Here is a 72089-nt window from a genome sequence, read left to right on the forward strand (position 1 = left end):
CACTTTATTGGATTATGCTCCATAATGTGATATTTATTGGAAAAGATTCAAAAACATTTCTAGAGCTCAACAATAAGGTACAAACAAAAAAAAAAGATACTAACTGAATTTATAAAAATCATTTTCTAAGAGAAAGAAAACTTCCTGAATAAAACATGCATATGTTAAGCAAGTACTTAAATAAGATTTGTAAAAATATCCTCTGATTTTTTTTTAGAAAATAGATCTCTGCAACTTAAAAAAAAATCAACAGTGCATTGTACATTGTTGTACTGTAACAAGTACCAGTTTTACCCAAATTTCTATTTTTGGTAGTAAAAGTTGCTCCTCTAACAAAAGACAGTTATTGTTTATCTATTCAAAGTTTTTTTAATAGTTTTATATGTGAAAAGGAAATTTTAAGAGATTTGACAGTGATGGTAGAATTTTAATTTGAAATACTCAGGGAGCCATTTGCTTGAAATACAAAACTCTCAAGTTCTAGCACTAAGAAAGAAGATGATGTGCAAATTTAAACAAACAAACCTTAAGAAGAGGTACAGTCCTTTAGAAAATTGTAGATCTTTCCTAGAAATTCCCTAGAGATCATTTCATGTTGGTGCCATATGCTATTTACTATTTTGAATAACTTACACAGCTGATGGGAGCAATGGAGACTCTACATGTCAGAATAAAGCTTACCATGGATTTTGTGCAGTCCTAAAAGGTCTAGGTATATTTTATAAAATTGCATTTCCTTTAACCATTTCATTAAAGTTCTTTGCAAAAAAAAAAAAAAATCTAACTCCTCCTGCTTCCTTCAACTATTTCAGTCCTTGCCTCCCTCAAAATTTCTCATATGTGCCCTTGATCCCCATGTGAAATCCCTTCTCACTTCATTAACCTGAATACTGACACCTTCTCATAGATTCATGAATTTCCATTCCCAGGGATAACTCAAAGAAGGCCTTAAATTTCCCATTGCTGCCATTTAACTCTACCAAAAAATTGATTTGTCTGTTCAATTTCCTCTTCTATGGCAGGGAACTCTCAGTCATGGAGTAAAGAGTGCAAAGAGAAGCTTCCTCACCTCCTGTTTTAATCTCTCACAGATCCTTTATTATTTTGCTGAAATGGTTTGTGAAATGTTCCTTATATTATTACACAAGATGAGAGTTTACTTTCTAAACTGTCATATTTGTGCTTTTCTGTTTCAAATAATAAATATATTTTAGATTAAAAGAAAAGACAGTTGGGAATCACTGCTATTTAGTCACAAATATAAAATATACTATTTTTGGAGCTATCAGTAAATTAACTTCTGGGTATGTATAAGAGAGAGACAGAGCCACAGTCAGAAAGAGACCAAGAGAGAGAAAGAAGGAGAGAGAGAGAAAGAGAGAGAGAGAGAGAGAGAGAGAGAGAGAGAGAGAGAGAGAGAGAGAGAGAGAGAGAGAGATAGGGAAACAGAGTAAAAGAAGAGAATAGAAAAAGAGGAAAAAAGGGAGGGAAATAGAGAGAAGAGAAGAAAGAGAAAAAGAAAATGAAAAAAGAGAGAGGGGAGAGAAGAGAGACACATAGACACATAGACAAAGAGAATGTTCTTGTACAAATGTGCCCATGTACAAATGTGTAGGAAATAATTTAATGCCATTCAAAACCAAGTAAAATGTTAATGCATTTTGAATACTGTTTGATATAAGTAAATCAATTTTCCTCCAACCAGTGCTCAAGAGAATTAAAAGGTAGATATATGAGAAGATAGTTTGAAAACATCTAGGCTTTGAGAATTTTGATTTGTTCAATTTGAAAGGTGAGAAAACACTAATTATTAATTCCTATCATTATATACACATTTGGTTTGTTTTAAATAGATAACATTTTGCAAAGTGTGTATGTGTATATTATATATTACATACATAGATGTAAACATACTATGTTTGTATAATGTGTAAACACACATTACATACATATGTATGTAATGAATTTGTATATATGCATACTTATCTATGAGTGTGTGTATATAAAATACACATTTATTATAACCACACCAAATCATAGTAACTGTTGCTAGACTGAGTTAATTAACTTTTATTTTATAGTTTCTTTTTATTTCCTTTTTTCTAAATCAGTCAGGCTATTTTTAAGTGCACTAGACTATGAATCATGAAACTTGTATTATCATTCTGACTCAGCCACTAGGTAGCTGAATAACCTTGGATCAGCCAACTTCTTTCCATCTTCATTTCCTAACTCCTAAACTGTAAAATGAGGAAATAAATAGCATGATTGCTAAGAGGTCACATGAATTCAGAATTTCTGTTATATGAAGTAAAATATGTAATATGAAATAAAATAAGAATGAAGGTCAGGGGCAGAGTCTGACAATCTGAAATCATTAACATTTAAGATTTAGGGTCCCCCCCATATCCCCTGCTGCCTATAGGCTATCCCTACATAGATAACTCATAAGTAAAGTCAAAAAATAGACCTTATTTTCTTTGTTCTTAAATCTTTTATCCTTTTCACTAGGCTATTTCTGTCCAAAGCACTCTCTTCATCCTGTCCATTTACAAGCATTATGAAGTGCTTTGTGCTAAGTGCATTATTTAGTATTAGGCTTTTTGCTAAACTATTTGGAAGCAAATATACACAAAGAGAAATATAGTTTCTTTCTTTAAGTTTACATACTAATAATGGAAGGCAAGTGTGGAATGACATTTCAAAGTGAGAAGGCCACAGGTGATGGATAAGCAAGATTCCAATGTGACTAGGCAACTGAGGTATGGTGAGAAAATTAGGAAATTTAGAAGCAAAGCTAAGAGAGAAATGAAGATTGCCTTGGTTGGACTCGTCTTCAAAATGAAACTCCTAGAAGAGTTCACTGATAGAAGAATGTATATGTTCCCTGGTACTGACCAAACTTCCAGGAAAAGAAAGCAACTAAGGTAGGTAATTTAAGACTAGAGTCAAAAATTGAGTACAGGGCAATCTCCCATTTTTTAAATTTTTGTCTTAGAATTTGCTTCCCCCCCTCCCTTTTCATATCTATTTACTTCCCCAATCCTGTCAAATTGGAAATACCTCTCCCTTTTGTACCCTTTTCTCTATTCACATTATCATAGTGCTATAGAAAGACCCTCATTACCAATCCCTGGATTATTACAACAACCTCTTACTTAATCTACCTGTTCCAACTGTTTCTAAACTATCCTTCAATTCATTATTATTATTATTATTATTATTATCTTGTCATTTTATGCAGTAATTCAGAATTCTCTGGCTCCCAGATGACTATTAAATGAATCTGCACTCCTTTATAAGAGCAGCCAGATTATGTCTGGCTTTCCAGCATCATCTCATATCATCTATTCATTACAAATAATATTTGTCCTTGGTTTTAAATAGAAGCTACTTATAATTTTAAGAAAGGCTCCATTGATTCCTAGGTGCTCTGGTGTTTTAATAGAAATGGATATTATATTTTCTTCATTTATTGACATAATTATATGTGCTTTTGTTGGTTCTTTATGGTCTAGATAGCATCTTCTCTGGTATAAGGGACTGTGCTGCTAAAATTCTTTTTGTCTTCAGATGATTGTCTACTTTGATTCTTTTGCTCTTCATTTTGTCATTCTTTTCTTAGTTCTTCATGAGTTACCTCTTATTCATCCAAATTTTTATTATGTTTTTCAGCTACATCTCTGCTACTGACCCTTTCTCTCAGATTACACAGTCAATTTGGGGATGAAAAAAAATCAGATGGAGAGGAAAAGAAACTTTTTTTTCTTTCCCTACGAGTAGAGAGATTCTCTCTCAAAGGTCTGGCTGCAACTCTTGAACCTTCAATCTCCAAACTGTATTCAACATAGAATTACTGGACTAGTTAGTGTTTTTTTTAATATATTGGCCTAGTAGTTTGTCTCATTTTTCAATTATAACTCTCTCAAATTGATTAACACCTCATTTCCACATTCCACTGAAATTGGTATAAAATTACTTAGAATCTGTTTTACTTACTTATTGTTTGTTTAATTAATATGATTGAAGCTTTTAGGATTATGTTAGTTGAGTAGGGAGTAGAATCCCCCATCTCCTAATCCCTACCATATTTAGGAGTAAAACAGAGAATAATAGGGATTGATATAAATAATTATTGATTATTTGATGATATGATTATTTGATGATATATTGATGATTTGATGATTGATCAATAGTGATTGATAAAAATAAATTGATATAAAATTAATATAAATAGGTATTGATAGATGTGATATATAGTTACAAACCAGAAGAAGCTAATGGCAAATGATCTCTGTTTTCTCAGTAAAGTATGAGAATTGTTTGTTTGTTTGTTTTCTGAAAGGGAAGTGTCAAGGGATGCAAAGGAATCCTTGAAAAGAAAAGTTATGAGTAACTACTGTGGAAATTTAATAGTCATTGAGGATGAATAAAAAGAGTCCATCTTGGTAGTGAGCATCCAGTCAAAATTAGAGTCAACAGGACTTCAAGACTTCCTGGAGAATAATTCATTAGTGTTTGAATAGTAGTCATTTGGTGCTTCATTCTCAGAGGATCATAACTTCAGGGATGCTGTGACATGCAAATGAATTGAATTTGAGTGAGGGAAAACTGGGAAAGGTCACCTGCCTCACTTTTCCCTTCACTCTTCTGCATTTCTCAGTCATGCCCTTAAGTGAGATATCTTTCCTTCTTTTGTTTCCCCTCTTTTCTAAATTCCCTTTTATATAGCATCTTCTCTGTTAGACTCTTAATTTCTGGGGAATAAGGACTATCTTTATATTAACTTGAATTCAGCATTTGAATAGTAGAGAAGGTAAACAATGAGGTGATTCACAGTTGGGATTTGAATAGCCATGAGTAGCAACAGGACAAGGGGGAAAGACCTTCAAAGGCAGGAAAAAGTATCAAATTGAATTGGTTAACTATGAGATCAAGGCTGAGAGGGTAGAGTAGGACTGATGGCTTTGTGCAATGAAAGAACTCAGTCAAAGAGAATAATGTTAGTTTTAATATAGGAAACAATAGGAAGAGTTGAAAAGAGATTGTCATTAGAATTGTTGTTTATGGAATATAGAATTATGAGTGAGGACAAGATCAAAGATGTGAATTTCCATGTGTGTAACATAAGAGAATCAAATTATAGGTCATTTGTTTTAAGGAAGTTAATGGATAAAGAATTTGCAGGTTTCAAGTAACATCAACATACTCTGCTCATCTGGGTAAGGCTTGGAGTGAAAAAATTGCCTCTTTGCTTTCCTTTTAAAGCTATTCATAACTTGTTTCATTCCTATCTTTGTAGCCTTCTTATACTTTATTTAGGATATTGACATAAATTATATAAATATAAACAAAAATAAAGTAGTTCCTATTCTCAAGGAGTTTTACATTCTAGTGGAAATGGGCAATATCCCCAAGGAGAAAGCTGAAAACAATAGGGTAGCTTTGAGAAAAAATGGGGAAATTCAGGGATCCATAATAAACCTGACTAGCCTGAACCCATGGAGGCCCTAGGTGAATATTAACCAGTTTGTGAAGGGAAATAGCATGGTAGATGGATACCCCAATGTAAGAATATTTTTAGGGGAAAATATACATTTGAGGCTGAATGGGCCTCAGGTGTTGAGGTATTTTTTTATGTGAGATCCTAGCTGAGATGATTTATTATTAAAGGTTTTTTTCCCCCCCAGGCATTTGGGGTAAGTGACCCAGCATCACACAGCTAGGAAATGTTAAGTATCTGAGGCCAAATTTGAACTCAGGTCCTCTTGACTTCAGGACTGGTGCTCTATCCACTAGGCCATTTAGCTGCCTCTTATTAAATATTAAAGTTGAGAAAGTCAGAAGCACAGGAAGGAAGGGACTGAATTGTTCAATTTTGTCATTTCTACATTTATAATATTTCTCATACATGTACTTCTCTCCATTCATAAAGCCAACATGCTAGGTTAGGCTCTTACTACCTTTCTCTTGGACTATTACAATCATCTTCTACATAATTTCTCTGCTTAGTTTCTTCCCATTACAATCGATGGTCCTCCACTCAATCAGATGAGACTACTTAACAAGCTTCAATGTCTCTCTATTATATAATGTTCAAAATCAGTTATAAACTTCTTCATCTGTCATTTAAAGTTCTTTACAACCTGGTGACTTCCTACCTTTTATAATCATATTATACTTTACTCTTCCCAATATATACTCTGATTCAATTACGTTGGTTTGGTAATTTATCAATAGTCTGTTTCTTAACTGTATGTTTTTGAATTGCCCCTCTTCCACTTTTGGAATGTCCAATCCCTCACTTTCCTATACCTCTTAAATTCCATGACTTCCTTTAAGAGTCAGCTTCCATTTTTTTTTTTTTTTTTTTTTTTTTTTTTGTGGTGAAGGTCTGTCTTAAACTACCCCACCCGATAATACCCATCCAAACCTAAATAACCATCTCTCCACTGTGCATGTATTTTATCTTCTACACACACAGTTATTTATAAGTACTCTCTCATTAAAATGTTTGTGAGCAAGCTCCTTTTGACCTTTTTTGTATCTTCCCTCTTCTCCACTCTCCACCTGTCCCCAGCTCTCAACATAGTAAATGTGTAATTGTTTAATAAACACTTGTTGATTGATTGATTGCATCAAAAATTAGAGGGAACTGCACTCCTTTTATAACTTGGTGAATGAATCTGAGAATTGACCTATGCTTGGGAAAGCTAGTAAATGTCACAGGTAGGATTCCAACTAAAAGTTCTCTATGTCAGGTTGCCTTTTTAATAGGTTCATCTACAGCTATGAAATCCTGAATATGCTCAATTATCATCTTGTCTTAAGCCAAGATGGATAGTATTGGTTAATACTTGCATGAGTGATTACTAGAATTATCAGGTTCTATAGGAATTAAAGAATCAAATTAAAATATTAAAATCTAAAATCAAAAAATAAACTTGTTTTCTATTTTAAAACATTTACACTTTTTAAATGCTTCTTTTCAGGTGATTACAAAATTGTTATGGTTTGTTTTTGTTCTTATAAATATCAGACAATGAAGACAAACCCCCCAAATCTTATTTCCCAAGGGCTCCAGAGATTCTTACTCTGTCACCAGCAGAAGACACAATTAATCTTAGCTTTTGCTAGCCACATTTGGCTATACAATATTCAAGGCTAAGTTATGCCACTCAAAATTCACACAATACACCCAGACTTTTTCAAATGGTACAATTTAGAGTCAGGAAAAAAAAAAACATAGAAATTACCTAGTCCACTTCTTTTTTTCACAAATCGGGGATCCAAGCACATCAATCCAGTTTACATTTTCTCAAGACCCCTCAGGTAATCAATAGAAAGCTAGGGTTGGAATGGAAGTCCTCTCCAGGCCTCATGATCTCTCCACCATATCATACTGCTCCCCACCTTGTGATACAATAGTTCATCTTTACATATTATTTTTTTACTGGACTCCGAACTTCTTGAAAACAGTGTACATCTTTGTATTCATGACAGTACTCAGTTCAAATTCTGGTAAATAATTTCTCAATACATAAATGGTAAATGACTTAAAGAATAGACATAATATTTACTTAATCTTAGATTTCATTTTAAATGTTACATTTATTGGACAAGGTAGCTATTTATCATTTTCATTATCCTAATTATCTAGAATATGATACAAAAATTTATTTACACTTCCTTTTGACCTACTTTTAAACTTTTCCCATAACCCTCCACTATATTCTTTAAATATTTGATTATTAAGTTACTAAATTAAAATCTTTCATAACATTTGCAGAATTTTGCTTCTTATTCTCTATTTATAATTCCCTTATTAGTTTTCAAAGAATCATCAAAAGCTTTTATTCTTCAGAAAGCACATCAAATAGTTTTTCTTTTACTTCTTCTGAAGAACTGAAATAAATAGAAATAGAAATAGATAGATAGATAGATAGATAGATGGATGGATGGATGGATGAGATTTAAGATGCTTTATAAAAGCCTGGATACTTTTTTACAAAAAAGCAACAATGTGTCCTTATCATCATGTAAGATAAATGGTTTGTAACTCTGACTTCAAAATTATTTGGATGGTTTAGCAGACCTGATAATTCTTGTGGGGCAACTTAGAGCATTGAGGAAACATTTAAAAACAATTTTTAAAGAATTTCCCCTTACTTGTTTAATTCTTCACTTTTAGAAAATTCAGACTCTTTACTGTTTTTTCTCTCTAAACAACAACAAAAAAGGAATCTTAAAAATGGCCTAAAGGCCATTAATATACCTTGGCAGCTAGGTGGTGCCATAGCCTATAGAGAGCTGGACCTGGAGTCAGAAAGACCCATTTTTCTGTGTTCAAATTTGACATCAGGCATTTATTAGCTGTATTATCCTGGGCAAGTCACTTAACCCTGTTTGTCTGTTTCCTCAACAATAAATGATCTGGAAAGGGAAATGGCAAATCACTCTGATATTTTTGCCAAGAAAACCCCAAAGAGGGTCACAGACAGTTGGACACTTTTAAAAATGACTGAACAACAATACAAATTCTAATTGTTCTAACAAAATTAATAAGCTTCTTACCCTTGAAAAAAAAAGAAGACAGCAAGAAGAGTGAGAAAGAAGAGAAATAAAAAGTAATAAGAAAAAGAGACAAAAAAACCCCAAAATTTAGGAAATGTGATTTTTAAATAAAATAATTATTGTTTTTCAATAGATCTCATTTTTCTTCAAATTAATTTTTTTGTTTTATTATGCTCCTTTAATATAATTTATTTTAGCTTTTTCTCTTTTTATTATCATCATGATAAAAAGCCTACTTTCCTCACTACAAAGTTTGTAGATAGTACTCTCCATTTATTACCTTAGAAAGATCTATTTTATGTTTGTTAATATCAATTGTAAACACACACACACACACACACACACCAGTTTGTGTTTAGCAAAGATTAACTAATTAGAAATAGCACTACTGGGACAGAAACATTTTGTTTTCCGTAGCTGGAGGATAGGAGGCTATAAGTAGACCTTCTCAAGGGCAAAAATTATATTTTTGTCTTTGGGTTTCCAATACATAGTTGGCACTGAATAAACATGTATTATATTTAATTATTGAAATATGAGTCAAGTAAAAGAAGAAGCCGGAGTGCTCAGACAAAGAAATAGTTGACAGAAGTAGTATAGTAGAATGATCACCATCTCTGTAGATATAGGATAGAGGTTCAAATCAGTTCTGTCATTTATTATTCATGTTATCATACCCCATATAATCAAACCATTGAATCATTCATTATCTCGGTTTCCTTACCTGCAAAATTAGTGAGCTAATCTAGATTATGTATTAATTCTAACCTCAAAATCCTGTGTCAATGTCAAGGATGTAACAAAAAACTGAAGCTCTAATTAAATCAAGAGTTGCTGCTGTACAACACATCATAAAAGGTGACTTGAGGAGAGGATTCAGGGAAGATAGGAGAGTAGGTCGGTGAATTTCAAGATCTACTCATTTCCCCCACAAATAAAATAAGTTTGTGCCTCAGGGTGAATATGGACTGGTCAAAATCAACAAGACTTGAGCAGAACCCAGGTCCTCCCGATACAACTCAAGAACATTTGAAGAAAGTCCCCAGGCCAGAATTAAGCTGTATGAAGTGCAAAAACCTCCAGGCTAACTTCCTAGAATCACCAAGTGGGGTTCCCTCAGGGTAGCTGGGAGGCTGGAGCCTCAGCAGAAAGTGCAGAGAGTTTCACCTCCCAGATTGTTTGTAGAGTTGGGGTCTGAGTTTGAGAAGACTGAGCGAACCTCGATTGATTGGGAATATTGGGCTCAGCTATACTATTGAGACACAAGCCTGGGCAAGAAGGAACCGGCACACCTGGCAGTGCAGAAGCAGTGGTGAGGGAGTACTGCTGCTGTGGGCACTTGCAGGAGGGGGAGCTTTTGGTTTGGTGTTTGGGGTTGGAAGAGAAAGCTGAAAGGAAGTTTGAGACAGCATCCTCCCCACACCACAATTAGAAGTGCTTACATTAATATCTCTTATTTAAAAAAGAAAGAAATCTACTATGGGAATAGGAAAGACCAGGGTTCATCTTCAAAGGAGGACCCTTTAATGAGAAGAACTTATATCCCAAAGAATAACTAACATGAAATGGCTTCCTGCCCAGAAAGAATTAATAGAACTCAAAAAAGAATTTAAAAATCAAATGACATTGAGGAAAAACAAGAAAACAAAACAACAACAACAACAACAAAATCCAATAAAACTAAGAAAATTGTGGGGAAAAAGTTAACCAATTAGAAAAGAAGATATGAGGTCTCAAAAATGAAAATAATTCTTTGAAAATTAGAACTGGGTAAGGGGAAGACAGTGAAACTATGAGAGATGAAGAAATAACAAAACAGATTATAAAGAATGAGAAAATAGAACAGAATGTGAAATATCATGAAAAAATTACTGATACTAAGAATGGGTCAAGAAGAGAAATAAGAATAATTGGATTGTCAGAAAATTGTGACTAAAAAGAGAATCTTGACACAATAATGCAGGAAACAATCCAAGAAAATTGTCCTGGTGTGATTGCATATGAGGAGAAAGTAGAAAAAAAAATTCACTGATCATCACTTCAAAGACATCCTTTGTGGAAAACACACAGTAATATCATTGCCAGTTTCAAAAAACCCAGATTAAAGAGAAAATTTTGCAAGAAATAAAAACAAAAATTCAAATAACTGGAGCTACAATTAGAATTATATAAGACTTATGAGCAGCTACAATAAAAGGCCACAAGTGCTGGAATTATATCCACTGACAATCAAAACAACTAATCCTGCAGTGAAAAACATTATACCCAGAAAAATTATCTATAATTTTGAATGGCCAAAAAATGGACATTCAATGAACTTGAAGATTTTCAAGATTTTTTATCAACTTAACTCGAACTTAACAGAGAATTTAACATACAAGAGGCAAAATCAAATATGATTAAAGAACTCAACATGAACAAACTAAACAAGGACATTTTTTTTTCTTTTACATTTGAAATGTATCCTATATTTCTAAGAGTCTCATCAACAACAGAGTAGCTCAAAAGAAAGAGTAACAGAGTTAATATAGTAGTAGTAATCATGTTATACAAATCATTTATACAAATACAATGTTATACAAAATACAAATACAGAGGAAGAATAGACCCAAAGACATTAGAAGGAGGAGGAGGGCTTGCAATTCTGAAAACCTACTTATTTCAGGAATGGGTTTAATAGACAACACTACATATAGACCATAAAGCACCCTCCAAAATCTATAAAGAATAAAGGGGGAGGAATGGCAAAATGGGGAAGCAAAGTGGGAGGGAAGAACACAAGGAAGGGATCCTTGGATAGTGGGAGGATAAATAATAGTAAGGCAAGTTATGAAGCAGAATTTAAGCAGAGTCAGCAGAAATAGGAAAGACATATTTGCATCTATGCCTATTTCTACATATGTATACATAAATATATTTTATCTTGCTTGCATTTGGTGGAGAGATAAAAAGGGGAAAAATAATAAAGTAAATAAGGTGCATAGTAGAGAACCAAAACAATTAACAAGGAAGTAAAAAATAAATGCACATCCATGAATATAATTTTGTCTACTAATACACATCTATATTTATATATCTATATCTATCTAAATCTGTATATTTATATCTATCTGAATCTCTCTCTGTGTATATATATACATATATATATATATATATATTATATATATACAAATGATGTGGGAAAGATTCCAATCTTTGATTCCCAACCCCCCCCAGTTAATGTAAATTACCCTTTGACTCACAAATTCTGGTCCCTTTGAATTCCAATAGAAGATCCGGACCTGTCCCAGCCCCACCCAGATCTGAGCCAACTTTGGGGCTACACCCAAAAGCCTGAGCCTAAGTCTCCTATTACAAAAAGGTCACCCTGGGAACCCCTCTTTGCAGAGATTCCAAACATGGCAGCCATGTGGACCCTCTGTCCACTGGACAATGTCCAGTGCCCTCCTTATCTCTACCTTCACCTATCTCCTACTTCTAAACTCAGTAATAAACCTCTTTTATTAATCTAGCTCTCGGGCTAATAAATGCTTTTATTGGGGACTCGCGCCGCTACTAGACTTCATTTACCACCCGTTTCCTTGCGCCGAATCCAAGGGGGTTGCAGGGGAGCTTTGCTTCACTCCCTGTACCCCAAACCTGCCACTAGACCTTAACTAAACCCTAATTTCATTTAGGTACCCCAAATCTAGACCTCAACACACACACACACACACACACACACACACACATATATATGTATACTTTCTTGATCTGGTAATTTGTTGTTAGATATTTTGACCACTCCCTGATATACTGATGGGCATATGACAATGTTCTCTTTTGTTTTGCTTTATTTTCTTTTGTATTCCTTTTCTGTTTTTTTTGTATAAAAAAGAGAAAAAAAAGGAAGGCAACTTGAGGTATAGGTCTATGATGTTAGTAATGTGATTTTTTTCAATGTTCCAGCTTCTATTTTTGCAATCATCTTTGATGTTAAAATCAGAGCTGTGGCCCATGAAATTCAGAAAGGACCTTGTTCCCTCAAAAACCAGATAATCCAATTAGCTCAAGGGAATAGAGTCAAAACAAAAACAAAAACAATCAAATTATCTATTAAAACAAAGAAAGACAGATAATGTAATAGTGCTGTTTCCTATAAATAGTCTGTACTGTCAAATTCCAAACAACAGAAAACTATCTTTAAATCACAGGACTAGCCAGATGTACTGGGGTTTGGAAGGTTCACAATGTTAAAAAAATATGCTTGGACAATTGGGAGCAAACCTTCCCAAGTACATAGCACAGATATGAAAAACCTTTTATTCTTTGAGTGGTATGAAGAGGCAAAAACAGCAGAGAGCTTTTTGTTCAGAGGTTGTAACTGGAATTAGTTGTATGGTTTTTCTTTGTTGTTGTTGTTTTGTTTTGTTTGCTGATTATAGCAATCTCTTAATGGATTAACAAAGTTAACTATTTTCTAATTGCTCCATTTGTAAGATGAATCACATTTACCTCATAAATCAGCACCCTTTAAATTAAAATAAAACAAAATCATTTTGCATACTATGTGGTTGAGGGTTTTGCAAACCAACATTTTGTTTCTATAAGTAAGCTGGGAGTATCATGTCTTATCAATTCTTATTTGTAAAGAAAAAATTGCCCCTTATGACCACTTTAACAAAGAATATCACTGTTCTCATTATATATATATGTATATAGAAACATTGCCATCACATTTGATATTTGAGTCATGCATTAGTGAATAAAAGAAACAAATTTGATTTCATGTTTAGAGTAGGAAAAAACAAGATTGCTTCCCCATAAAGAGAAGAAATGTTCAGGAAAGGCATGCTAAAGTTCTTAAACTGGAAAAGCTATCTATGATATCAGTATGTTCAGCTCTGTCTGGTTAAAACAAAAATGGGCTTTAGTAAGCATTTGCATAGATTTTTGGGATGAGCTATTCAAAGCCATATAACTGGCCAGACAATTTCATCATTTCATGTTGGCAGTATATGTTTCCCTTTTTAGTTATGCTCATTTCTTTCTTTCAAATTCAGTAGTGTGAACACTGAATTCTTGTTCTGTGAAGGGGAGAAAATATTCATTCTGCCCTCTACCATCTTCAGCAAATAAAAGACTTTCATATTTAAGGAAGAGATCATTTAATTAAAATTCATTGCATATACCTCTAGATGGTTTTCCTAGAAGGATATATGGCAACCTTCAATGATCACTCCTTCCCTATTCCAACTTTGACAATATTCACTTTGAAGGTCCCATAGATAGAATTAAATTTAGACAATGTATTTTTACGTAGAGGCCCAAGCATCTGATGGACAATCCTTGATCCTGGACTTCACTCCACAGGCTTTTTTTTTTTAAACACTTCTTTTCTCAAATGTTTTTCGCAGACTTAGGGGAGAGGAATAGAAATGATGGAGAAATTATAATTGGACCAAAGGACAAGATCATGGACGTTTCCACAAGCTATCTTTGCTAATTTTATTAAGATAGGCTTAGTATTTTGAAATAAATCCATTAAGTCTTGTGGAAGAAAACAAGATGTTCCAAATAAAATACCTTTTCTAGGCTTTCTTAAATAAATTAGAAATATGAGACAAAAGATGTGAAGATCGTGTATTTTAAAATTAGCCAGAGTCAGGAATTCAGGTTAGGGGAAAATCATCAGTCTTTATTCTCAGTGAAAAAGGATTGGAGGTGGAAGAGAATGGGCAATAGCAATGTGTGTAGCTGAGTCAAGAAGCTAGCTAGACCAGCAGCCACACAACCAGCAGCTAGGAGTATTGAACCCAGGCCCAATTTCTCCCAGCTTCTCTTCCTGTCTCTCTCTGCCTCCACCCACCAAAATCGTCATTTCCTATACAACACATCAGGACTTGCATGCAGAATGGGTGGGGGCCATTCTTTATCCAATCATGTATATTAATAGAGTATAGCCCAATTACTATTTAGCCTCATGTACTTGGGACCTCAGTGCATCAACTCAAACCTCAGCCCATTACAAAAAGACAAGCATACAGGGAAAACCCATAACATTATTCATCTGCCTCTTCTAGAAAATATTTCAAAATATATCATTTTCTCTTAAATATATGTTAAATGTTTATTTAATACTTCAATTAGGGATTTGTTTTATTCAAGGTTCAAAGTAGGGGTCTGCGTGTAGGTCATATGATGTATCTTGCTTTGACGTTCCATTGGCGAATATTAAGGATATCTTGAATTTTGAACTACATTCAACATTCTAAACAAGAACAGTGAAACTTATCATTAATCATGCCTTGACTTTGCTCTTCTCTTCCCTTTTCTTCTTCATTTCTTTAAATATATTTAATCTTTACAAAACAATCTAGTTCCACCTAATTTTTGAAGCATTTTCAAATCTTTAGCCTCTCAAAAACTACTGATAGCTCATAGTCCTCTCTTTCATATAGAAAACTGCATATACTAAGAAGTTCATAAGTTGACATATATTCACTAAAATTATTGTATTACAATACAATATTTGAGATTTCAGTTACACTTTCTTTGCTCCTTACCCCTTACATTTTAGTTCTAAGATTGGGTTTCATAAAATATGAGTTAAGGAAAGCATTAGAAGGTCTGACTATTTTTAAAGGAAAAGAGCTTAGTCATTATTAACCATTAATGAATAAATTGATAAATGTTCTCCCAATAAGAGAAAATTCTATTTGCTCATTTGGGACGGAATGGTTTATAGAACTTAAGATAATTAATAGAACTATATATTGATACCTTTATGATAGAACACAGGCTTCCTGTGACTAGAAGAGCAATGAAAAGGCTAGTAAATACAATTCTCTATCCCACAAACAAAATAATAATAATGATAATAGTTACTATAAAGAAAAGATGGGAGAAACACTTGTCAGAGGCATGATAAGTTTGGTAAGTTCAATTAATCTAATTTACTTTAACTCACTTTTAATTTAAGCCTTTTTTAAGGTTATAGAAAAAACTCAAAAGTACAGCTGAGCTTGTAAAATGTCATCATGCATAGCAGCTTATAAAACATCTTTAATAAATAAACAGAGAGACAAAACCAAACAAACACACAAACAACAACAACAAAATTGTTTGGGGGAAGTTTTGGTTTTAGTATCTATAGAAGTCTTTTCCTTACTGCAAAAATGATAAACTCAGATAAATGTAATTATATGCTGAGAAACAGATTTATTTCATTATTTCAGCCATTGCTAAATGGAGATAGAATACTGCAACATGACCTTGCATTGTTGCATATGTCACAAAAGATTAAGGCATGTGTCCATGAAATGTAGATAAGAATATTTTAATGATCCAAGTACTCACCTGATTGAAATTCCATTGAAAATCTATGTGCTATTAACATGGTTTCCCTATTGGTATGTAAACTACTCCAGGACAGTGATTAGTTGACTTGTCTATATTTGCATTTCCTGTGCATAGTAAATGCTTGGTGAATATTATTTATTTGATTTCATGCTGAAGAATTAAAAAAAAAATGTGTCAAAATCATATGGATTCAATGCTAAATTGTGTATAAAATGGTGTTTGTACTTAAATGAGAGCATATAAAAAATCTTTTTTTCTTTAAAGAATATAAAAGTTTATAACTTTTATGTGCTAAGACTTTCATTTTTTTTAATAAATTGATTCCAAGAATTCACATACCATTATCAATGTACTATGATTTGATTACCAGAAAAACAACTAAAAATAAAAATAATTTTTAAAAAAAAATCCTTATTCTCAATTCATAGCCTTCTGATATGGTCACTTTTGGAAGTGACCCTGAATTTTTTTTTTTTAAGTTAAATATAAGCTCTACAATAATAAAGTGAAAAAGTTTCAATTATGTTCTGGAAACAGGCTGTGTGTTTGTGTGGGTCTGTCACTGAAGCCTGATCTACTTAAATACAGAATAGTTTGTTGTCAAAAGGTTGGCCATGCTGTAATCACTGTTTTCCAAACAACCAAATAGAGCAATACACTAAGAGAGGGAAGCAATGAAATTTACACCAATGGCAAGAATATCTATGTTGATGAAATTATCAATATATTAAAATATTGGAGTAAGGAGGAATAAAGGGGCAGCTAAATGGTTCAGTAGAAATAGCACCTGCCCTAGAGTCAGGAGGACCTGAGCTCAATTTCAGCTTTAGACAATTGACAGAAAACTAGTTGTGTCACCCTGGACAAATCACTTAATTAACCCAGTTTACCTCTAGAACACACACACACACACACACACACACATACACACAGCATGAATTAATCATATGATTTACAGGGCTATGCACATAGGTGCTAGAAAAAAGAATAAAGGTCTTAATTCCACTATTTTTTCCCAAATGGACACTTTTTGAAAATGTCTTAATTTCAAAGAAGAATTTGAAATCACTATTCTTAAATCCCCTCTATCTGCCCTTCTGATTCCAGTTCCAAATCTTCTAGAGATTGTAGAGTCAAATCCCTTCATTCTGATAATTAAAAATAAGAGTTACAATGTGTGAAAATTTTGTATTTCCATAAACACAAAATTATCCAAATTGCCCCCCCCATTTTACCTATGTGTTTGGTTAAGCATACCTTAGCTATCATTTATTATATTTCATGCTATAGTTTTAAAATTAGTGACCCTACAGTATCTTTTCTGAGAAATGAAGTGAGACTATTAAGCATTTTGTGAGAATTGCAAGGTTTGTGCTTGAGGGAGGTGAGATTTTAAAATGCTTGGCTCATGTTTGGAATAATCCTACCAGTTACAGTGAAATGCTTTGCATTGTAACTTCTTCTTCCACATGGTAAGGGATTAGTTTTCACCACCATTAGCCCTCTGCAGACTAAGATTTACATTAAAACCTTTCTATTAAGGCGGCATTGAGAATGCTAACTAGGGTATCCCCTTTTTTGAGTCTCTCTTTTTCTTATGTCCTATTGTTTATATTACTCTATTTTTCTTTTAAAGAAAAACTTATTCTCCTTTGTTTCAGAAGGCAATTATAAGGATATCTTTGATGAGGAAAATTATTAAAATTTTCCCAATAAAACTTTTTAGCTTTCCCCCATTTTTTTCTTCTTTCTACAAAGAAATAAGTGGTTGGATATTGGACACAATAATTTGGTCGGTGATTGCTTACATTCTTACTGTTTTGCTGAAGAGCTAATTTTACTTTCTTTCTCCTCTCATGACTTGCCTTATTCCTATATTCCCCATTCTATCCCTTTCCTATTGGATACATATTTCATTGGTATGCCTGTCTGTTGTCCCTGACAGATTTCTATGTTCACCCTCAGAGCTCCTCAGCATCTGCTGACTTCCCGTTGTCTCCTACTTTAAATAATGTTCCATATGCATTCTTCAAGGTTTATCGATTCTTTTCTCAGGAGAGTGTCCTGCACTTCAAGTGAAGAATTTGAAAATATGGAACACAGTAAAATAAGTTCTTTGTTGTCTGGCCAAAGCTCAGTAAGGGTGCAAGAGTTGTATGTATATTCAGGTCTAAGAAGAGCATTATGAGATACAAAAGACTGGAAACAGCCATATAGACACTAGGAAAATAGTGTATATTTCTGACTAATTTATTTGGTACAGAAGATGAAAGTTTGAAGCTAAATTCAAAATGGCAATACATCAGAATGCTGATTTATTAGAAAAGAAGTTAAACTATAAAGACATATAGCTAAAAAAAGTAAAGATAAGGCCTATAAACATTGATATTTCAAGTATAATTTTACTTTTCTTAGACTTGGAAATGCTGCTAATATTTCACATTTCAGAAACCAACATGCTTAAAGTAAGTATTCTCTAAGTTGAAAAGAAATTTAGCTCTATATCTACCTCTATATAAATGGTTTTAGTACTATTGTCTGGGTTTTGAAAATTAAGACTCAGGATAAAGAAGGAAATCTCAGTTCTCTTCATTTCAAATATTTAACTCCATATATTCATGGCAAGGTTCATTAATTAATGTATTTATTGAACCCCAGGGAAAGCAAAAGGCTCTTGCCTTCAAGAACTGACTTTGCTTTTGGACAGGTAAAATATATACCTTTCCAACAGTTAACTTATAATATAATGAATAGTGTTTTAATGAAGAGCATTTTGAGGCATTTGAGAAAGACACTGATGTTATGAAATCTCTTTCTTAGGCACTTTCTTCTGGTGGTATTGTGTAATACTGATTAATCTAAGGTTGACTGGATGTCAAGGAATGTGGAAGAAGGAGGAAATAAACATTTACATAGTACCTATTGTATGTCAGGCACTTGTTAATGGGTAAGAGTACTACCTCATTTTATTCTCATAGCAATGCTATGAGGCTGGTGCTGTCATTATCCCCATTTTTTTTTTTTTTTAATTGAGGAAACCCAAGCTGAAAGACTTTGTTATTTGGCCAGTCTCAAAAAATAGTAAGAATCTAAGGCCAGATTTCAACTTGGTTTTTCCTGGCGTCTGGTTCAAAATTCTACCCACTGTATTACTTAGTGAACCATTGTCTAGATGATTTCTAATTTTTTTTTCAGCTTAAGGTGAATCACCTTTATTCAAACTTTTAAATAGGGTTATTAAATGAATTTCTATTAATAAGACGAACTGAATTTTGCAAATGTGTTTGAAATAAACCTCCACTGATAACAATAACACATTAGAATGATATAATGAAATGGCTAATATTTTTATAATACTTTAATGTTTACAAAGAAATTCACATTGGGTCCCTACATGAGATGTGAAATCAGTTCTGAAGATATATATATTATCTTCCATTGTAGGACCACAGCTCTCAAGATAGAAGGTATTCCCAGAAACAATCTCGTTCAGTCTTTTTGTTTCACAGAGAAAATGGAGAAATTGAAGAGTAAGTCATTTTTCCATGGTGATAAAGCTAGTGTCACAAGAATAATTTGAATCAAAGACTCTTTTGAGTTCATCTCCAGCATGCTTCTAACAACCCCTCACTGCTTCCCAAGCAAAGTTTTGTGTATATATGTTTTGTTTTAGAAATATTTTTATAAATCTAAACAGAAAGCACATTAGCAGTGGGGAGCTTACACTATCAATAGGTAAGGAGAGACACAAATATAAATAAGTTAAAAAAACATATTACATATGAATGTTGTACTGATATATTCCTAAGGGAACAATTTGGAGAAAGACAAGTTAGAGAGAATGATCAGTAGCAACACAAGTTGTACACACTACCAGGACTTTTCTCCAAAAATATAGTAATAACATTTGCCCTGATCCTTTTCCTTAACGTTTTTTGACATGGCTTAGGAAAGTATGAAATTCAGTTATGCTACAGATTGTCAGCAAGTGTTATGCCACAGTCTCCCTGATCTGTTCTACCTCAGTTTCCTTACACTATTTTCCCTTATCGCCCTGACTGTGTTTCTCTGAATTGTACTACTTCAGTCTCCTTAACTGTTCTGCCTCAATCCCCTTAGTTGTAAAACCCCTCTCTGGTCCATTAAGACTGAGGGCCATTTGCTCTAAGGTTATAAATTGTCAATTTATAAATTGTCAATGTAAGATTCAAGAGAAGGGGGAGATCAGACTACTTGGCTCCTAACTCCTTCTACCCTCAAGAAATTATGGCACTACCCTTGTAAATATTCCAAAAGATAAGACTATCCCAGATACCTCATTGACATCTTCACTTCTGTTTATTCAGACATCCTGACTCTGGCTTCCAGTTTCCCCCCATCCTGACAGAACCAAATGGGTCTGTTTAGAAGTTTCCCACTTCTTTCCCCTTCTTTGTTTGAAAAAAGGTATAAAAAAACTTGGGATTCTCCCATTCATCACTAGATACTTTGAGATGAGAGTCCTGTCCAGTCAATTATACTCTCCAATTAATAAAATATTAAAAACTCTCTAATCTCTATCTTGCCTCAATTTCTCTGGCATTACACAAGGAAAACTAAATTTTTAATTGAACAAATAAAAAAGAATACAGGGAAGGTTTATGTATTACAGGCAATCTCTTACACATAAATGATTGGCCAAATCCTACCCAATGTTGCCTCCAAAAATTCTTAGGCCAGAACTAGATGATGTGTTTTGGGGCAAAACAATATCCTCTCTATAGAAAGAACCAGGATAAGCTGTCCCCCATCATTGCAAAGGGTTCCCTAATCTTCCCAATTCCATTTTTTAAATACCTTGATCCTCTTAGACATAAGGAGAGCTTTTAGTATTAAAAACAAAGATATTCAATTTTTCAGGTTATCCAAAACAATTTCAATGGAGTCCTAACCATAAACAACTCATTTTTAATAATTTATATTCTTCTAAAAAGGTAATATTGGACATGTTAGTTTTGAAAAATTTAAATTTAATTTTTAAAATAAATTTGAAAACACAAACATTTAAATTAAAACTCAAAAGATTTCAAGGTCATTCTCTCAACCTAATATACTTCCCTTCATAGATTTATGTCCATATACTGTTCCCCCTGTACAATAGTACTGATATTTACATATCACTTTAAACTTTGTAGTATTCTTTCATTATCTTACATATTTAGGACTTATAAGATACAATGGTTAATATAATTTTCATTTTTACAAGGGAAATATGAGACTTAGATATATTAAATGGTTATGTGCATATTCATACATCTAGTAAATATTCAATGTATAGAAGTCTAATGCTGTAAAACTATACTTTACTCTTCCTTATTTAGTCTCAAAATTGATTTAATTATTTTAATGAAAGGAAAACTTTATTTTCTAAAATTTTTGCATTTCCAAAGAGTATTACAATGTATCTATTTTTGGAAGACTCTAAGCTTGCTTTCCCCCCCATAAGGCCATTACATTAAAAGTAAAGGAAACACTTTCTTAAAATTTAAAATGACATTTTAAAATACTATTTGCTTTGGGAAATCTTGGAGAAGATTGGATTTTCTATGATAACTGAGGACAGTGAAACAGAAAGGTAAATTACATTTTTTTTTCCTTGCTTTAAACTTAAATCGTTTGAAGAGTCAGCAGATCTTAAGAGTTATATCCATGTACAGATTCCTTTGATAGAAGGGTCAAATTAGCTAACCAGGAATGCTACATGTAAGCTGGTGATATCTTAATTTATATCTACATTATTAAATTAAAACATGTTAGATTTATTTTGGTGGAAGCCCCAGGGAGTTAATATTCTGTTTTTTCCCTCAAGAAGTTGATTTCTTCCCTTTTATTTTCCCATATTAGTGTTTTACTAATTTCAAGTTTCAGCAAATCTTCAGTATTTATTAACCTTGCAGGGTCTTCTGCAGCCAAACTGCAGGTTTTCAGTCACTAAATGACCATAGAAATATGATATTTCATTTCTAAATTTCCACAGCTTCCTAGATATTCAGAAGAGTATCTTATTTCTTATTGCTGTCTGCTTCATTGACTTACTGCTACATGATTTGGCCAAGCACATGAGTGTAATTCTGATATCTACCCATGAAAACCTATTATCTCCTTGCAACAGTGTATACAACATTGAATCTATACACCAAAAATCAATAGTGCACTATAATGCTATTATCCAGAGTGTCAGTGTTAAAAAGTCATCTCATTTTCATTCCTATTCCTGATTTGCAAGCAACTATCAACAGCTCATTGACCATCACAGGGGAATGACAGAGCTCCCAGATTTACTATAATGGTCAATGTTACAGAAAATCTGATGGAATAACTTAGATCTCCTAGCTATGATATTATAGCTGAATTATTTTTTTAGGATTAATATATCAATTATTTTAACTATCCAATTTCTTCCCATCTGGGAAGAATCAATTACCTAGCATCAGAGAATGCACAAAATCTTCCATCTGTACACCTTCCCTGTTCTTCCCCTCCCCAATCCTCAATTCAATTTAGGTTTTTAATATGTATAGCACAGCAGATAAGAATACTTGACTGTATCACTTTACTTAACTCCATCTAAAGTAAAGGGATGGAATAGGTTTTGGTCTTAGATAATTGATGGAAGCTTATGCAGTGTGAACAACTACCACTTCAGAGCAAAATATCAACTCCTTTCTAAGGACAAGGCACAGTTCCTTTGGGAGTATATTGGGACCTTTTACTCAGACAAATTTGCCAAAGCTAATTTTTGAAAAAAATCTGACTAGGTCATTGAGAAAAGTCATTGACCTGGCCATCCTCAGCAATGAAATCAACCAAATCATTTCCAATGGAGCAGTAATGAACTGAACCAGCTACGCCCAGAGAAAGAACTCTGAGTGATGACTAAAAACCATTACATTGAATTCCCAATCCCTATATTTATGCCCACCTGCATTTTTGATTTCCTTCACAAGCTAATTGTACAATATTTCAGAATCTGATTCTTTTTGTACAGCAAAATAACAGTTTGGTCATGTATACTTATTGTGTATCTAATTTATATTTAATATATTTAACATCTACTGGTCATCCTGCCATCTGGGGGAGCGGGTGGGGGGTAAGAGGTGAGAAATTGGAATAAGAGTTTTGGAAATTGTTAATGCTATAAAGTTACTCATACATATAACCTGTAAATAAAAGGATATTAAATAAAAAAATAAATAAATAAATTTAAAAAGAGAAAAGTCATTGAGGTCTCCATATTGATTCCACACTCTCCTTTTGATTAGAAAAGATGGAATATCCGAACTTCAGTAAAGAAGTCATACATTATGTAGTCCTGACCTAAGGAGCTCTGATTGCATCACTGACTAGGATTTGGCCAGTTTTACAAAATAATCAACACTTGTCATTTTCTGCTTAAGAGATTCCTTGTAATACAAATGCCATGACTAACATGATTAAATAATTGATACAATTGAATTTGAGTGGAGAAGATCTCTGTGATTCAAGAAATATCAAAAGCTATTTAACTCTACTTCCTAGGAGATAATATTTGTGACAAGACCCATCCCTACCTGAAATATCATTTTCCTCACAGAATTTTTATCAATTAACTCATATATTATAAAATCATGATATCTAAGAATTAAACTAATAAAGAACACTGGAGATAATTGAGCCAAGCTCAATTGTTTTATAGATGAGGAAATTAGAATTTAAGTAACTTACCCATGCCCACTTAGGAAGTTTCATGAATAGATTACTGGATCTGGAGACATGAAGACCTTTGATTAAATCTATCCTCAGATACCCAATAACTATGTGAGCCTGGACAAATCATTTAACCTGTTTGTCTCCATTTCCTCAGTTGTAAAAAGGGGATAATAGCAACACTTTACTCATAGAGTTGTTGTGAGGTTCAAAGGAGATTATAAATGTAAAGTGTTTATCATAGCACCTGGCATCTAGTAGGAATTTAATAAATGCTAAATCCATTCATCATACCAAGTATCTGTTGACTTGCAGTATTATATATGTCATTGACTTTTATTATTATCTCATTTTATTGCCTTCTTTTTAATTTATTTGAGAGTAGAAACTTTGTGTCTTACAGGCATTTAGTCAATTAACAATTACTTATTTAGCACCTACTAGATGCTAGGCACTGTGCTAAGAGCTGGGTATTAAAAAAAAGAGATAAAAGGCAGTCCTTTCCCTTAAGGATCTTTCAAACCAATATATACAAAATCTATCAAGATGTACAAAATTAGGTATATACAAGGGAAGTAGTAAATAATTAACAGAAGAAGGTCACTGGAATTGAGAGGGCTTCTTGTAGAAGCTGGGATTTTAGTTAAGACTTTTAAAAACCCAGGGAAATCAAATCATAGGAGGGAGAACCTTCCAGGCAGAGAGGATGGTCAGAGAAATTATCTGAAGTTGAGCAATGGAATGTCTTATTTGTGGAATAGTCATCACTCTAGTATCAGTGAATCAAAAAATAAGTAAGAATATTGGAAAGGTAGGAAAAACAAAGGTTGTGAAAGGTTTTTGCTACTAAAGCCAAGAAGAAGGCATTGAAATTTATTGAGTAGGAGGATGACTTGGATCGAGCTTCAGGAAAATTACTTTAGCCACTAGGAATTGAAAGGGGAAGATACTTGAATCAGAGAAGATGCTCCAAGAGGTTTTTGCAATAACCAATATATAAGGTGATGAGGGCTTGCACCAGAATGGTAGCAAGTTCAAGAGATGTTACAAAGATCAAATTAACACATTTTGATAGCAGCTTAGAGGGAGATAAAAAGTTGGGAGATAAAAGAGGAATCTAGATTGACTCATAATTTGTGAGTTTAAGGGACTGAAGATTTAAGTACCACTGCTGCTATATGATATCTCTGGCTTTACCAATCTGTAAGATTGGCCCTGGGAAATATACATCTTTTGGCAAACAACATTAATCACATCTAGTTAGTTAGATGCATTGTGAAAGAAAATAAAATTTAGATATTAATATATCTTTCTATTTTCCAGTATTATATCAAAGAGGACTTTTAATAATACATTATTTCAATGCATATTTATTATAATGATGATTTAATCATAATAACCTTGAAGGTTTCCATTTCACTGAAGATAATGTGATTCTCAAAATAGTTTTTTTTTTTTTTTTTTTTTTTTAGAAATAATTGTATTATATTGTATTGTAATTCTTTGGCTATTGCTAATATGTCTATGAGATATATTTTAAGTCTTAATTTAGAGTAATGATGGTACTTTTGACTTTTTTAAGTTAAAATTTCCTCTAATTTATAAGAAAAACAGAGATTTATATTTAATCAAATGATACTGGAATATATATCCAGATGGATTAAAAATCATCCATTTTATAGTAATTCAACATATATTTTAATTAATTACATAGATTTTTGTAACTATTAGGAAATCCCCCCTCAGGAAGACATATAAACTGAGATTTATATGCAACCAATTAGTAATTAATAATCATCTGCATTCTTCACCAGTCCTCAGGAGTATATTATCCAAAAAAAAAGTGACAGAACTCCAAAGCCTTATGTAAGATATTTAATAATGTAGATGCCTGAGGATGTATTTGAGCAGCCATGCAAATCTTCCCCTTTTGGGACAAGAGTAAACTTGAGTATTATGCTATATAATAAGACATTAACTTCAAGTCTTGTGGGTTGTGGTAACATAAAAGCATATAATTTGTTGACACTAACTTGTAATACTCCTGAAATTCTAAAGTTCTGTTCTGAACACTGGTAGGCATCAGAGCACTACTTAACACTAGAGCATATGAAATTAATATATAATAGGACCCAAGAAGATAATAAGAAATGCCATTGGGAAATTGAATTCTCTCTCTATCTTAGGAATAATCTGTCTTCTTTGATAATTCCCAGATGACATAATACTTATAAAAATATGTCTAATGTTCAAAGTTGAAACTTCCATTTAAATCTCAGTAACACTAATGTGAAAGTATGAAAATATTGGACACAGTGTTAAATGGCTGCTTTTAAAGGAAAAAAAAACTATAAATTGTAATTGGCAATATGAAGTATGCTACATTTTTAGATACCCCTCCCCCCCAAAAAAAGCATTTGATCTATTCAAGCTGGTCCTTTCTAATAAAAGTAGTTTTTTCTATATTCTTCAATCCTATACATCTTAAATTTGATTAGATGGCTATGGGAAGACTGTTAAGCTTCATAAAATACAGCTTGAAAGCATTTGTTTTTATAGTATTTTCCTGATTATACCCAATTTTTTCTATTATCTTTTTTCTAATATTTAATTTAATTATTGACAATTTTTATCAATAGTATGTGATATTATGGAATTGTGGGTATACAGCTGAGTTCTTTAAAGAAGAAATTCAAAGAATTTGAGATTCCTATGAACATTAGTTTGAATATATTGTAGCTAAGGTACTTTATAGATGATGGGTTGAAACAGACTTTACAAGTTTTGACTACAAAACTAGAAAGTAAAATAGTTATAGAGTTACTGGGAACAGTTTTAAGAAGCAAAATAGAACATGGAAAACAATCTATACTAAAATAAAAAATTTGCATGTTCTATCTCTGATAGATAATTTTTGTGTGACCCTGGAAAGTCACCTCAATGCCACAGAAATTTACAAAGCAAAAAAAAAAAAAAAAAGTCTCAGAGAGACTTAATCTTAGCCAGTGCTATACAGCCAAATATATATTTCAGGAAAATTACTACAGATTTGACTATTTCAATCAATGAGACACAAGAAGCCTAGAGAGGCAAGAAACAAAGCAGAACCCTATGAAAGAATAAAATATTTATTCTCTTGGCTTAATCAGGCTACTTGGTCAATAGTTTATGTTGTCAAATTCTATGATTCCTCCTATTTTCCATGGGGCTTTCTATCTGCTTTTCCCTCCTTGGCTCTAAGATTGTTGAGAAATACAGAATACAGATCAGTTTATTCATTTTTGTCATTTTATTACTCTATTTGTACTCAGAAAATTGAATTAGACATTCAGTTTCTTGATATAGTTCAGCTGTCAGTACTACTGGTAACTAGAATTGGAGGTGAACTAAAAGATGAAATATCAAAAAACAAATCTGAACCTGGGATTTTTCCTTATGTAGATACAGCATCAAAAATGCTGGAGGATAAGGCTGGAAAATGTTCTCTTTTTCCCTTGAGGACGGTGAGTAGATTTCATTATTAAAAACCTTCTTGGCTTTTCTCTCCCATTGATAATAATGTTAAAATGAGGGCCTGCTACTGCAACTTCCTTTACATAAATGTGAGTAAGTTGTATTGATTTCCTACAAAATATACCAAGGCCAGGATGCAAGACTGGGCAGCCAGCTGTTAGTTGGAGATCCTCCAAAGAAAATAAACAAAACAGGCCTTGTGGAAATCCACAAGAGCCTATTCCATCGAGGTGAATGAATGCCTCACTGAAGTGCCAATGAAGGGAGATTTAGTATATTTTACCATTAAATTGTATATGAATTAGAGAGGAACAGTCACTATTTGTTAAACTTGAAATGGTTTAAGAGGGAATAAACTTTTCAAAGTGGAATTACTACCACATTTATTGAATGGTCGTCTCAGGGTTACAGAGAGTAGAAGAAAAAAGATGTTAAGTCATAGATGCCATTTTTTAGCTGTGTTACTTAAAGAAAAATCTATAATCTCTCATTAAATTATCACATAATACCATCCAGTGTCCTCTGCTCAATGGTCAATAAGATGATACAGTATCCATAAAAAGAACTGTCTGGTTTTCTTTTCTATCCAGACTTAGGGTCAAATAAACAGCATTTCTGACAGTGGAACTTATTTAACTTAGATGTAGAAATACCCCGCTGTGCTTTGTAATTGTGACTACTGTCTACATTATATGCTTGTGTCAAGGCAATGAAAAAAAAAAAGATTTTTAACACATGTGGGTAAAATAGGAATTAGGATTCTATACAGATTTTTATTCCCCTGTTTTCTGATTCTCCTCTTGATGTTTGGTTTATCTGATCTGAACTATTCGTAGAGACATAATATGAATAACTATGTAGAATAGTATTATAATATCCTAGGAAAACAGGCTAGTTTTCTCTCTTTATTACACCTTTCTTGAATCTTCTAACAAGTTATAAAGAACTCATTACAAGTTCAGGCATGTTCCTCATATATAGGAGAAAAAAGTCCACCTTTGAAATCTTGGCTGGGAAGATTGACTATATACCTGGCATTGAAGAGAGATAGGGAATGCACAGTTAATCTAGCCTGGGTACCCTACTGACTTATTGTCTCCTCTCTGTGTCTCTGAGGCTATGTCCACATGTTTAGTGCCAAAACTGATGCAAAACTGATCCAAGTAACTTAATAAAACCTTTGTGTACTGAGGCAGAAAGAGTTCTGAATTTAGAATCAGGAAGACACAGATTAGAATGCTGCCTTAAACACTCAATAGCCTTGACAATCTAGGAAATTGATTTAATTTATTTTGGTCTAAGTTTCCTCCTCAGTATGATGAAAATAATAAAAATTGGAGGACTTCAGAGAGTTCTTGTGAAGATCAAATTGATATGTTGTATATATAATTTAAAAATATCAAACCACACTATAAATGTCGATTATTATCAAATTATTCACCGATCTTTGTATAATTTCACGTTAAATACAATTTTCATTCTTAAATTCGATTGGAAAACACAACTGAGTTTCTATCAAGGGTATTTCTATTTTTATACAAACTATAAAAAGAATAAAACAAAACCATAGGCCAGGATGATTGACCCTAATGATAATTAGACCAAACTTCTTGTTAGCATAGTAAAAATGTGAACATTTTAGCCTGCTGTCCTACTTTCTATGAACTTTATAAGATTGGGAGAGTGGTAAGACTTCAACAATAATTAACTATTGTTTTCTTAAAAACTGTACCTACTTTTTTTTCAGAACAATAAATATCTCTCAAAAAGACATATATATTTAAAAATGTATACCTAGAGCATTATAAAATATTTTTCTCCACTTTTCTTTTGTTTTCTTTGCCAATTGTGTTTCAGGGTCTTTTGGATGAAACTCAAAATGACACAATTTGGAACTATGCTCGAAGTTATCAAACTGTGCATACCCTTTGATCCAGCAGTGTTACTACTGGGCTTATATCCCAAAGAGATCATAAAGAAGGGAAAGGGACCTGTATGTGCACGAATGTTTGTAGCAGCCCTGTTTGTAGTGGCCAGAAACTGGAAACTGAGTGGATGACCGTCAATTGGAGAATGGTTGAATAAATTGTGGTATATGAATATTATGGAATATTATTGTTCGGTAAGAAATGACCAACAGGATGATTTCAGAAAGGCCTGGAGAGACTTACATGAACTGATGCTAAGTGAAACGAGCAGGACCAGGAGATCATTATATACTTCAACAACAATACTATATGATTTATATTTATATTTTATATTTTATAAAAATTTATATTTATATATATTATATATTATATTATGTTATATTATATTATATATTATATAATATATATATATTATATATATATATATATATATTATAAAATTTATATTTTAATATATTTAACATCTACTGGTCATCCTGCCATCTAGGGGAGGGGGTGGGGGGTAAGAGGTGAAAAATTGGAACAAGAGGTTTGGCAATTGTTAATGCTGTAAAGTTACCCATGCATATATCCTGTAAATAAAAGGCTATTAAAAATAAATAAATAAACAAATAAATAAATAAAAAATAAAAAACTCAAAATGACAAATGCTGAGCAAGAAACATGCTAACACACGATTATGTGTGTCACTGTGTGAATTTAACCTTGGAGGATACCAAGATATCTGATGATTTTAGGTGTAAAGCTTGTTGAGTGCTAGAAAAAGGAATAAACATGAGAGAAAAAGTTCAACATGATTATTATTATTGTCAATATTCCAGTACCACCACTATTCTCATGGCTTCACCTTCAAGATCTACCTTCAGGAGATCAGCAGGAGCTGATAGGAGAGTATTAGAAAGATCAAAATAATAATATAGATCTTCAGTTGGAATACAATTTTAAAAAATAGTCCCTTGTCTCTAAATGTCTATACCTGGTTAATAGCCCCAAGTTCTCCATTCTACTTGTGATTCTAGATCATAATGCCATTGAAGTAAGACATTTTTCTGCATGTCCACTTAGTGGCACAATAAACGGGTAAAATCACACTCAAGTAATTAGTCCACCCCTTCTGGAAATTATCTTACAAATTGGCTTCCATTTAAGAATATCTTAATGCTTGCTTTCGATTGTGCTTTGTATCCTTTTAAGTCATATGGTGGGAATTATTCTTTTTTTTAGAGGATGCCCCAATACATTTTTCATTTTACACATCAATAATGTATGACCCATCTTTCTACAAATACATGAATAAACAAATGAAACACTGCATCTGAAATAGCAAAAGAATCATGTTAGTAAAAAGAAATGAGCAGGATGGATCACGTTATCTACAGGAATGTAAACAAATATTCAACACTTTCAAAATCAATTACAGGATGACTGAAAATGAAAAGGGGAAGGAGTGATGAAGTCAATGAATTTAAATAAATTCAGTGTATCAGAACTGGACCTAGTTGCAGTTCTAAGCTAATTTTAAAATTAAAAATATTTCTAGATTTTATTTTATTTGCTTTGGGTCATCTACCTCCATTCTTATTTTTATTTCCCCTTTTATTCTATGCTAGAAATGTTATCGAAAACTATGGATAATTCTGAAATGAAAGGTTTATTTTGAGCTTTAGAAATTATTATCACTTGTAAAGTAGTGAATCCAAAATTTCACATAAAATTCATGCAGTATATATATGATGACCAGTTCTGATGGACCTGGCCATCCTCAGCAATGAGATCAACCAAATTATTTCCAATGGAGCAGTAATGAACTGAACCAGTTACGCCCAGAGAAAGAACTCTGGGTGATGACTAAAAACCATTACATTGAATTCCCAATCCCTATATTTATGCCCACCTGCATTTTTGATTTCCTTCACAAGCTAATTGTACAATATGTCAGAGTCTGATTCTTTTTGTACAGCAAAATAACGGTTTGGTCATGTATACTTATTGTGTATCTAATTTATATTTTAATATATTTAACATCTACTGGTTATCCTGCCATCTGGGGGAGGGGGTAGGGGGTAAGAGGTGAAAAATTGGAACAAGAGGTTTGGCAATTGTTAATGCTGTAAAGTTACCCATGCATATAACCTGTAAATAAAAGGCTATTAAATAAAAAAAAAAAAAATCATGCAGTGTATTAGTGGTTTTCTTTTGTGTCTACACTACAGACTAATAAATGTTGATATTTGTATGTAATAAAAAAAAAGAGTTATATCAGTTAATATCTGTAACAGTTGGATGGAAAGATGGGGTATGAGAAGATAAACAAGTTCATTAAATTATTCTTTATATTCTTTCTGTAGAAGCTGTTTTTTTTATAAAGTGGATTTTTATTTTATTTTTGTAAAGCTTTTTATTTTCAAAACAAATGCATAGTTTTCAACATTCATCCTTGGAAAATCTTGTTCAAAATTTTTTCTCTCTCTCTTCTTCTGAAGCCCTCCCCAAGACAAGTAATGCAATATATGTTAAGCATATGTAATTCTTCTATACATATTTCCACAATTATCATGCTGCATTAGAAGAATCAGATGAAAAAAGAAAAAAAAATAAGAATGAAAACCAAGGGGAAGCAAGCAACAACAAAAAGGTGGAAATTCTATATTGTGATTGATATTCAATCCCTACATTCTCTCTCTGGGTACAGATGGCTTTCTCCATCACAAGACCATTGGAATTGTCCTGAATCTATTGATTCTATTGAGAAGAACCCCATCCATCAGAATTGATTATTGCATAATCTTGCTGGTGCTGTGTACAAAGTTCCTTGTTATATTCACTTCACTTAGCATCAGTTCCTGTATATCTCTCCAGGCTTCTCTAAAATCATCCTCCTGATTGTTTCCTACAGAACAATAATATTCCATAACATTCATATTACATAACTTATTCAGCTATTCTGCAACTGATGGGCAGCTACTCAGTTTCCAGTTTCTTGCCACTACAAAAAAGGTTGCTACAAACATTTTTGCAGATGTGGATCATTTTCTGTTTTTTTTTTTTGTTTGTTTGTTTGTTTTTAATGATCTCTTTGGGATACAGACCCAGTAGAGACACTGCTAAATCAAAGGGTATGAATAGTTTGATTGCCCTTTGAGCATAATTCCATATTGTTCCCCAGAATGGTTAGATCAGTTCACAACTTCACCAACAATGTATCAGTGTCCCAGTTTTCCCACATCTCCTCCAACATTCATTATCTTTTCTTGTCATCTTAGCCAATCTGAGAGGTATGTAGTGGTAATTCAGAGCTGCCTTAATTTGCATTTCTCTAATCAATAATGATTTAGAGCACTTTTTCATATGACTATAAATGGTTTTAATTTCTTCATCTGAAAATTGTCTGTTTATATTTGACTAAATGAATTCCAGAATGGTTTGTATTTTTTATAAGTTTTAGTCAATTCTCTATTTACTTTAGAAATGAGGACTTTATCAGAACTCTTGGATGCATTTTTTCCCATTTTACTGTTTACTTTCTAATTTCGTCTCCATTGATTTTGCTTCTATATTTGTTTTTAAATTTGATATCAAAATTATACTTTTTGCATTTCATAATATACTCTAACAAATGCCTACCTTCTCCATAGATCTAAGAGACAGATTATCTTTTGTTCTTCTAATTCACTTATAATATCACTCTTTATGTCTAAATCATGAACCTATTTTGACCTTATCTTGATATAGGTTGTTAATTATGAGATAATGCCTAGTTTTGCCAAACTAATTTCCAATTTTCCCAGCAATTTTTGTCAAGTAGTGAGTTCTTATCCCAGAAGCTGGGGTCTTTGTTTTATCAAACACTAGATTTATATAATTGTTGATTATTGTGTCTTGTAAACCTAACCTATTCCACTGATCGACTACTTTATTTCTTGACTAGTACCAAAATGGTTTTAATGAGCTCTGCAGTTAGACCTTCATTTGAATTTTTTTCATCAAGTCCCTTGGATATTTTGATTTTTTGTTCCTCCAGATGAACTTGTTATTATTTTTTTCTAGCTCTGTAAAATAATTTTGTCTTGTATGGCACTGTATAAATGGATTAATTTAGGCAGAATTGTCTTTTTGTTACATTAGCTCAGTCTATCCATGGTAATCCACCTTATTTTGTTTTAAAGGTATAGTATGACTTGCTAAAGTTATTAAAATCAATGCTAGATGTATGTATGATGGCAATGGAAAAAAAAAAAGAGTTAAATACTGAGAGGTTAAGTGATTTCCCTATGGTAGTACTTGCCTATGGTCAGCAGCTACCATCTAGATAATATCATAATTTTCCAGACATCCTAGAAGAATTTTGCATGTCTTCTTCCATGTCACATGTCCAGTTTAACAGAGATTCAGAAACTGGGGAAGTGGGCATAGATATTATAGTTCAAGGAATATGATCAAAAGTCTGGATAGATAGTTAAAAACCACAGAACATCTGAAATCTGAGAAGAAAGAGAAAATGAGCCAAGAGAATTGGCTGAAGCTTCCTAGAGGCCTCAATTCTAGAACAATATTCTATGGTAGAAAGTAAGGATTCCCCCCATGTGTGAGAATGATCGAATCCCTCTGGGTTTAGGCAGTTTATATTCTTTAGGTGAGAGCAGAGAAATGGTTTGAGATGGTGCCTGAGGTGAGAGTGGGAAGATGGACAGGAAATGTAGAGTCAGATCATCACAGTCATGAAGAAAAAATAAAGATATATTTTTATTTCAGCAAATATATTTAAATTTTACACTTCTCATATTTCACACAAGATTTAGCTTCAGCTGTTCTAAGATGTCATCAGTTGAATAATTAATAAAGCAGCAATCAGTAAAATATTCTCCACAATGGAAATGTGTTAAGTTCTTAGCCATTTCTCCCTACTTCCATATATTTATATTTATATATCAACATTTACTATACTTCAAGAGTTATTATAAAGAGGATATTGTGAGGGGAGAGGGACAAAGAAAAGAAAAGCAAAACACATGCTCTAAAGAACCTTATTTTAAAAAAATATTTCATGATTTTGAATTCCTTTTTAACCTAAAGATAATTCACGAATTTATATTATGCAAGAGTTAGTAATACAAAAGCATTATCCAGCATTGTTATTGTTGTTACTATTTGTTTTAAACATATTTCCAATACTTTTATCACACTTTTTATCTTGGATAAGGACAAGTTATAGATACAAAATTACAAAGGAAAATGACATCTGCTCCTGAACTAGCAGATGCAAGGGATTGAGAAATTTGTTTCCTCCCTGTAACTAAGTGGAAAGATTTTAGAAATTTCACTTAAATTTATGATCAATTTTATTTTTTAAGTTTTTAATTTAAGTTCTGAATATACTCAAGAGTCCTTTATGTTGTTTATTGAAGATTATGATGCCACCTTAGTAAAAAATATCAGAGAAATAAAATTCTTTTTTCTTTCATAATAAAATATATATTTAAAAAACACTAAAACCCCCTAAATCTCAAAGCATGTTGCTATTTTTGAAAATTTACATTATTTACCACCAACAAAACAAAATCAAATATATAAATAAATAAATTCCTCATATAAATGTAATATAAAAATGATGATGCTGCAAGCTAAACTTTTGGTTATTCTTAAAATCATGCTTTCTCTCTCTCTCTCTCTCTCTCTCTCTCTCTCTCTCTCTCTCTCTCTCTTTCACACACACACACACACACACACACACACCTCATTTTTAAAAGTAGATCAATAAAGACATAACTTTATAATTCATTTCTCAAAGAGCCAGTATGAGGATAGAGTAGAGATCGAGAGATGCCTGGCAGAGCAATGATTAAAATTCTGAAATTTCATACAATACAATTAAATTCAAGGGTAAGTCCTTGAATTAACTGAGAAATTTGTATTATGATCTTGAAATCAATAATTATTGACATGTTCAATTGTACATGATAAAAGTCTAATGAATAAAATTTTGATCTACATGATATAAACAATACTTACGCTATAATCACTCAAACTCATGCAGAAATTGTACTTCATGTTTACTTCATTTCTATATGAAGCATCACTAAAGTCTTGTCCAATGTTTCTTTATTTTGCTGCATTAAACCTGGGTTCTTGGATGATAGATTATAGAGTCTAACTAGTGGAAATTTCTACCAAGGTAAAATGACTTTGAATATAGTGACAGGTTTTTTATTTGTTACATAAAGATTAATTTAGTTAAATAGAGAGGAGTTTCTTATGAAATTATTTATAAGATGATGATTTTATTTGTTTCATATTTTAAATAAGGTAAAACTATAAAATGATGTATACTACATCACAGGTGATTTGTGATTTAAATTGATAAAATTAAAACCATAGATAAATTGTTAGAGGAATATGAAATATAAAATACTAATTGTTACTATTCAAATGGCTTTATTCTAATAATTATATCTGAACCTCTCCAGAATACGACACACCATTGACTACTCTTTGCTTAAAAATAACTTTTTTCCCCCTGCAACTTCAGGCCATCACTTTGAAATAAGTCTTCAACAGTTCAAGCCTCATTCACTCTTATTCCCACTGTCTTAGGTAGTAAAGAAAGAAATTTATCTCTGTCCAACAAGTAAAAGGGATTAAGCTTTTGGTCTTTATCTCTCAATTCTCCTTGCACTACAGCCCATCCTCTACTCAGCTGCCAAAAATATATTCTAAAAACATAGGTCTAACCCATGTATGTCACTTCCTTTCTCATTAAATTCTAATAGTTCCCTGGTACTCCCATTTGTAATGCTCTTGACCACTGTTCTTCTTCCTGGTTTTCTTGTTTTCTTACATTTTACTCTCTTCCACATATTCTGCATTCAAAAACACTTGAGTTCTTACTGTTCCTTTCAAGAGAATGTCTCTCTTAAATTTGACTTCATGCATTCCATGACTGGAATGCTCTCCCTCGTCATGTATGCCCCTTGGTTTGTCTGAATTATTTCAAGACTCAGTTCAAATCTTTCCTTCTTCAAGAAGCTTCCAAACTTCCACATGCTCTCTAGATTTTAATACCTTCCTTGTAACATTATTTCCCATTTATGATATGTGTATATATATATATATGCATGTATATATATATACACATAAATGTATGTACTCTGTATATATGTTCATACATATATTGTATGTTCATAGATGTTGTTGCTTCCCCTCTTTGAGTGTAAGCTTCTTGACACCCAAGACCATTTTTGCCTTTTCAAAATTCTCAGGTCTTAGTATAATATCTGGAACATACATAGGAAGTACTCAGTAAATTCTTCTCTCCTTGATCTGTGGATCATTCTGTGCTTCCTTTTTATATCTCCATTTGACTTTTTTTCCCCTCTGCCTACTTAGCTATTTTTCTTTCTCCTTCTCTTTAAACACAGGTTGTATAGAATTTTGGCCTTGAAGACCTTGAGATTTCTAGACCCTGAATTCTTAATGTACTATCTTTTGATAGTTTCTGGGAATTTGTTAATGGGGGGGGGGCAGTACAACTTTATTTTTACTAACATTTAACATTTTTTTACTATGATTCCTTTTAACAGTCTGAAGAAACTTGTCATTTCTTTAACTTCATATTTGAAGGGAATGCTAAATTTCCGTTAATGTTAGTAAAAATTAAGATATCATTGATTTTCCTCCCCATCTAATTTCATAGGTTCTTTAAAAATCTATTCATAGATCATGAACTCTATTTGAAGATCCATTGCTATAACTGAAATTTAAAGTTTTCAGTTATGAGTATAGGCAACAAATCATGATAGTATTAGCAGAACCTTTAGCTTTGTCACCAGTAGAAATTGCTAAGTCTTTTACATAATATTATATTACTTTGCAGAAATTTTTATATCCCATTTACATTCATGACTGTTTTAAAATTAGTGTTGTTATTTACTAGGCCAGTCGATCACACACAACCATACTCCTCCTATAAGGAGACTGTATTTCATTATAATTGGTTCTTTATAATCATATGAATTAAATTTTATGCATAAAAATCATTATTCTCTTGATTTCCCAGGCTTCACTGTGATGGATCCATCAAACATGTGCACACATACACACACACACACACACACACACCCAAATACAGAGATAATGACCCGAATGACCCCTTCTTGCTTTAGAGATTACAAAAATGACAAAGTCACAAGTAGCATTTATATAAACTTAATTTACCAAGGACATGCAATTTCATCCTAAAAACAGCACAGAAAGGAGTAGGTTTTATTATTCCTATTTAAAAGATAATGGAAGCAAGACTGAGAAAGATGGAATGATTTATTCACAGTCAAACAGCTACTAAATGGTTGATGTATTTGCACTCAGATCTTCTAAATCTAAGTCATGATTTATTTAAGATGGCAACTAGTTCATGCTAATGCTGGATTTGGAGTCAAGAAGCCCTATACTTGAATCCCACCTCAAAATTTGCTAATTATATATCCTGGAAAGTCATTCAGCCTCTCTGATACATAGCTTTATTATTTTTAAAATAAGATGTTTGTAAAGCACTTGACAGTGTCTAGCACACAGTAGGTCTATGAAAATGCTTATTGTTGTTGCTGCTATTGTTATTGTTATTATTCTTTGTATCTACCTCACAAAGTCAGAGGATCAAGTAATATATGTTTAAGTATTATGCAAACTTTAAAGTGTTATCAATGCTGGTCATCCTTATATACCCACTATACTACCTGGTTCAAGAAAATTATTGCTGAGAAAGGTTTTGTGAATTATCAAATTCCCACAATTATAAGTATCAGATTCAGAATTTCATTAAATCTCCTGGTTCCAAATCCACTACTCTTTCGTGTACTCAACTGTCTTTCTTCATTGGTTCTTCTCCTGGTCTTTTCTCTTTTCCCTCAATACTCTCTTTGGTGATCTTAGTCTCTTCTTCAACTAGATTCTATAGGCCAATAAATCTCCATCTCTATTTCTATTCCCAACTTCACCTAAGAAGTTAAATTTCACATTTACAACTACTTAATTTGTATTTTCATTTACTTACTTTATTTGTGCATTGATCCCTCAAATTCAATCTATTGTAAATAAAACCCTCCATATTTCCCTCAAAGATTGTCAGGTCTTTGAAATAATAACTCTGCAGCTCCTTCAATATGAAAGAATGCTACACACAAATATTTTGTGAATTGAATTGGCTTTCCTTGTTTTATAGAATAGGTTTTTTGTTTGTTTCATTTTTGTTCTATTTTCTCTCCAAACACAGGGAATTTCTTCTAAGAGTTGATTGGTCTAGGGGAATAAAACTTGAGCAATTTAAAGAAGCTAGAATATAAAATGACTGGTACATGAATAATCAGTGTTCTTCAGGTGTGATGGCTATCCTATCATCCTATAAATTAATACACTCTTCTAATAGGTGGGCTAGAATTTGAAGATGGGTGGGAACTGCATGTCTATGAAGAAGTGATATATCCTTATAGAATATCTGCCCCTTTCACTAACTAAATAAATTGTCTGTCAAATGTTGGAGTCTTAGAGTCTCGCCTCCTTCCAATCTGCTCTTGAATGAAGAACCAGACTGAGTGAGACCTGGCCCACTGCATTTCCATCCTTTCTAGCAATGATTTTACTTCTATTGTTGACATACTGTTCTCCAGGGAATATAGATTTGCAGCTGAAGAACTCATTCCCTTGCCTATTCCCACATCCAATCTGGCATTAAGTCATGTTGATTTCATTTCTACAATATCTTTTTTGCATTTCCCCTTCTGCTACCCCTGCTCACCATCAAAGAATTATAACTGAAAACTTTATATAAACCTTCTAGTCTGTCTCCTCCACAATGCCAGGTGCAGTATCTTCTCTAAGAGTGCTAAAAATGAAAACAGATATCTAATAAAAGTATATTGAATTTTACCAATTTATTTGCAGTATCTTTTCTTCCCCATAAATCTTTCATAAAGCATTCTCATAATCTACCCACAACTCCAATTTTGTAGCATCACTCCTCCATAAATATTCTCAATGATTACTCATTGCTTAACAAGGTTCCAGTATATAAAAGATTAAAATTTAATCAGTTGAGATGTTCCTTCCAAATCAGTTTGCAACCCCTCGATAACCATGTTGGATGATCTTTGAGGATCTCCATGGCCAGAAAAATCCATCAGCTTGAAGTCAACCAATCTGATGCTGAGTTCGTCTAATTTTTCACAAAATCAATCACAAAATTATTCACAGAAATTCACAAAACAAACTGCCTAGGTTATATTCTGTCTACTTTCTGTTGACACTCCATCTCACATTTCCTATTGTCTTCCAGACATCTTCAAAGTAGGCATCTATCAGGCACATTAAATTCATTATATCCAAAACAGAATTCATAAATTCTCTCTAAGTCCTTCCTTCCCTGTTACCATAAAGGATCATACTATTCTCCTAGTTCCTCAAGCTTAAACCTAGAAGTTATCCTGGATTATTTAAAAATTTTCATTTCCCATATCTAAGCTCTCATTTGCTCTAAGGCTTTTGATTTCATTTTTACAACAGCTCTCAATATACCCACTTTTCTAAGACATTCTCTCAATTCCAGTTCAGTCCTCTTCTCTTTGTGCCTGGAATATTTCAATAACCTGCTGGTGTTTTTAACTGCCTTAAGACTCTTTCCATTTCTAAATCAATCAATTCTCCATTCTAAAGTTACTAAAGTAATTTTTTCTAAAAATAGATCTGATCATATCACTACTCTACTCAATAATTCTAGTGGTTTCTCATTGATTTTAATAACAAATACACAATGGCCTTTTTGGCATTCAAAACCCTTAATTTTATAATAACTTCATACTTTTACAATCTTCTTATAACTTAGATCCTGGCACAATGTCTGATTCAATGACACTGATCTACAACAGCTCTGGTCATTATCTCTGTTTGTCCTCCATGCCTAGAATTCTCTCCCTTCTCCTCTCTGACTAGTGACCTACCTAGCTTTCTTTAAGTTTCAATTAAAATCCCTCCTTCTACAGGAAGTTTTTCCCAATCCTACTTAATTCTTATGTTTTTCCTCTGTTAATTTCCTATTTATTCTATATAGAGATTGCTTTGTATATATTTGTTTGTAGGTTGTCTTTCTCTCCCCCATTAGATTTTAAGTCTTTGAGAGAAGAACTATAATTTGGCTCATTTTTGCATTTCCTAGGACTTTGCATAGTGTCAAGCACATAGTATATGTTTAATAAATGCTTATTAAGTGAATGACACAAATATGAAATATGTTGACATATATACATATATATATATATATATATATATATAGAGAGAGAGAGAGAGAGAGAGAGAGAGAGAGGGGGAGAGAGAGAGAGAGAGAGAGAATAGACGTACATAGGTACTCTATATTGTATATTTGAAAACTATACTTCTCAAATCCCAAAGTAGAAAATTAAAGATACATATAGATACTAACACTAATTAAAAGCAAATAAAATGGGTATCTGTGTAAAAAGACAATTTTTTTTCACTCCATCTGGCCATATAATCATACTTGAATTTGATTAAGTCATGTAAATATGTTCTATTTTATTTGCTTGATGAAATGAATCCCAAAACCAATTCTCAGGAGACTAAGCAGATGCTAAGAGTATAATATTTTTCTAAGAAATTTCATTTTTTGTAAATAGGAAATTTCATGAATTAAAGACTGGCAGATGAAGAGAGTAACATATGCATGCTATATGTGGTTTTCAGCAATTCTTTCATGTATATCTTGTAAACAAGATGAGAAATTTGGACCAAATGACAAAAGCATCAAAATATTTCAAACCTATTAGTTTTTCCACTCCAAACCCATAATTATAAGTGAGGAAACTGGGGTCCAGACTTAGCTGAAATTACTTGAACAACCAGTTCCAGAGGTCCACTATCTAACAACTAACATAAAGTTGAATGGAGATCTCATGTGAGATGTTATAAGGATTATTTCACTCTATTTTATAGATGAGGAAATAGATGCAAAGAGAAATTGTTACTTTCCCAAACTCAGAATGATAGTATCTGAAATTAGATTTAAATTCAGTTCTTGAGTTCAGGTCCAGAACTCTATCCTCGTTAAAACCTAGGTATATGCCAAAAATATATGAAGATGAGTTGAAGGATTTGGAAATGCTTATCCTGGCCTGAGAAAAGCATGATAGCTGCTTTCAAAGATCTTAAAAGCTGTCTTGTAGAAGAGATATTAGACTTGTTAGTCTTGGCCCTGACGGACTGAATTAAAATCAAGACATAGTTTTCAGTTCATGGCTTAAAAGTTTAATGGGTTGTTTTGGGAAGTGGAGAATTCCCTACAACTAAACATCTTCAAGATGAGTCAATAAAACCAATTGTTGAGGATCATATTTAGAGATCTCTTCTCAGCTAGTGTTTGCATTTGCAAATCTTTGAAGTGCCTCCAATACAAAGATTCAGTGACTGTTTCTAATATCTCATTTTATATACAATGTTTTAAGATTTTCAAAGATAATTATATACATTATCTTTTTTTTCACCTTCCAGTATGCTGGATAAGAATCAAAAGGCTTGAGTCCAAATTCTATATCTGTGACTTTAGATACCTCATTTAATGGGTTTGGGCTTCAATTTCAGTTTCCTCACCTGTATAATGAAGGGAGTAGACTAGGCCTCCAAAGTACCCCCCTTATCTCTTTATTTTTGAATCTATAACCTTTGGTAACCCTATAAAGTAATTACTATTATTGTCCCCATTTTACAAAACAGAAAAGGAAGTAGAGAAAAATGAAGTAATCTGCCTGGCGCGTTTGGCTACTTGGTGCCTGAATCAGGATTGAAACTCATTTCTTCCTGACTCCAGGTTCAGCTTTCTAATCACTCAGTCATCTGTGACCTCCAAGAAAATGGTGGTGCTTAGCTTTGTGATGAATGTTTTAGGAAGAAAAGTAACAGCATTTCTGAGGACTTGTTGGCATTTATAGACTACTTTGGTCCTAGAATTAATTCTCATTATTTGGATTCCCAAATACAAATTTATTGATTGTTGTGGAAGCTCCCATAATCTGAGATTGAGATACATAGTATTTGAAATCAGTGACCAAGAAATCACTGAAGATTTTCTATTATTTCTTCCTATTTTGTTTATAGAGTAGAAGACATCTCTAGCGGTAACCTTTAGATAGGCAAATACATTTATGTGTGCCAGCATTTCCTTGAGAATCTGCCAAACATAATAAGCCAAGAAATCTTGATCGTGGGCCAACATCTCCAATGGTTAACTTAAAAAAAATGGATTCATTTAATGAAAGTTACCAATGTCAAAAATTTCTTGGGATGTATTTGAGATTACAGGTATTATTTCATAGAGGTTTATTGTTGTAGAATCACAGCTTATTCAGAAAGATTGATTCCAAACTAACTTATGGAAAGCAGTTCTAAATCTTTCTACTGGCAGGAATAGCTTCCTCTCTGCTTGTTTTGTTGCTAATAAAGAACCCAAGGGATTCTAGTCTTTCATCTGCTTCTTATAAGATACAGCATTTCTTATCATAAGATGAGTCTGCCAGGATTACTTGCCAAATCAGAAATCATTACTGGCTGGTATGAAAAGTGAAGTGACTTCCTATTTTGGCAAGTAAAGAAACTGGAGGGTGACCCATCCAAAACTGGCTTTTGTTAAATCCCACAAAGCTTGAAATCCACTGCTTCAGTTCTTAACGAATGTCAGACTTTTGGGCTCCTCTATGTAGAAGCAATATGATGACATTGTCATTAAGAGTGCTGATTTTGAACCCTGATTAAAACATTAAAAATAACATTGAGTGACTGAAATTTCTCACTTACCTTTTAACACCAAAATAAAAATCTTAGAAAGAAAACTCAATATTATCTTGCTTTTCTTTTGAGATATGGAAATGTATATGTTTAATCACTTTAAGTATTTCTTTATTATGAACCTAAAGGAAGAATGAATGAATAAAATCACAATGCTAATATTCTACTACTGTCACTCTATGATAGGAACACATGTGATGTTAGGGTTTCTGATGACTTAAAATTGAATATGTCTTAGAAGCACTGGAGAAGTAGTTCATAGAAGACATGACCAAACTATAGCATATAACCAGCCAGGAACTTCTATTAAAAAAAAAAATAAAAAAACAGAAGTTTAATCATCAAAAAGTAAGCAAAAGGAAAAAAAAAGTTAGATTGTCCCTAAAGCAAGAGTGAGGGATGAAAGATAAGCATCTAGTGTGATCCACTAGTATCTTTATTTTAATTGGCATAAAAAGTCAGGAAGGCCTCCAGTAGGGGTGGGCACTTTGTGGAGTATTTCTAGTAAACTACAGATAAGAGTCACAAAAGATGGTTAGACTTAGACAGATTGTTATCTGCATTGTTGGAGGGAATTTTTGAATTGATAAAGTCATAGATTCATTTGTGATTTGTTTATATCTGACTTCCAATTTTAATTAGAAATAGCTCAGAATTGGTAGATCAAAGCAGCATTTTACTAGCTAATACAGGAGATTTAAAATGCAAAGTCTTTTTGGTTTAATTACCTGTGATTAATAAGATTTCTCTCAAATGAAGCTTATCCATTTTCCCCATTTGCTTTTCCCATTTTTATCTAAGCAATCTGTATAATATATATGCTAGACAGGGATATCATTAAAGACAATACTGTAATTGTAGTCATATACTGAAACAATATCAAAATTAGTCTAGCTTTCTATGTAATTATCCAATCACATCCAAATGTGCAAATAAGGTAATGTTAGAACGATTGACCAAAATGATATACTAGATATTGCTATGATTATGTGTGTATGTATGCTTTTATATGTGTGTATGTATGTATTTACTGCCTCCAGACTTAATTATGAATAAAAATGTGGGTTAAAGGATTTTAGAACTAAATAAATCTTTAGAGCTCATCCAATACCTATACTACTATACCACTTAGATAAGAATACTAAGTTTTAAATAAATTAAATATTTGATTTAATTTGAAGCAATGAATTGATCTCAGAACAAAGATTAGGAACCCACATTTTCTGAATCCCAAGCCATTGTTCATTCCATTACTTCATATTTCCTTGCTGGATATTTTCATTTGTTGATGTCAGGGTACATTGTGTCCAATTGTATTTAACCAAACCAATCAATATGAGCTCAGAAGACTTTATCAAAGGTTGGGCACAGAGTACACATGAATATTTAAAGTAGAGATGTCTCTAAATTTGAACATCTTAAGCTTTTTTTTAGAACTATTGCAATTCTATTTTCTTCATAGAAGACAGAACCTTCTTTGATGTGGACACACCATGCTGAGCAGTCATTTGTCGGTGTTTCCCATATCACACAATCAATTCCAGATTTCTTCAGAGAGATTTTTCTTATATCAAAGTTTTTCCTTGCCTCCCGCCTACCCAACTAATAGACAGTCATTCTATATAACATTTCATATATATTTTTTAAAAATTAAAGTAGAAAAAGAAGAGAAAAGTCATTTTGTTGATTCTATTTTCATTGTTGTAATCATTGTGCATATGTTTTTCATGGCTCTATTTGTTTCACTCTGAATCAGTTCATATATAATTCTCTCTATTCATAGAATTCATCATTTTGTCCAGACCAGTAATATTCTGTTACAATCACATACAATAATTTCTTTAGCCATTCTTCAATCAATGAATATCTAATTCTAATTGTTTCGAATGCTTTGTCTTCACAAAAAATTGTTGCAAGAAACATTTTCTTGTGCATAGAGACATTTTCTTTAAATAGTTTCCTAGGGATATAAGTTTAGTAGTGTAACCACTGGATCGATGAGTATCGACATTTTAGTCACCTTACATGCACAATTCCAAATATTCTTTCTAAAACCAAAATAGTTCCTCCAAAACTAGTGTGCCTTTCTTTCCATAGTCCCTCCAAGATTGATTATTCCCATCTTTTGCCATCTTTGCAAATTTGTAGAGTGTGAGGTAAAACCACAGTTTTTTATATTCGCATTTCTCTCAAAATTAGTAATTTATTTCATTCTTTAATTGGACTGCAAATATTTTGCAATTCTTTTGAGAACTATTCATTTCTTTTCTTTGTCCAGTTTCCCCTTAAGGAATGCCTTGTAATATTTGTTTTTGATGTTGCCCTTTTGTAATCACATTTTCCTTTTCTAGATGTTCACAAACCATTTTTTTCATTGTCTGGATTTTTCAGGCTATCACAGTCAAGTGAATGATATATAATTACAAATATTACTTTTCCCTTTTTCAAAATAATTAGGATATTTATTCTTTTTCAATTTTATATTACTTTAGTTATTCTCTATAGCTTTCAGTGATTACAGACATTAGTGAGCAGCATTTTAAATTTAATTCTCATTCCTGTATTCTTTTATGTCTATGCCATGCTTATTTATCTTTCTTGTATTATCCACCATTATTTTCCATCTTTTGAACATATCTCAATTGTTCATTAAGTTCCCTTTGCATCCATATTTATCTCTTTTGTTAATAAATTTTGTATTCCTCAATAGAATTATTTCTTTCTGTTTCTCTAAATTTTCATTCTAAATAGTTTCAAATCACTTTTTTGACCACTAATATCCTTTAGATAGTTATTATCTTTTCCTCCAAATGTTTTGAAATCTGTTCTCCAAAATTCAACTTTTGTTCATATTTTTATTTTTCTTAGAGTAGTTTCTATGTCAACTATTAAAGCCCTATTCATGCTTCATGTCCCATCTCTCATATTGTAGCTTTTTCATGAAGTTTTTATTTTACTTTATGTCATATATATATATATATATATTCAAATGAATTCCTGCATCCCTCATGGTCCATAATGAATAATTTCATACATGCATAGATAGATAGATCTAGAGGGAAAGATGTGCATATGTGTATATCTATCATTTATAGGCATATATAATATTATACACACATATATGTGTGTATGCATGTGTTTATATGTATCTCAGCTCTGGCATTATATGGTATAGTTCTTCACTGTTATATGTGTACTTTTCCCCCATCTGGTAGATTATAAATGCCTTGGAAGCAAACATCATTACTGCTTCTTATATGCTTCTCATACTTCTAATTAGTACTCATTCAAGAGAAATTTATCCATTTATTGAAGAATGCTAAATAATTAAGCTGTACAAGTTTTCACCATTTTCCTAGAAAGCTTTTACTCTTTTCACTTAGGACATTCTATCTTTTAAAATAATTTATTAGATTTTCTATGTGTATTCCATGAATTCTGCCCCATGAATGAACTTTAATTTGTATCATCTATAGTTTGATCAGGGATGTCCATATCCCTTCAAGGAATATGAAATATTCCCTGTGAATACGTTATCTGGCAGTGAGAGTTGTGAAGTAAAAAAAATAATGTTTCCAAGGGAAACAATCAAGGAGAATTTATTACTCCACCACTTTGAAATATCTATGAAATTTATTTATGGCTTCTTTATTATAATTAATTTCAGTGGCTACAAACACTGAATGTTCATGACCATGTTAGCCTTTGAAGGCTAAATGATTTGAAGATGGTAATCTCTGGGTAAAATATAGTGAAATGTGGCTAGTTTGTGATAAAAGAAGATGAGATCACATGAACTAGAAAACAGAATGAGAGTTAATTTCCTAACAATCAATCTGGCCACCCTCTTAAACCTCACAATTTACATAATTCAACAGATTATAAACCCTCAAGAGCAATAACTCTAGTTTCCTTAATATTTAGTTAAAATCCCTGCTGTGCCTAGTTGAGTGCTGTGCATGCTGGGAGTACTCCAAATTCTGAGTGCCCTTCTAACCCAGCAGGACCTTCCTCTTTTCCTTTTTCATAATTTTCTTTCCATCTAAACACATATAACAGATTAGGATGGAAGATGGAACAACCACTACTAACCTTCAATTTCATCTTTATTTTTGTTGCTAATATACAAGCATCCTTAAGGGAATTTTTCATTTTGCCACCTCTACTAGTCTTCCTACTTGCTCCATGCATTTTGGTGGATTTCCAAGCTAGTTATACTTATTGCTTTCCAGATTATAATAGGGGCTTCCTTTAGGATACCAAAATCTTTTATTCTAACTAGTGATTCCAGCCTTGGAGTTCAAAGATTGGAAACACTTTCTTCTCTTTCAATTTCTCCCTCTGATTCTACCCAGAATCTCCAATTAAGAACACTCAGACCATGTCATTCCTCTTCAAGACTGATGACATCTTTAACAATCTCCACTATTAAAACTTTTGTTTTTCACTACTCCTGTTAGATTTCTTATATGTATTACCTTCTCCTCCTCCATTAGAATATGTTTCCTACAGGAAGGGATTATTTCCCTAGATCTCTCTGTCTCTCTCTGTGTCTCTGTCTCTGTGTGTCTCTCTGTCTCTGTGTGTCTCCCTCTCTGTCTCTGTCTCTATTTCTTTCACACGTGTCTATTTTCAACACTTATACTGTACTTTACATTGTAAGCACTTACCAAATGCTTGTTTATTATTGACTTATTGCTGATGAATTTAGACAAATTATTAGCTATAATTTTTAACTATAGTAGATGGAGAGATGAATTTGGAGTGAGGAAGCTCTAAGTTTGAATTTTGCCTTAAACATTTACTAGCTATGTATCCCTGGGGAAATTATTTAACACTGTGGACATTAATTAACTCATATGTAAAATGAGTTGTTTAAAATTGATGATCTCAAAAGTTCTCAATCTTTGACACTAACATCCCATGACCAGTATATAAGCTTAAGGAAGCTATCCATTTCTGCTTTCCTAAGTAAAGCTATTTCTTCATTTTAATAGAACTACATTCTTTAAGGTTTAAATTGTATTCTAATCCCTCAATATATTGTCAATGCCTCTGAGGACACTGAAATGGTAATCTAGACTATGTCTAAACCTTTTTTTTTTAATATTATGGATATTTATAGTAGTTTGTTGAAGACTTTGATCAAGGTTTTCAAATACATGCAGTAAAATACGTAGGATTACAAAGCAAAAGAATCATATTGAAATAAAGACATGATTTTATTTTTTCCCATACAAGTTCATTGACCTTATGAAAAATACTCTGAGACCCCAGAGTAAGAATCTCTGATCTACAGTCTCCTCAATGGGATAAAACAAGTCTATATAAGATCTGGAAATTAGATGTTGTTCTTGCTTGTTCAGTTAGACCAATTTATTGTCGGTTGTCTTAACCTGAAACTAAGATCTGATATTTTTCTGTTGAGCAATGTAGCTGTGTAATTGACTTGCAGCAAGTCAGAAGAACTAAATAATTTAGTGAATCAGATATGCCCTCTTAGATTTCCTTAATGAGTTGTTAATACCGTAACAAGGTTAACTTCTTGTTAAGGTTAACATAATGATGTTTTTCTTCTGCCACTGATGATGTCTCCTTGATAAATTATAAAATCACCCTTTGCTGAGTTCTAGATAGCTCACTGACACCATAGAAAGGATGACTGGAAATTTCAGTAGCAGGGGCTATAGCCCTGGACTTAGCCTGTAAAAAGCATTGCATAAAATGACATATAAAGAACGGGAGTACTCAGTGACAAGGTGAAACCCATTAAGCAGATATAGATTTAGGTTCACTAGCAAGAAATCTCTGTTGTCTTGCAACCCCATTCAATATTCAGAATACCCCATGTGTGCATGACTTCAAGAAAATTAAGAAATGCATATAGTCACATAGATAACAATAAATAAAAACAATAGTAATCATAAAGGAATCTCTGGGTGAAATTACCTCCAGTTCACAGCACTGCAGCAGTGGGACTGGGGTGAACAAGACATTTTTGAAGTAGAGGAAAAAATCCTACCCCAAAAAACATTTTCTGGATCATGTTAAGAGTTAGAGCAAAGGAGAAGCAATAGTCAAAGTCACAGTGTGGAAAACTAAATCCAGATTTTGCCCTTCATTGACACAATGAATTATTCAAACTATGTGGTCCTCAATGAAAATAAACTTTCTATCCCTCCCCTTACCTCACCAAACTTCCACCCCCATTGCTTTTTATTTTCCTTTTGAGGAAAAAAAAAATTTAGTACTACCATAAGTCTAGAGGATTGTATTTGTTCCTAAAGTAGGGCTTATTGGAAAAGAGTTGTTTGACCTTCAAGCAATTTTAATGGTTTTCTTCTTTTGGAAGAGGTTGGGCAATCATGGCAGACCTGTATAAATCCCTGTGGGTTGTGGTCAATCATAACAGAGGTGAGTTGGCTGATTCTCTGCCAATCCCCAACAATCCCCCTTTGCAAAGAATAAAAAGTTAACAGTAAGGTAATACTATAAGTCTAGAGCCTGATATGGACCATAGGAGATCCCTGGGGAGATAGCATCATTACAGAGGAAAGAGAGTTGTTTTGACTATTTATGGGCTCTTTACATTTTTATTGGATTCAATAAAGTCTACCCTATGTTTATGATATATTGTGAAGGTGATGGTTTCTATGGGATAGAAAGGTGATTTTCTGTTCCCTGTGGAGTCCTAGACACAAGCCAAATTCTGATGTTTCCAGAGGAAACCTGGGTAGGGAAGTTGTAAAGGAGAGCTGTGTGAGAAGCAGGCAAGATAGAGCTTTGTCTCTGTAAACATTTACTCTGAAAAATTTCAGTGTAGACCATAAGTTAAGTATATTATTTATGTGTTCACAAAAATGTGACTTAAAATTTTAGGACAACAACTTATTAGATACCTTTTAGAATAACAAGAATTATATATACATATATTTATAAATAGATACACCATCTCTGTCTTTTTCCCTCCCTCTTCTCTTATTCTCTTTTTGTCTCTTTCTCTCTCTCTCTGTCTCTCTGTCTCTTTCTGTCTGTCTATCTGTCTGTCTCTCTATACACACACTCATACATATGTATATTCATATTTTTGATCTAATTATCTATGCTGTGAATGTCAGATGAGATATTTGTTTATAATGTACAGTGCAATATGAATGCTCATTCTCCTCAATTCTCTTATCATTCCAATTTTGCTGTTGGTGATGGCAGGAGTGTAGTGAGCTAGCTGCATGTGTTCCTAACATTCTCCTAAGAGAAGTGAGATGATCCTTGGTGAGCCATTACTTTCCTTTTGTCTCTCAGGGATATTCAGGGGAATGTCAGAGCCAAACAGCTCAGAGCTAAGAGTTGAGTCTCAATCTTTCTCCTGGAGTGGTACACAATAGCCTCTCAGGGAGATGCAAAGAGAAAGTGTGGAAGCAGCATATCTCCTCTTTCTTTGCTTATTCATGTATTTACAAAGGAGATTGGGGCTCATTATTTTCCTTATAAAGGATGGTCTGTGATTTCCCTTGAGGTTATTTATTGTATTTCAAGTCATCTTGGTTTCAGCTCATGGAAATATTTCAGGTATAAGATTTAAAGGAATAACTTTAAGTACTGAATGTCAATGACAGAGTAATGACTTTCTAAGTCTGTTATAATTATATCATATTCTACCCAGCATTGGAAATGTTCAATATTGACTGTGTTTCACATCTTTGCTAATATCTGTGTCCTTGTCGATTCAAAGGACATCCCAAATATGTCTTATACTTTTTTTAATGGAAAGAGAGGGAATTGCTGCATTTCCACCAAAACTAGAATTCCTATAGGATTTCAGCATCATTAAGTGAATTTCAGTAGAATGACGGGCAATATAATGACTTAAGTTTTAGAGTAAAAAAAAAAATCCACCATAGATATTTTTAGCTTCAATTAGAGCTTGTGAAATATGCTGTACTGAGAGCCTTGGAAGCCAAATACTCTCTGTTTATCCACACAACAGGCAAAATGCTGACAGGAGAAACTCAGCCAGCCCTTGACTATCCACTTTAATTGTGGAAGTATGGAGAGAAGGAGTAGAGTGAATAAAAGAAAGTCCAAAATAATCTCAATATTTCATTTTTGCTCAAAGTGATAATTACTGGAGTTGTTAATGAACAGCCCAGAAACAGATTATGAGGTTTCACCTCCACTCTCCTACCTGCCTCTTTGCCTTTTTGTCATCAGAAAAGGAAAAATCAAGGAGGAGAAATAACTTTTCGAGGCCTTTAAATTTACTCTGATTAATTTAAATTCCATGGCTACAATGGATCTGGAATTTGCTATTTGAATGTAGAATTAATTTTCCTATAGAAATAATGTTTTGAGTATTATGAAAGGAAAGAGATTAAATAAAACTTTTAAGAAAAGTAATAGGAGCTAGGAGGTGTAGAAACAAGGGTAAGGAGATCTTATAGTAGCCAGCTGAGCAATCAGCAAAAAGTGATTTTGGCATAACATCATTACATTCAGCTTTATCTGTAAGCCACATTGTATTAAACAGAGATTTTATCTCAGTGAGGATAGGGAGTGATCAACTGGAACCTTGAAGTGAATGTTATTATTATTCACCAGATCCCCCAATAGGAAAAAATGCCCAGATCACTTATGGGAATACCAAAGAATCAGTGGTAAAGTCTAGGCAATGAAAGGTTGAACCAGTCACCAAATCAAAAGTCCATAAAAAAGTTCATAGTCAAAAGATCCTATATGCTATGGGGAATGGGAACTCAGATTATTCACATCCCACAGCTTGATCTACATGTACACATTAAAATATGAAGATAATTATGGTTTCTTCCATGATGTTAAAAGGCAATGAGAAGGATAGGATTGGGGAGCAAAAATATATAGAGAAATAAACCTCTAAAATAAAACCTCAAAAGGCTTTTATAACTATAATATAAGTAAATACATTAATAATATAAATATGAATCTTAATTTCAGGGGATAGTGTATTAGGCAATGCAGGCCATATTTAGGAAACATTGGGTACCTTATGTTAATATCTGAAAGGACACTTTCTCAGAATCTCCAAGTTTTAATCAGAAATAGTAAGCCTATCTAGTTGAAGAGGACCCAGTCATATTCTACCTCTCATTATGTGATAGGAGGACTAATCAGTATTGGGTGCTCCAGAAGGAGGGGACAGAAAAATGACAGTACAGAATATAGCTCTGCATCACTGCATTACTCTGGAGGTAGAATCTTTGATGTTAGAAGTTCTGTGCAGTTCTGAGGCTGTAATAGTCATTTTTCTCTTAGAAAAGACCCATAAATTTGTAATTTTGTGTGTGTGTGTGTGTGTGTGTGTGTGTGTGTGAGAGAGAGAGAGAGAGAGAGAGAGAGAGAGAGAGAGAGAGAGAGAGAGAGAGAAAGTGCTTTGTTTTAATGAGGTATATGTTTTTCAAAATTTCTTCAAACTGGATTATGTTTTTCCATAGGAATTATTATTGTTGGTGGGAATTCATTTTTGATAAAAATAACATCTCAGAACATATTTAGTCTCAGGGCAAGTTTCCCAAAATGGTAACATCACAGTCAACACTCTAAATGATCACTGAAATCAAAATTTTAAGACAAATTTCAGTTACTATTTTGTCTAAAATAAACTACATTAGGTTGGTTGAAAGAACTAGAAATATGTGGCCAGAGCAATACAAAGATCTCTAAAGACATGTTATTTAAAGATTCCTAAATAAATGCTTCAGATCTGATTAATTGATTGCCCCCAAGAGCAACAGACACAAATCTCAAGGAGTCAGATTTCAGCTTAATATAAACAAATTCCTAACAAACGGAGTCATTCAAAAATTCAATGGTCTACTTTGACAATATGTTTCCCATTATTAAATGTCTTGCATCAAAGACTAGCTGAAAATTTGAGCTGTTAGAGATGTAATTATTGAGAAGATGTTGGACCAAATACCTTCTAAAATGCTTACTATTTCTATAGCTATGATAACAAATATGTCATAAGACCATTTCTATAATGTTTAAAATAGCAACAATATACTAAAAATTCAATAAACAAATATATAAGTATTGTACATGTTGATTATATGGTGACTTCCAATGTACTAAAACCATATATTTAGTACAATAAAGTATTAGTCTTAAACACCATAAATTAGAACTAACAAATATTTTGGTTTTATTAATTATTATTTGATCACATAATGAACTAATTCATTTTTTTTCCCTTAAAACTTACAAGGACCTTAATAGGGTGATTTTTTAATTGAAAATGTTTCTTCATAGTATGTATTAAATACCTGCATGGGGCTTTAGCACAATCTAGAAAGTTAAGAAGGATTTGTCTGAATACATGACAAATATAAAGATGACATTCAAGTTAACCATTGTATTTTAATAACCCCAAAAGTTGTGAGTAGAAGTGAGGAACGATTAGCCAATAGCATGATTTTATTGTGTCTTTTTAAACAAAACTTTCCTTCTCTTATACCAACATAAATTTGTTATCTTATAAATATAGTTTCTTCTGCCAACAAGGTGGATCATAATCCTTACATACCTTCTCATGCTGTAAGACCATTTATAATTTTCTCTCACAGAGTATCTTCAGGGTATTGGTCCAACTTACTGTGGGCTTTTCTTGTAGATTTTTATTTTTTTTTTATTTTTACCATTTTATGCACAGCAAATGAACTTACAGCATTCTTAGGTCATCCCATATTCTTACAATATGACCAGTCTACTTGTTTTTATTCTGGTAATATGTTCATTCAATGGTATATCTTTAAGATATTTTTACGTAATTCTTTCTTGTTATATGATTGAGACTGCCCATTACCCATTATGCATTTCTCCATTGACCTTTGGGGAGCATATAAGATTAAATATCCACATATCTAAGGCTTTTTTTATAGCCAAATAACTCCTACTGAAAAAAAAAATTGTGTTATCAAAAAAAGGTATAATTTTGTTTTGGGGAGAAATTTTGGGGGCATTAAAAGCACTATTATTGTATAATTCTTATCCACTTTCTCTTTTTCAATTGTAGGCTCAGTATCCATGCAACTTTAATTTTAATAATTCATAAATATGTGTGCACAAATGAACAAACACATATGTATATATACATAAATACATATGTCTAACATTCAGACTCACATGTTTAGGAAGATGGAATGTTCAATCATCACTTTTTTATATGGCCCTGAAAAGAAGCCTTTGTATTTTATCTGGATATTTTGTGTCATGGAAGTATCTTCACTTAGTTTGGGGAAGAAATATGATTTCTTTCCAATGGTCCAGTCTCATAAGTAGCAGGTATTTACTGGTATTAATCTTTTCTTAGTAAATAAATGTTTGAAGTCTGAATCCTTTCATTATTTTTTTCCCCTTTGCTCACTTTCATGGCCTATTCTTGGTTCATTTATATTGGGATGACAAAAATGAAACTGAGAAATCCTTATTCTCTTTCTCAATGCTAGGAAAAGGCATCTGGGATATTATTATTTTATCACATACTTTTTAATATTAAAGACCTTTGTAGAACTTAATCTCAATCAAACCACAGAGAACACTTGCCATGGCAAATGAGATCAATTGAACTAAGAAGTTGCTCTGCAGTGTAGAAATCAGACTTTTGTCTTAAAATAATAGGTGGGACTATGCTACTATTCATTCTCTCTGTAAGGACAATTAATTGAATCTTTTGCTTCTGCAAATAAAGCAGAAATCAAGCATAAAATACCAACTGATCAAAAAGACAATGTGAGAAATATCTTTCTGTCTCTGCAACTGAACCATGATTTAAAAAATTATAATTCTACATCCATTCAAAATAATTATGGAACAAATGACAAATATACAAGCTATTATCATTTCAGCCAAGATCATTACTGGGACATTTGAATGAAGCATAAAACATATAGAGCCTCTTACCTAATCCACCATTTCTTCCCTACTCCCTTTAGTTATATTCCAAGCTGTACCTTGGGAATAGTACTTGTGCTTTCTTCACAGAAAAGCTTAGACATAGATTGGGTATAAGAGGACAAGGTAAATCTATTTATTATCTATTAATTGAACAGAGTTTGTTTTTTTTTTTTTTACCACAAAGAAATTAGCCATTATGAATAGAGAAACATTAAAACAAAACAGTACTTATTGTATTTAGTAGTCCATACTATTGATTCTAAGTGCATAATCATCAGACTCATTAAATTCCATATGTTCTATGCTTATTATCTTAAGAACAAGACAATAAAATATTATAATGGAACTGACTTAAAACTATATCACTCTCCAAAGTGATCAATTTTGTCCCTTACAAAACCCAATTAATACATCTTATATGTAGTTCAGTGTCGCAGAGATATTTGTCATCTACAGGGAGACCCCTTTTATCTTATTCCAAACATTTTCTTTATTTCTTCAGTTAAGTTCAGAAAGTTGAAAAACTTTCAGTTTCATTTGCATGGGTACGCCCTCCAACTTGGGTTCTCCACCAATTACTCCCTGAGTAGAGCTTTAATAGAAGGTTTTTACATGATTAACCTTACAGCAATCTTTACCAATTTAGTGATGTCATTGTTTAGAAAATAGACCTATCAAATTAGGCGGTTCATACGGAAACCCTTTCAAACTTGCTCTAGAATGCCTCAGTGATTTCATTAAAGATACATGATAAGGGAATAAGGGGGAAGGGAGAGAGGACAACAAATATATTTGTTATGGTTAGGAACGATCTCTAGGAAAATTTACAAATTTCTCATTTTTTTAGTCCTTGAGTAATATTTATGTTATTCCTTCTGCCTTTCCATGTTGCCTTATATGAGACAACATAGAATAATGGAAATATAATTACAGTGTTTGGGTGTGGTGAAATGAGTTCAAGCTATCTATTTAGTTACTTGAAAAAATTACAACCTCTTATAAATAGGAATATAAATATCATGATTCATACATAATAAGGTTCTTGTACAGTTCAAATAAAATCCTTATATGAAGGACTATTTTTAAACAAATTATCAAGTTAGTAGGTATGTGTGCATTTGCACATGCACATATAAATATATCTATATTACCTATCGGGATAGGGACTGAAACAAAACTATGATTTCATTGGTATAGAGAACTGCCTAAATGAGCAAACTTTCTCTGAATGAAAATTGACATCTTTTCTGACATATCTTTATCTATCTGTCTCTCTCTCTTTCTCTCTCTCTCTCTCTATCTATCCATCTATCATTGATGTACTCTTAGAAAGTTTCCTGGTATTCTTATGGTATAATAGGAGCTATGAATAGAGAAGGGTTGATCCATACCAACAGTCCTTTTCTTCAAGACCTCTGATCCAAGGTCAGATTTCAACCTGCCCAATTTGCAGGAGACTTTACCAAAGCACAACCTGAGGCTATGGAGCCTATTTATTATAGTAATTATTCATTTTTACCCATTTGATATATATCAAGCTGTACTATCATTTTTATTAGGTTCCCTTATTTTTTTAATGTGAGATTGTGATTGATGAAGCTTTTGAACACCATGTTCCTAACACCATTTTCCCATAATCTGTGTGAATTTTTTTATTGAGAGATTTTTGTATAGCTCAATAGGCACACACATATTTTGGATTAGAGCAGAATTGACTATATTCTCAATATTATATTGCCTCTCATAATATGTACATCAAATGTTCTTAAACATTTTTTTTTGGTCGTAGATACCTTTAGCACCCCTCAGAATAATGTTCTTAAATAATTGAAGGGGATACTAAATTTTGGTAAAGTTTAGTGAATTTTTTCCCATCTAAATCAGATCCTATGAAATTCCCTCAGATTAAGAAATCTGATATTCCTCTCTTCTCTGCTCCCTCTTCTCCTCTCTCTTCCCTCTCTTATCTCTGTCTCTCTGTTTCTCTCCCCACTGTAGCTTCTAACTTTCTTCTCTCTCTCTCTCTCTCTCTCTCTCTCTCTTTAGTCTCTCTTTGTCTCTGTCTCTGTCTCTATGTACACATATATTTGAGTGTGTAAAATATACACACATATATGTGCATGTGAATTATGTAAATATATGCATATGTATTTAGATTTATTTTAAAATTCATACATATATAAAACAATATTTCATCTATAGCATTGTATCTATTTCTTTTCTACATGTTAAAAATAAGATGTAAGTCAAAATAAATATTTCCCCATATAAAGTTTTTAGTCCAGTAAATTACTTTATGCTTTTTGTATATCTTGTTAATATTTTTCATTTCTTTATCACTTGGCCAATTTCCTAAAATTAAAAAAAAAAACCCCTTTCATAGCTTATTTTCTGCCTCCCTTCATTTGTTAGCCAACATTAAAGGTTTTATTTCTAATCAACTCTGTGTCTTTGGAGCAGCCTTGTTTCTTCATAAGAAACATGATTCTTGTTACAATATCTTGAAAATGGCAACTTGTTTGTAAGAATGTGGTTGCAAGGATGAAGATCCCATCCTTGCTTTTCTGCAGGACTAAGAAAAGCTCAGCAGGAAGGACTTGTTCACACCTTTACAATTGACACTATAGTAGTCTGAAGGCAGAAAGTGAATGCCATATGTTGTTCTGGGACATCATTATACTAGCCAAAAAATGTGTTACAGTGGGAAATAAAGCATCATGTTGAGGTGTTGTCTCTAACAGTAGACCACCTGTTTTATTTTGGTGCCCAAGAAATCAGAAGAAAAGAAAAACACAGTACAAAGAAATAAGTTCTAGAGTCTTCTTATGCCAAAGAAAACATAAATTAGATGGCTTAATAAATCCTATGTCCTGTATATCGGAGGAGCCTAATTTCAATGCTCTATTGTGGAAATAATGAAACTTTCTCTTTTCAACATGGTGAAAATACTCCAAAACCTGTGAAATAAATGGTTTCTTCTATATTCTAAGTTGATTCACTATATGATTATAGTGGGTAATGGCTGAATACAGTGGAAGATTACAGTTTTATATTATTTGAATGATCATTTTTCTTGTGATCCAAAAGATCCCCATTTATTAATGTCCTTTAGAAAAAATTGTATGATTTTATTTCAATTAATTAATTCAAATAATATAAACCAATGGAGAAGGTGAGGGTTTAATTAAAATATTTTATTTAAATAGCACTTTTTTTTTTTTTATTTAATAGCCTTTAATTTACAGGATATATACATGGGTAACTTTACAGCATTAACAATTGCCAAACCTCTTGTTCCAATTTTCACCTCTTACCCCCACCCCTCCCTAAATGGCAGGATGACCAGTAGATGTTAAATATATTAAAATATAACTTAGATACACAATAAGTATACATGACCAAAACATTATTTTGCTTTACAAAGAATCAGACTCTGAATTATTGTACAATTAAGCTTGTGAAGGAAATCAAAGATCAGGTGTGCATAAATATAGGGACTGCAGAATTCAATGTAATGGTTTTAGTCATCTCCCAGAGTTCTTTTTCTGGGTATAGTTCAGTTCATTACTGCTCCATTAGAAATGATTTGGTTGATCTCGTTGCTGAGGATGGCCCTGATCCATCAGGACTGGTCATCATCTAGTATTTGTTGAAGTATATAATGATCTCTTGGTCCTGCTCATTTCATAGCATCAGTTCTGTAAGTCTCTCCAGGCCTTTCTGAAATCATCCTGTTGGTCATTTCTTACAGAACAGTAATATTCCATAATTTTCATATACCACAATTTATTCAGCCATTCTCAACTGATGGACATCCATTCAGTTTCCAGTTTCTAGCCACTCAAAAGGGCTGCTCACAAACATTCGTGCACATAAGGTCCTTTTCCTTCTTTATAATCTCTTTGGGATATAATCCCAGTGTAACACTCTGGATCAAAGGGTATGCACAGTTTGATAACTTTTTGAGCATAGTTCCAAACTACTCTCCAAAATGGTCTGGATTCGTTCAAACTCCACCAACAATGCATCAATGTCCCAGTTTTCCACATCCCCTCCAACAATCATCATTATTTTTCCTGTCATCTTAGCCAATCTGACAGGTGTGTAGTGGTATCTTAGAGTTGTCTTAATTTGCATTTCTCTGATTAATAATGACTTGGAGCATCTTTTCATATGACTAGAAATATTTTCAATTTCTTCATCTGAGAATTGTCTGTTCATATCCTTTGACCATTTTCAATTGGAGAATGGCTTGATTTTTTATAAATTAGAGTTAATTTCTATATATTTTGGAAATGGGCCTTTATCAGAACCTTTGACTTGTAAAAATATTTTCCAGTTTATTGCTTCCCTTCTAATCTTGTCTGCATTAGTTTTGTTTGTACAAAAACTTTTCAGTTTGGTATAATCGAAATTTTCTATTTTGTGATCAGTAATGATCTCTAGTTCTGCTTTGGTCATAAAACCTTCCCTTCCACAGGTCTGGAGGTAAACTATCCTATGTTCCTCTAATTTATTAATAATTTCATTCTTTTGCCTAGGTCATGAACCCATTTTGACCTTATCTTGGTGTACGGGTTAAGTATGGATCAATGCCTAGTTTCTGCCATATTAGTTTCCAATTTTCCCAGCAATTTTTATCAAACAGTAAGTTCTTATCCCAAAAGCTGGGATCTTTTGGGTTTAGTCAAAGACTAGGTTGCTATATTTGTTGACTGTTTTATCCACTTGAACCTAATCTATTCCACTGATCAACTAATCTATTCCTTAGCCAATGCCAAATAGTTTTGGTAACTGCTGCTCTATAGTATAGTTTTAGATCTGGTACAGCTAATACCATCATTTGATTTTTTTTATTAATTCCTTGAAATTCTTGACCTTTTGTTTTTCCATATGAACTTTGATTGTTATTTTTTCTAGGTCATTAAAATGTTTTTGGGAGTCTGATTGGTATAGCGCTAAATAAATAGATTAGTTTAGGTAATATTGTCATCTTTATTATATTTGCTCGTCCTATCCAAGAGCATTTAATATTTTTCCAATTGGTTAGATCAGACTTAATTTGTGTGAAAAGTGGTCTGTAATTTTGCTCATAAAGTTTCTGATTTTCCCTTGGCAGATAGATTCCTAAATATTTTATATTTATCAGTAGTTACTTTAATGGAATTTCTCTTTGTAACTCTGACTGTTGGATTTTGTTAGAGATATATAAGAATGCTGATGACTTATGTGGGTTTATTTTATAACCAGCAACTTTCTAAAGTTGTGGATTATTTCTAATAACTTTTTAGCAGAATCTCTGGGTTCTCTAAGTATACCATCATGTCATCGGCAAAGAGTGATAATTTGGCTTCCTCATTGTCTATTCTTATTCCTTTAATTCTTTCTCAGCTCTTATTGCTTAGCTAGCGTTTCTAATACAATTTAAATAGTAACGGTGATAGTGGGCAACCTTGTTTTCACTCCAGATCTTATTAGGGAATGGTTGCAGTTTGTTCCATTACATATGATGTTACTGATGGTTTTAAATAGATGCTGCTGATTATTTTAAGGAAAAGTCCATTTATTCCTATACTCTAAGTGTTTTTAATAGGAATGGATGTTGGATTTTATCAAATGCTTTTCTGCATCTATTGAGATGATCATATGGTTTTGTTAATTTGGTTATTGACATGGCCAATTATTTGATAGTTTTCTAATATTGAACCAGCCCTGCATTCCTGGTTATAAATCCTACTTGATCATAGTGTATTATCTTGGAGATGATTTTCTGTAGTCTTTTTGCTAATATCTTATTTAAGATTTTAGCATCAATATTCATTAGGGAGATTGGTCTATAATTTTCTTTCTCTGTTTTCAGCCTACCTGGTTTAGGTATCAGTTACCATGTCTGTGTCATAGAAGGAATTTGGTAGGACTCCTTCATTCCCTATTTTATCAGAATAATTTATATAGCATTGGGGCCAATTGTTCTTTAAATGTTTGGTAAAATTCATGTAAATCCATCTGGTCCTGGGGATTTTTCTTAGGGGTTGTTTAATTGCCTGTTCTTTTCTTTTTCTGAAATGGGACTATTCAACAATTTACTTCTTCCTCTGTTAGTCTGGGAAGTCTGTATTTTTGAGGTAGTCATCCATTTCACTTAGGTTATCAAATTTATTGGCATAAAGTTGAGCAAAATAACTCCTTATTATTTCTTAATTTCCTCTTCATTGGTGGAAAGTTCTCCTTTTCATTTTTAGACTACTAATTTCATTTCCTCCTCCTTTTTCTAATCAGATTTACTAAAGGCTTATCTATTTTATTGGCTTTTTCATAGAACCAACTCTTAGTTTTATTAATTAGTTCAATAGTTTTTTACTTTCAATATTTTAATTTCTCCTTTTAATTTTAGAATTTCAATTTAGTATTTGATTGGGGTTTTAATTTGGTCTTTTTAGTTTTTTTAGTTTCAAGCCAATTCATTAATCTTTTCTTTTCTGTTTTATTCAAGTAAGCCTCTAAGGATATAAAATTCCCTCTTATTACTGCTTTGGCTGCATCCCACAAATTTTGGTATGATGTCTCATCATTGTCATTATCTTGAGTGAAATTTAATTGTATCTATAATTTGCTGCTTCACCCAATCATTCTTTTAAGATGAGAGTTGTTTAGTTTCCAATTACTTTTTGGTCTATTTCCCCTAACTTTTTGTTGAATGTAGTTTTTATTGCATCATGATCTGAAAGAAAGCATTTACTATTTCTGCTTTCCTGCATTTAATTTTGGGTCTTTATGTCCTAATATATGGTCAATTTTTGAATAGGTTCCATGAACTGCTGAGAAGAAAATATATTTCTTCTATTCCATTCAATTTTCTCAAAGATCCAACATACCTAATTTTTCTAATATTATATTTACTTCTTTAATTTCTTTCTTATTTGTTTTGTGGTTTGATTTGTCTAATTTGAGTGCAAGGTTGGATCTCCTACTATTACAGTTTTGTTGTCTATTTCTTCTTGCAACTCTCTTAACTTCTCTTTAGGAGCTGAGTGCCATACCACTTGGTGCATATATTTTAATATTGATAATGCTTGTTGTTTATTACCCTTTAGCAGGATGTAGTTTCCTTCCTTATCTCTTTTTAATTAGATCAATTTTTACTTTTGCTTGATCTGAGATAAGGATGGCTACCCTCTTTTTGACTTCACCTTGAAGCATAATAGATTTTGCTCCAGCCTTTTACCTTTACTCTATATGTATCCCCTGCTTTAAATGTGTTTCTTGTAAACAACATATTGTGGGTTCTGACTTTTGATCCAGTCTGCTATCTGCCTCCTCTTTATGGGGAGTTCATCCCATTACATTTACGGTTAGAATTACTAAATCTGTATTTCCTGCCATCCTAATACCCCAGATTTTGGCTTACTTATTCTTGCTCTCCCCAACCCTTTTCCCCTTTAAACTTATGTATCCCTCTTGTGTCACGATCTTATCCTCTTTATAATCCCTCCCTCCCCCCTTTGGTCTTTCCCCTTCCTTCCTTATTATCTTTTTTCTGTTTCTTTTCCTCTCCCCGTTTTTAATGAGGCAAGAGAATTTTCTCTAAAACAAATGTCATTATTTTTCCTTTGAGCCAACTCTGATGAGAGTAAGATTACACAATGTTCCTCCCCTCTCTAAATTCCCTCAGATATGATAGTTTCCTTAGCCTCTTTGTGGGATTGGTTTCCCTTTTTTATCCCTCCTTCCCACCTTATTCTGCTATCATCCCTTTTCCATATCTACTTCCTTTTTATTTATCAGTACTATCAAATTTTACATGTATTTTTTTGTATATCCCAACAGAAATACAATTCTCAAGTTATTTTTACCTTTTCTGCATCTCTTGAGTTCTATTCTTGGAGATTCAAATTTTTGTTTAGTTCTGGTTTTTCTTCAGAAACAAATGGAATTCATTTGTTTCATTAAACGTCCATCTTCTTCCCTGGAAGAAAATGCTCACTTAGCTGGGTAGTTTATTCTTGGCTGCATCCAAGTTCTTGTGCCTTTCGGAATATCATATTCCAGGCCCTTCTTTCCTTTAATGTAGAGGCAGCCAGATCTTGGGTGATCTATGTATGTAACCTCGGTATTTAAATGGTTTTTTGGCTGCTTGTAAGAATTTTTTCCTTAATCTGATAGTTCTGAAATTTTGCCACAATATTCTTGGGTTTTTATTTTAGGGTTTCTTTCAGAAGGTGTTCGTGAATTCTTTCAATGCCTATTTTACCTTCTGATTCTATTACATCTGGGCATGTTCTCTTTGATGATTTCTTGTAAAATAGTATCTAGGCTCTTTTTTTTCATCATAGTTTTCGGAAAGTCCAATAATCCTCAGATTATCTCTCCTAGATCTATTTTCCAAGTCTGTCATTTTAGCAAGTAGATAATTCATGGTTTTTTTCCAGTTTGTCATTTTTTTGGTTTTGCTTGACTGATTCTTGCTGTCTCAATGCATCATTAGTTTCAATTTGTTCAGTTCTAATTTTTAAAGAATTATTTTCTTCATTAGCTTTTTTACTTCTTTCTGTATATGTCCAATTGAGTTTTTGAATGTATTTTTTGGTCTGTGAATTTTTTCCATTTCACTAATTTTTTTTAGTGAATTATTTTCTTTTCAATTCAAGATCCTACTTTCTTGCGTGTTCTTTGTCTTTTCAATTCCACGGATCCTACTTTCTTGCGAATTCTTTGTCTTTTCCAATTCCACAAATCCTACTTTCTAGTGAATTCTTTATTTTTTCCAATTCACAATTCTTACTTTCCTGAGATTTTTTATTTTTTCCAATTCACCAATTTTGTTTCCCTGCACTTCCTGGGAATTTTTTAACTTTTCCAATTCGTATTTCAGGAAGTTGTTGCTCTCTTGTAAGGCTTCTCTTTCCTTTCCCCATTTATCTTCTAACTCTCTTTTGAGACTTTTAATGGTCTCTTCTAGAGAGCATTATGTAAGGAGGAGGACAGTCTGATGCATTTTTGCTGTTTGAGGGTCTCTTCAGGTTTGTGACCTGCTCTTTTTCTGCATAGAAGCTGTCGATTGTTCTTTTCATCTTTTTATTCATGTTTTAAAGCCTTTAGGGTAGGTCTCCTAGGCAAGGGGGTTACCAGCTTCCTCTGCAGAGCAGGGAAAGATGTAAACCGATTTCCGGCTCCGAGGTATGGGAGTGCTCTGGGTGAAAGTTTTCCCTTCCCCCAACAGGAAGTGGATTCAGCACTGGCAGAGCTATCAAACTGCTTAGTAGGGCTGAGTGGATTATCGATTGCCCTCGGCTAGAGACTAAGTGGTGAAAGTGTCACCGCCCAGGCCGGAGCCCCTTGTGGGACTGTGAGTATTAGCAGCTGACCGCAGACTGCAGAACGCAGACAGCCACAAACTCTGCCCAGTGTCTCTGCCTGATGCAAATCGGCCCTGGAAAAGCTCTATGGCCCCAAGCCTAGCTCCCCACTGCGCAGATTGGATGCTAACCCGGGCTGCGTCCTCCTGCCGTGCAGGATCACAACTGCCCCAAGGAAAAGCCCCGTACTGCGGGTTAGGTGGCTGCTTGTGCTTGAGATCTGTGCCTTCACCCTGGGTTTGAGACTCTCCTCGGAACCCTAATTTCTCTCCCAGTCTGCCGATCTCCCCTGGCCTCCGGAACCAACCTTTTTGGCGAGACTGCAGATTTTCTTCGGCCGGTGAGGTTGTTCTACTTACTTATCTTTACGAATTGTAGCAGTCAAGACTATTTTTGAGGCTCGATATAATATTGATAAAGAGGGTAAGAGAAGAGCTTAGAAAGACGCGTGTGTCTTCTCCGCCATCTTGGCTCCGCCCCCCCTTAAATAGCACTTATGAAGATCATTTACATTATGTAAGTTAAGGAACATGGTTAGCTTTCATTCATCATGGATAAGAGTACTCAGTCTAAGGTCAAGAAAATCTTAGTTAAAATACAGCTTAAAATACTCCTCAGCTATGTGACCCTTGGCAAGTCATTTAACTTCTGTCTGCCTCAGATTCCTCAACTGTCTATTGAAGATCACAATAGCACCTACTCCCCAGAGCTGGTGGTTACCATTTTGATACATGGTAGAAATTTTAAAATGCTAATTATTTTCTTCAAAGATATATTTAATAGCAAACTTCTATAGAGTCACACATATATATATATAAATGTATGTACAAATATTTACATATATGTACATTATTAATATCTGTATATGCCATTTATACACATGTGTGTATATGTATGTGTAAAAATTGGTGGACTTCACAAAGGCTAGAAGTTACTTTGACTCATTACATTACCAGAGAGCCTACTCAGATATGTTTGCTTCCAATCTTTGCTATTAACAACTATCCAATGAATAACCTGTCATCTATTCAGATGAAATTAGTTTGTTGAAAATTTTTAAAAATAAAATAAAAAAGATAAACTTCAAATTTACATAATCTAAATTACATGTTAGTAAGCTTCCTTATCCAAAGCAATCTCACAATTTGGAAAATTTTGTACAATTTCCTGACAGAATCAGGAGAATAAGAGATGTTTTCTGGGGTTGTACATTATTTTTTCCAAAAGAGGACTAGGAATGGAGATGGCCTCAGTGAATTCCTATCACGGAAAATCATTATTATTTCAACCTATTTCTGAAAGCACCAACTGCTTTCTTCTCTGTCTTCTAATTGCTCTCAGAAAATTTAGAATAGCCAAATTTACATGAAACTGTATAGTAGGATACGGTGTTTTATAAATCACTCCATTTTCAGTGAATGTTTCCTTTGGTACTTATTTAGTTAAAAGCACTGTATTAGCAAAATGAAATAAGAAAAAGAAAAAGAGTACATACAGAAGATGGTTGTTGTACTTTGTTTTCTAAGACCAAAATGGCTTTACTATACTAACATCAAGATACATTATGTCTGTGGCTTCTCAGACCAATACAAGCTTAGGAGGCTTTATGATAGATTGAGCACAAAGAGTCTACATGATCATTTGAAGTGAAGACAAATCTTAATTTATCCCATTTCTTTTGAGTTACTGTAGTATTGCTTTATTCACAGACTATAGCACCTTCTTTGATATTGGTATGCCATACTGGGTGGTACTTTGACAGTATCTCCCTTGAGCAATGGAATCCAAAATTCTTCAGGGAAACCTTGATGGTATCCTACATTGCTTCTTCTGACCCTCATGTGAGTGCTTGCTTTGTCTGTGTTCTCTGTAAAATGGTCTTTTAGGCAAACATATGTTTGACATTTGGACAATTTCCTGGCAGAATGTTTGCATACAGTCCAGTTTTCCAGGCCTATAACAATTAAGTTAGCACAATGGTTCTGTAGACTTCCAATTTGATTGTCAGTCTAACACTTCTCTACCATACTTTTTTTCTCATAGGAGCCTCCCATATATTGAGATGGCTGTGACAATGCATTCATCAATCTAATCATTTATGTGTATATCACTAGAATTTATAATGCCAGGGTAAGTGAACTCATCCACAGCACTCAATATTTCATTATTTGTTGTAACTGATAGTTCTACATATGTATGGTATGGTCCTTACTAGTTTGTTAATAATCTGTGAGGAGCAGGGCTATTGGTATTAATTATTAGGACAAAATTAGCATAGGAAGCAGAGAATGGATCCATACTTTGTTGCATCTCAGCATCAGAAGCTTCAATGAGTGCACAATCATGTGTGAACAATAACAACCACCAAAAATCATGCCTTTACTTTCCCTCCACTTTAGTCTTGATTTGTAGCCATTTCAAGTTAAATAATTTAATTAATTTAATAATTTAATTAATGAGGTAGCTGAACTTCATGCTCTTTTCATCTTCACTGAAAGTATCTGCCAACATTGCTAAGAATATCATACTAAAAGTTTGGGAGCCATTACACAATCTTGCTTCACTCCATTGCTGAATGGAAAAGCAGGAGAGAATTGCCCATTACCCAGAATCTGGGCAAATGTGCCAAAATGAAACTAATGTAAATAAATACAATGAACTTCCCTGGTCAACCAAATTCTGCCATAATTTTCCATAAGACCTCACAACTGACTGCATCAAAGATTTGGTCAGATTGATGAATTTTGTGAACAGACCTGTTATTCTCTTGGAAATTTTTTGTTCGGCAACAAGCATCATATTGACTGTACACTGGCTCTCAGGTAAATGACCATTTTATAGATGAAGGATTAACCTATTAAGCATGATTCTATCAAGAATCTTGGCAGCAATGAATAAGAAAGCAATGCCCTTGTGATTGATCTATTTCTTTTACCTTTATAGATATGAGATAGTGAAGGCATCCTTGAATTCCTGTGCAATAACCTCCTTTCGTTGTATTACCCAGAAAATTTAAGTCAGCTTTTCTATGAATATTGGGCCCCATGCCTTGTAAATCTTAACTAGAAGAATATCAGTGCCAGATACTTTGATACAAGACAAGAACCTAATGATATTCAAAATCTCTTCTTGGAAGTTTGACTAAAGAGGGAATAACTTCAATCTGAGGTATATGGTTAGTGGCTTCAGCACTGATTGGTGAACATTATAAAAAATGTTCCACCCATCTCTCTAGGATCATATCTTTATCACTAACCAATGTGCTTCCAGCAGCACTGAGTAGTTGAGAGGCAGCATAATTCTTTGGCTCCTAAATAGCCTTCAGGGCATCATTAAAGTGATTTGGATTGTTACTATCTGCATAAAACTGAATTTCATCTGCCTTCTTACTGAGCCAAGAATCCTGAATCTTTTAAAGCTGTGCTTGCACTTTACTGTTTATGGAGCTAAATGTTGCCTACTTAGAAATGAACAAACTATCCTGCTGGCAAACCCTATGGAGTTCTCATTTTTCACTTAGTAGCTTCTGAATTTCCCCATCAATTTCTTCAAACCAATCTTGATGTCTGTGTGTATTCAGGCTCAGATAAACAAATATGATATTATACATCAAATTTCTGAAAGCTGCCCATTTCTTTTCTACTTTCCTGTTGCCAACTGTATTTTGGCTTTGTTTTCCCTCCAATTATGCGCTGTTACTACTAGGAGAAGCTCTCTAACTTGTTGACATTTAGTCTTCTGCAACCATCTCACCATGGAGTGATTTCTTTTGATGAATGTTAATATTTTAGCTTGGAGAGAAGAAATCAGTGATAAAGTGCAGTACTTTGACCCACACATGGCCTTTGTTACTCACACTTTGTCTTTCTCTTCTCTTTATGATGACATAGTCTATTAATTATTAGTGCTTATTGGGAAGATGCATCCATGAAGATTTATTGTATTTAGGTAAATGGGAGACAGTGTTATCATTAGATCATATGATGCACAAGTCTTTGGTAATAAGTGACCATTGCTGTTGCTCTTTCTGACTCCATTCCTGCTAAGGATTGTCTGCCGTGTATGATAGTCTGTGCTTACTCTTGTATTGAAGTCATACACAATTATGAGCTTGTCTTCTTTTGGCAAATTGACAATGAATGTTTCCAGGACTTCATAAAGTTTCTCTTTGACCCCATTAGGGTTTGTCCTGATTGGAGCATACATACTGACAATGGTGGTATGATACTTTCCTGCATATGGTAATCACATGTACGAATAGTTAGTGGCATCATTTTTGCAAAAATTTCTATACATATTTTTGATTGTGTTGTGACTTCAACAGTTCAGAGGTGGTTGAAGCACAAAATTTTTAGGGCTTCTTTTCTAGTCCCTTCCTTACATCATGACATATGAGCAATATTATTTGATGAAGAATTGTGAACTACTTAGCTATTCTCAGCAATATAAATGTTCCAAGAAAATCCCAAAGGACTAAGGATGAAGCATGCTATCAATTTCTAGAGAAAGAACTAATATTGACTGAATACAGACTGAAGCATGCCAATTTTTACTTTCTTTTTTTTTTTTTTTTGCATTCAAGTCTTCTTGTACAAAGTGACTAATATGGAAAAATTTTACATAATTGCACATGTATAACTTATATCTGATTAATTACCATCTCATAATAGAATGAAAGAATAGAGGGAGAGATAAAGTCTGGAATTCAAAACTTAAAAAAAAGGTAAAATTGTTTTAATGGAGGGGGGAAAGATAATATGTTGAAAGAATTGTTTTTGTCTACCCTATTTGCTGGGAGAGTGAGGATCTTCACATACTTGGTTAAATGTCCCCCAACTTATAAAGAGTTTGAGACCCCCTGGTTACCTGTAAACTGTTTTAAAATTTTCCAAATATTTCTAAATATTTCCAAAAATAGTTGGCACTATTTACCAAAATGATTTACCAGAGTGTGCCCCACGCATATGTTATTAGCTTCTTGGAGCCAAATATGAGATTATGTAAGTCAGGAAGATCAGAAAGGTGGAAAGTAAACCTATAACTCTCCTACCAGAGCTACCATTCTTATGTGAAAATACCCAATACCTATTATGTAGCATTTTTCCTAGAACACACACACATATATACATACATATATATGCACATATATATAGATATATTTCTCTTTACGTAAGACACTTGAATCAAACCTTGACTTAAAAAACTAGTGAATTCCAAACTGAAATGATTTTTTTTTAACTGAACCATAATGTATGGAAATACCAATGAACCAAAAATCAAAACCATGAATTTTATTAAAATTATTGACCTGTCCCCAAACTGAAAAATCAAAATAGTTTCCCAACTTGAATCATATTGATATTTCATTTGTTTTAAATTCTTTGTTAAAGCACAACTTTGCAATGACATATGTATTTTATAAAATGAATTGCATTTAACAATCAATTATATATAATGGTTTTGGCAAGTTTCACGATTTAAAAACAATACTTTGTGGAAAACAGGACAAAAGGTTGATGTATTTCACAAGCCTAAATTTAAGGTTTTGTGGTTTAATATATTTTTAAATATACTCTTAAGGTGTACAGGATGTTAAGGGAAGAATATTCCTTCTGATATGAAGGTTGTAAAGTCCTTTTCAGGAGTATTTTCTACCTTTGATGCCTTTTTATCATCCAAATTTAGCTGATGGTTCCAAGAAATTATAGCTCACACAATAGCCACACCCATTTCAACTGAGTTAAGCCATGTTGAGGGTAATCAGTAGCATTCAAATCCACTAGTGAATTGGGGAAAGTGGGTGTCAACTACAAGCATATGAAAACTTCTCTGCCTCTACAAGTGAGTGTGACCATTTTTTTTTCCCAATCCACCATAAAGACAGTAGAAGCAGAATCTGTGACAGTTGTAGAGGTTGGTCAGACATTAAAGACACCAAGCTCAACTCTATTCCAAGCTATTGTCAGTGATCTTTATTTTGTCATTGGACAACACTTCTCACCTTATTTCCCCAAGAAAATTCCCCAAGAATTTCTGTTAAAAAGAAGGTGTCTGTCTGCATTGGTACAGGAAATTTCCTCATTGAGAGTTCAGTAGAAATAAATGTAAAATTTATATTTGCCTTGAAAGAAAATCAAAATTTATTGGGTTGAGGGTTTGGGATAATTTGTAAATTTAGTGAACTACAAGTTCATTTTGAAGACATTAGATGAAAAAACAAAAGGAAGTCATTTGTTGCAATAAGAAGACAAAGTCTTCCTGAAAATAAAAAAAAAAAAAATAATGACTATACATACATTGTTTGTTCTGGTCAGACCATATCTGGAGAATTATTTTCAATATTGGGTAGTATAGTTTAGGAGAGATATTAATAAACTGTGAAGTATATAAAAGGAGGATAACTAAAATGATAACATACCTTGAATTTATCCATGTAAAATCATTTGAAAAATTTGCATATATTTAGCTTTGAAAAGATCAGACTCAGGGGATTATGTGTTAGTTAAGTTCAAATATTTGTAAGACAAAATAAAGCTTTTTGAGTTTTTTTTTTTTTTTTTTTAGATTTTGGGAAACAAAGAAATTTCTTTAAATTAATTTTAGGAGCACAGTGCAGATGGCGTCCAACCAAGCCAAAAGCTCTTAGTGACAGCACAGACTAACAATTGAGGTCCCCAGCACAATAGGCATTATAAAATGCAGCCACTGTCATTAAGTGGGCATGCCAGCAGTCACAAAAGCCCAGAAACCATGCCTCTATTTCCAGAACAAGAAAATTGGAACAGTTTTATTATTTATTTTTAATTTAAGAAAATAAATTTAAAAAAATTTTTTTTTAAATGAGCAAAAAACCAAAATGAACCCTGATCATAGAAAGCTACTATGGTAACATGGGGGCTCAAAACTACAAACACAAGGAAGACCAATAGTTTCAAATGCCTACATATTAAGCCTCCAAGGATAATATGAGTTGATCTCAAATCTAGAAAGCCCTCTCAGAAAAGCTCAAAAAGGATTTTAAAAATTAAATAAGTGAGAAAGAAGAAAATGGAAGAAAGGAATAAGAGACGAATAGGAGAATTATGGGGGGAAGGGAAAGCCAACAGGTTATGGAAAGCACAAAAATTGAAAGAAGAAAAAAGCTCTTTAATAGTCAGAATTACCCAGGATCTAACAGTGTCTACAGTAAAAGGTCAAAGGTTCTTGGAGCCAAATATGAGATTATGTAAGTCAGGAAGATCAGAAAGGTGGAAAGTAGACCTATAACTCTCCTTTGTCTTTCTCCATATTCCAAAAGGCAAGAGACCTTGAGTTACAACCAATAATTAATTACCCAGCAAGAATGAGCATCATCTTTCAGAGGAGGCAAAGGATCGTCAATGAAGTAAGAGACTTTCAATCATTTCTATTAAAAACAAAATAGAACTAAACAGAAAATTCAGTCTTCAAACACAAGATTCAAGAGAAGAATAGAAAGTTAAATGGGGAAATATATATTATTTTAAAATTAAAATATGTGCATTCCTAGGTGTTAAAATGATATCTGTAACTCTTCAGAACTGTATCTGTTATTGGGGCAGTTAGAGGGAAACATGTTCTGGATGGAGAGTATGGCTGTGAATGGACTCTGATATATAAAAAAAAGACATTAAGTGGTAGGAAAAGTACTGTACTTAGAGAAGAGGAAGGGAGAGGAATAAAAAGTAAATTAGATCACAAGAAGAGGCATCACTAGAAGGAAAGAAAGGAGGGGTTTTGCTTTGTCTGAAGCTTGATTTCATAACTTTGTGATTAAAGAAGGAATAACTTAATCATTCAGTTGGGTATAGAAATTTATCTCACCCTATAAAGAAGTAGAAGGAGTAAGAGGAAAGAAAGGGGAGGA

Source organism: Sarcophilus harrisii, chromosome 6 (assembly GCF_902635505.1).
Source record: "Sarcophilus harrisii chromosome 6, mSarHar1.11, whole genome shotgun sequence".
Classification (NCBI taxonomy): domain Eukaryota; kingdom Metazoa; phylum Chordata; class Mammalia; order Dasyuromorphia; family Dasyuridae; genus Sarcophilus; species Sarcophilus harrisii.